Below are 70,598 nucleotides of genomic sequence, written 5' to 3' on the forward strand. Positions count from 1 at the left end.
TAACTCCCTGTATTTAATACCATAACTATAGTAGTAATTATATAATAGAACCTTATAGCAGGAACTACGGTGGGTTCTGTTAATAGGCTAGGTGTATAGGAAATATAAAGACAGTAGTTAACAACGTAATAATAACTAGTAGAGTGGTTACCTAATAGATTAACTCTAATTGTATTCTAAGAATCACTATAAGGAAGGAACTATCTAGGTAGGGACTAAGGGTCCTTAAATACATAACCATACTTCTATAAAATCCTCCTTATACGTAATATATATATTATACGTGTTATATATATCGTACACCACGTACTCTGCGTATACTGCGTATAATATTATATAACTCGCTTACCATTCTTCGTTACATAGTTCTACGGGTTTCATCCTAGACCGTGCTTATATTAACTAACTAGCTTCTTCCGACTCTTCTCTAAGTAGTTGTAATATTATACTTAAAGTGTCCGTAATATAAGTATTCCTAGGCTTTACTAATTTATATAGGCGCTTTATTTATAACCACTTAGATATTACCTAGTACCTATCTAAATATATTATAAAAGCTTTTTAAGACCTAGCCTAAGGAGTAAAAAGCTTAAAGGTAGAAAGGAAGGGGGTTAAAAAGGGACTAACTAAATAGTATAAACTATAGTTATAACCTTTTTTTTAATATTTGTTATATTATACTATATACAATACTACATATACACCCTTTAGGCTATAGCGCTATAGTTCTATATATATAAATCCTTTTAGGCAGCTTAATATATATTTATAACTATGTCCTAATAGTTTATAAACCTCTAGACTAGGGGTTTACCGCTCCCTAGTAAAATACTAGGTTGCTAACAACTAATAAGCAGTTTAAAAACAATAGAAAAGACAATAAAAAATTAAGAAACCCTAACGCCTATCTATGTCCTATTTGTAGCTTATTTCTATCTTTTTGCTCTCTAATATCTGTCTATTAGAAGCCTAGTAGAAGTTACCTCCTTCTAAGGATCTTGCTATTTCTGTCTTATTTAGGAATAGAAATAACGTAGGTAATGGGGTTTTGACCGGTCCCTGGGTTTTGACCAAACTAGCAGACCGCTTGCTCTTTCTAGCTAGCTTATTACCTAAAAAAGTATACTGCCGCTCTAGGGGCCAACATTGACTTTCTCAGCTGCTTTCTGCGCCTTAACTCCACGAAATATACCACCAATCTACACCTATGCCTCGCTGGTCTCGAGCACTAGATGCGGAAGATCGTATACAAGCTGCTCTAACTGCCTGGCGAGTAGGCGGCTTGTATCGCAGCCCTAAAGCCTGCGCGAATGCCCATGGAGTTTCTCCCACTACCTTTCAAAAACGACTCCATAGTAAACACCAATCTTACTAAGTCGCCCACACTAACCAATACTGTATAACCCCTACTGGCGAGGCAGCAATTGTTTAACACTGTATATATCTTACTAAAGCCAGATTTCCATGTCGATTCTATATAATTTGGACAATTGCTACCCTTATCCTTCGGCGAGAAAACTTTAGCGTCCCTCGCTATCACGAAATTGCGCTATTAGGTAAAAATTGGATATGATCTTTCCTAAAACGCCAGGAAGAGCTTCGGACTTACTACGTATAATTAATTAGCTTAGAACGCGCTATTGCTAGTAATAATCCTGCTCTAGTTAAGGGGTTTTTTACCGATTACTCTAGGGCTAAAACTTAGTATAATATTAATAACGCTGATGTATAGAATATGGATGAAACTGGCTATGCTATGGGCTTTGCTTATAGTGCCAAAGTAGTTATATTAAGAGGTAATATTATTAATTTTAAGACAATTGACGGCTTTAGGGAGTGGGTCTTATAGATTAATACAATTAGTATATATGGGCAGATAATTCCACCGTTTATTATTTTTAAAGGACGCTAGTATATAGAGAATCTATGGCAGGAAGCGGAGGAAGCTGTAGGCGAGTGTATAATTGCGATAAGTGAAAATAGATGGTTAAATTAAGAGCTTGGAGTACGGTGGCTAGAGCATTTTAAACGCTATACCTGATAAACTAAGGTATGGCAGAGGGTAGTAAAAGATAGAAATAATAGTAAATATAACGGCTATTAACTCCTAGTTATGGACGGCTATAGTAGCCATGTTAATATTAAGTTTATTAAGTTCTGCTGGTTAAAAAAGATTGTACTAATTTGCCTATTACCGTATTTAACGTACCTCCTCTAGCCCTTAGATCTGGTTATTTTTTTAGTTCTTAAGTGGCTCTATTTATCTAAAGTTGATAAATATATAGTGTGTGGTATTACTAGTATTAATAGAGACTATTTTCTACGGATACTAGGTGAGATTCGGCCGTAGGTATATACTAGACAGTTAATCACAAGCGCTTTTAAGGCTATAGGCCTCCTTCCTTTCAACCTAAATCGAGCCCTCGCGCGCTGCTCCAAGTAGCCTATATCTATTAAGCTATTAACGCCTCCACCTGGCCATACAGAGGCGACAATCCTATCCTCCCCTCTACATCCTCCTTTGCCCGATAGTGAGTACGCTTAAGCTTAGTATACGCATATAATCCTTTATCCGGAAACTACGCTGGAGGCAACAGAGGTAGTTGTCTTAAAATTAATGCAACACTTACAATCTCTAGAGGAGGGCCTTAAGCTTATGCAAGTTAAAAATAACGATCTTCGGCAATATACGGAGGAGAGAAAGGCTAAGAAGAAGCGTAAACGGAACGTGCTCTCTACTAAATTAGTTCTTACTCTAGAAGCAATAAAGGAGCTTACTGCTGCCAGAGAGGCCGCTTAGAAGGCTAAAGAGCAAGCTAAGCTTACTAGGAAACAGCTTAAGAAGGATTGTTAGGCGGTAGTAGAGCTTGCTAAAGAGCAGGTCAAGGCCAGAAAGGTAGCCTAAAAAAGGGTTGCTGATGCAAAGAAGCTGGCTAAGGTTCACTATAGGGAGGCAGGGGAGGCAGGAAAGGTAGCAAAGAAGGCGTAGAAGGACTCCCTTACTGCCGCTAGTATAGCTCGCAGAAAGCATACTAGAGAAGCTCGATTAGCAGCTACTATAGCAGCCAATTATGCAACACTAAAATAATCAACTGCGGATAAGCTCCAAAAGCGGGCGGAAAAGTCATCTACTGCCGCCGTTACGGCTGCGGCTCTTGTTAAACAACTTCAGGAGGCCGCCAAGAAGCTAGCAGAAGAAGCTGCTCTACTAGAGGACCTATAGAAAGGGCAGGAGGACGATGATATAAGTAATTTAAGCGACGAAGAGTCCTTAGATGAGGAGTCTAAGTTGGTTAATAATATTTAGGGGTCAACTCAGTGGCCAATTAAACCCTAAAATACCAAAAATCGACTTTATATAGACTCTATTACAGTGTGTCCAACAGTCAGCTTAGCTGCGATCTTAAGAAAAATAGCTGACTGACTGCGTCAATTGGATCGCTCGCTGTCCGCTGGCTGTCGGATAACGTACGCTGACTGTAAAGCTGCCAGCTAGCTGTCCCAATTAGGAAAGTAGTATAGACTTTATAGTATTTTATTGCAGATTTTAGCAGTACCTCTCTATATATAAATATAAATATTACTTAATTAAAACTCGACCCTAATTTACCTAATATAGTATTTAAATATAGCTAAATTTATCCTATATACCTATAAAAGCTTAAAAAAATAGGTAAAATAGTTAGTAGTAAAGGCTCTAAAGGCAATATTTCTATATTAAATTTAATTAAATATAAAGCTCTATTAAATATATTTTACTAAGCTAGCCTTTTTACCTCTATGGTTAGCTTATAGCTAATAGGATTAATATTTAAACTTATTAACTAGGGTATAGTTAAAGCTCTACTAGAGTTAATCTAGTTAATTAAACTACTTAATAAAAGGCCTTTAATTAACTGCTACTTCTAATATTAATCTACTTTAATTATATCGGCTAATAATCTACTATACTTANTAATAATAATTCTNTTATNTTAATTAANGNCTNAGTTATATATAGAGAGTTTATTACTAGTATAGAGAATATATTAAGAGTAATTTTAGTAAGTATTAGATAAAGAATTTAACTAATTTTAAGCTACTAGTTAAGAGGATTAGAAATAATAATATTCCGCTTATTACTATTATTAAAATTAATCTTAATAGACNTAAAGCCTATATTATAGTAGCGGTTAANCTTATTAGTNAGCTTANTANNCTTTTAATTATACTTTAAGGANGTAAAACTCCTATCTATAACTAAGAACTATATATTTATTATTTAAATTATTATTAGATTTATAAGGAGCCTTTTTATATTATTGCTTAACTAGTTCCTTATCTTCCTTATTTACTTATTAATATGGCTATTAAGTAGAGTTTAGCGTACTTCTATTACTAGGGTTATTATTTATTATAGCACTAACCTAACACGTTGTTATAACTTAGTATTATTATAATACGAGTACAGACCTAACCCCTAAGCGACGTGTATATATACCGCCTTACCTCCTACATAGATTCTTACACAATATCGTTTATTAATAATATACAGTCACCTTATACCTCGTACCTTAATAGTTAGCACGTACTGTAATAGTATATCGTGTTATCTTATACGCCCCTAGTAGGGCTTTATTTCCACCGTTCTAAAGCTACGTTCTAAAGCTACGACCCTACCCTAGGCGGGATTCTTACCCTTATTCCACGTTAATACCAACCTAGTAAAATCTCCATTAAATTTATTTAAGTACCTAAGCCAATCTCTCTATCTACCTAAGTTTCCTAAGCCGGCTACAGGGAGACACCCTATAGGCTATAGTTCCTCTTTTTAGTCTCTATCCGAGTTTCCTAGGCTAGCTATAGGGAGTTTACCCTACGGGCTATAGTTCCTTATCTTAGTCTTAGTCTCTAAGTCCGTTTCTAGCTATACTACTACTTTACATCTAAGTTTTTAAGCTAGCTGTAGAGAGATACCCTACGGGCTATATTCCTTATGTCTTAATTATAGTATAAGACTATAGGTTACAATCTCTTTTCTATCTCCGTCTTTAAATCCGTATAGATACTACTTTAAGTTTACCGCGACAAGAATCTACGTTTTAACCTTAATCTCCGCACTCTAAGCCTTTTAAGTCTACGCAATAACCTTAATCTCCGTAACCCCTAAGCCTTTTAAGTCTACGTCTTAACCTTAATCTCCGTACTCTAAGCCTTTTAAATCTATATATTAACCTTAATCTCCATACTCTAAGCCTATTAAATCTATACCTTAACCTCAATCTCCGCAACTTTAAGCCTTTTAAGAGTTAATATCCGTAATACGCCCCATAGTTATATTTTTTTTTCATCTCCTCTATTTTCCATATTAGTTTCGCTCCTTTACCTTAGCTTTATATTATACCTAGCACTTAAGACAAGTGCTAGCGGAGAGTGATATAGTAGGGATATAGGTAGGAGGGTCTAAGGACTATAAGGACGAGGACCTTTAAGGACTAGAAGGACGAGAACCTTTAAGGACTAGAAAGATAAGAATATATAGTCTATTTTTTTTACCTCCGCATTTTTTACTACTATTACTTAGCTTACAGGAGCTTGCCTTAGAAGGGGAATATACTATCACGGTACTAACCTAACACGTTATTATAACTTAGTATTATTATAACACGAGCACAGACCTAGTAATCTTTTTAGACTAAAGTAGAGTAGATCTGGCCTTAGATCCACTCCATCTAGCTAGTAAATTATTTTACTCTAGGAGCTCCTTAGAGCTCCAGTATATTTATATACTAAAAATAGAAAAACTTAGCGTTAATATAATACTATAAAAGAATATAATAAAGGTAGATTTAAAAAGAAATATATAGATAGGGCTAAAGAAAAAGAATAGAAAGTAGTATATAGAGCTAAAGAAGGAAGAAAGAGGTAAGTAGGTAGAGGTAGATGCAAGAGATAGGTAGGTGGTAAGCATTTAGGTAAGCAAACACAACGAGCACAGCGCATAAAGGTTTTATCTTATCACATATAATATACGTACGCACCTTCCTTCCTTATTAAGACTAGATGCTTCCTTATTAGGTTAGATTTGGAGCTTTAAGAGCTCCACGGCCTTAAATCCACTCCATCCAATTAATTAAATTAGTAAGATCTACTCTAATTAAACTATAGCTTTACCACGGAGCTCCAGAATTAACCTAGTTTAAAAAGATCACTATACAGACCTAACCCCTAAGCGACGTGTATATATACCGCCTCACCTCCTATATAGATCCTTATACGATATCGTTTATTAATAATATACAGTCACCTTATACCTCGTACCTTAACAGTTAACACGTACTGTGATACTATTTCTACTTAGTAAAAGTAGGCGCGTTTAAAAAATAGATAAAGGATTACTATAGTAAAATAGTAAGGGCTCTTAGCCTTTATTTTATTAAAATATTTATTAATATTTTTAATAGCTATATTAACGCCTAATTTAAAGAAGATGTTATACTTATTTTTAAGGCTTTATATTAGTAATTAACTTCTATAAAGCGTTATATAAGTCATTACCACTAGGAATATTAGTGTTGTCTTTTATACGCTTAGTAGCTAATATAAAAGGCTTTAAGATTTTAATAAGCTACTTTAGTTGCTATTAATTTTTATTAGTAAACGCGTCCTATAATAGATTATAGCTAATATTAACGGACTTTCTTTAAGCTTAAGGTTAATAATATAGCTAACGCACTTAAGCTACTCCTTTTTAGCTACTAAGAGGCTTTATAAAAGGTAGTTATAGAGCTTATTATTATTACTAGTATTATTAGCTATTAAAAGGCTAAGCTTATAATTAAATTAATACTTTTAAATTATTAGTACTAGGGCCATTAATATATTTTTAGTAAAGTATAATCCTTATAGTTATAAAAGGCCTAAAAGTACTAATTAAAGCCTTTTACCTTTATTAATAAAATAAGCTACAATACTAAGTAGTAATATTCTATTTATAGATATCTAGATATTATAGATAAGATTAATTTTACTAAGTACAGTAAGAAGGAGGTCTTTATTATTAATACGTTGCTATTTTAATATAGTTTTAATCTAATTACTTAGTAATATAGGCGCTTTTATAATATAGTCCTAGATCTAAAGACGGTTAAATATTAGTAGAGCGCGTATAAAAGGACTTATAGCTTAACGGAAGGTAATATCTTATAGAATTATTTAATTAATATAGACTTAAATATAGTTAGCTGTCTAAAACAGCTAGCGTTTATAACTACTATAACCTTTAGAGTTAATAATAAGGTTATACTTTAATTTTATATAGCTATTAATATAATTATTACTACTAATTATAANTAANGCGCGTAGTCTTTAANCTAGAGCCTCTTTTTNCCTAAAAGANCNTATTAAAAAAGAATTACTTTATACTTTTATATTAGTAATATAGGAGCTTTACCTAATAGTAACCGCTTATTAATAACTTAGTATTTATATTTACTAGTAAGCTTAACTAGATTTTAGCTAAAGGTCTAAATATCCTTAACTTCTAATAAAAGCTTTAACTTACTACCAAATCTTACCGCCAAGACAGCGAGCTGCTAGCTAGCTGCAGTTTTATAGCTGACTGACTGTCATAACTCTATAAGCTCGCTGACTGCTTACGTTATCAGCCTCTTGGCAGCGAAGCTGACAGCGTAGCTGACTCTTGGACACACTGCTCTATTATATATTTACAGCCCCAAGACTTCTTACCAACGATGCGATGACTTGTAATGGCTTTTACTAGTTATTTACCACCAAATTAGCATTTTGGCGAATTTTGATTTTCAAATCGGTCAAAACCCCGTTACCTACGTTAGTTATAGCCTAAAAAGGTTTAAAAGGCCTTTTAAAAACTACGCGTAAAGTTTATAAAAGCTTTATTACTATAGCATTTTAACCTAGATTAGCTATTAATAATAATTATTAATATATCGAATTTTGCCCTTACTAGTATTCTACTATAATTTAATAGGCATCTAGATACTACCTAGCTCTACTAAAAACTAGTAGTATTCTATAGTAGAAAATTCTAAAGGCCTAAAATTAGGTATTATACCCACAATAAAGAACTACTAGCCATAGTTAACTACCTTAAATAAAGGCGATATTACCTTAAGAACGCAAGCTATACTACTTATATACTTTTAGATTATTCTAATTTACGCTACTTTATAATTATAAAGAAGCTTATACCTTAATAAGTTAGATAGGTAGAGAAGCTCGTATAATTTAATTTTAAAATTAAATATAAGCTAGGGGAGAACAACTCTGCCAATAGACTATTATAATGGCTAGACTATACTAAAGGCTTTAAAACGGAAGAAGGAAAATAGATAATAAATATCTTACCCCCTATATTATAGAACAAGCTCTAGGTATAGAATACTTAAATACTTATAGCTTTATATACTAAGTCTTAGGCGGTATAAACCTTAGTAGCTTCTACTAACGTTCCGGCTAGTACCCGGTTTATAGCTAATAAGGGTCTAAATATATCTAGATAGAATGTCTTTAATATATCCTTATAATCTAATAATATATTACCCCTAATTACTAAGCTATCCTCTTAAACTAATAGTAAAGCTATAAAGCAATTAGAACTCAGAGCCCTATAATAACTAAAGAACTTTAGCCTTATAGCAGCCTTTTTAATATATATATATATATTAAGAGGTTATAAGATCTATAGTACTATCTAGTCTTATACTTAGAGTAGTATAAAATAAAATAGCTTTTATCTAGGAACTATTTAAAAGGTTAATAGATCTTATTTATATGGTATAGTAAAGGGACACCTTTTATACTATTTTTAATATAAAAGCAGACTGGAAACGTAATAGAAAGGGAGCTGCTAGGCGCTATTATTAGAAACTAAACCTAATAGGCCTACTATATAGATATAGTAAGGTTTAGGTACTATAAGAAGCAAATCTATAATAGAAGATTCTTATAAAGAATTATAATAATTGTTACGAACAGTGACGATTTGGTAACAATTGGAGCAGAGGAGAGCTTACCGCCTTATACGGAGCCCGAGTGGACTTAAGTCAGGAAGACAAGGTATACCTAGTCCGAGCTATAGATAGAATTGGACCGATTAGAGGCTTTGCCTTAATCTAGTAAAGTCCTAACTAGACGGCGCCAGATAAAACCATAAGCAGCTGCTCTAGTAGGGAGACAGCTGTTCGTGATGTGTTGAATACAGACAGTATCCTCCATTGACCCACCGTGCCGAGTTAAGCCTTTTCCTATCATATCAACCTTAGGAACCTCCAGTTCCCTTATAATAATCCTTTAGGCGGCTACTATAGTTAAGCTAAAATAGTGGAATTACTTTAATATAAATACTATTAGCTAAAGCTTAAATAGGAAGTAAAAGAGCATATTAGCCACTATAAGAAGTATTAAGTATATAAAATCTAAAGGTATAAGCTATAGGGTTTACTTAAATTGATTCCTCCCACTAGCAAACTATAGTAATATTACGCTATAGATTTTATTACGGATCTTCCACTATCTAAAGATAAGTAAGAATAAATATACAATTTAGTCCTTATACTTATTAATAGGTTTTTAAAGAATATCTAATGCCTTCCTATTAATAAGACAATTAATATATAAGCGCTTACAACCCTAATTAAAAAGAAATGCCTTTTTAAAGTAGATTAACTATACTCTATTATTACTAATAGGGGCAGCATCTTTATAAGCTAGTACTAATTAGACCTATACTTCTATTTAAAGATAGACCACTATTATAGTATAGATTTTTATTTATAAATAGATAGGTAAATAGAAGGCCAGAACTAGGAACTGGAGTCTTATCTATAAATATATTTAAACTACTAGTAAGATAATTAGTACGAGCTACTTCCGTATGCGGAGTATACCTATAACTTAAAGCATTACTTATTATATAAGTATACACTAATCCAGATTACCTATCCCTTAACCCACTAAGTTACGTCCATCTATTATTGATAAGGATTTAGCTAATCAGATCAATAGGATCAAATTGCCGTGCTTAGGGATATGAGACTGATGATATAAAATAATCTATATAGCTTATTCCTTAGAGTTAAGTCGCTCAATATAAGGTAGCTAACACTCGTCCTTTCTCCAGAACGGAATCGCATATATTTTACACCTAAAGTGCGTTATTAGCGCTTATAGAGGCCCCTTCCACTATCCGACGGGTATAGCTCTGCATATTTATTCGTCTACTCTACTAGCTTATCCACAATCTTATTTGTAAAGAACTGACCGAATATAGTAAATGGATCGCTTCGATTAAGGGTAGGAGGTAGATTTGGGGTGCCATGGTTGTCGAAATCGTCAATATACAAACGCTTAAAATCGGGCAGCTCCTATAGCCGTAGTGGTAGTTTTTTAGCTACCTAATTTAGTTAAACGTTATATCGAGTCAGCTAAACAAAGTCTATATTATTAAAAGTACGGTTAGGAGGCATAGTTAATGGTAATGTATTAATTAAATCTATATAGGCTATACGCGTAGTTTTGATTTAGTGTTCTATATAGACCAGATAGACGCTAGCGGGTTAAGGAATAGCGTTTAACTATCTGGGTTTAATAGTGTACCTAATAATTACTGGCTAAGGCTATAGAATTAATTATAGAATCCTACTAAAAAGTTTAAGGATATCTATTAGAGAGTATAAGGGTACCTTTAGGAATGGGAGGAGTAATAAAAGTATATAAAGTAGAGTTTATAAGATACCTAAGAGTAATAAAGACTCTAGTATAATTATAAATACTAGGATAAGTATTTCGGAGTAGGCGATAATATTCTATTATATTTAACGAATATTAAGACCTATTAACTATTAAAGAAGCTTAATATAAGATACCTAGGTCCCTTCTAAGTTAAGGAATAAATTAGTAAGCTAGCCTACTATCTTCAGCTACCCCTATCTATGGCCTATATATATTTAGTGTTTTATATAAACCTATAAGAGCTATAGTATAAACCACCGCTAGAAAAAAAACTTCTATCTAGGCCTAATTCAACACCTTAAAGTAGTAGGTAAGTAGTATAAGGTTAAAGCTATACTACGCTATAGGTTTATTAAGAATAAGCTTTAATATAAAGTTAAATAGCTAGGCTAGCCTATTAAGGACTCTATATAGGAACTAGAGGATTATCTTAATTATTATAAAGATATTCTAAAAGAATATTAGAACTAAGGTCTATACTCTATAAATTACCAAAAGCGCTCTAATCCTATAGTATTATTAAAACCTATAAAGAAAGCTTATAGAAAGAGTAAATTGGTTAAATTGGATATAGAATAAATAGGCTCCGGAAACTATAAGGATTAGGGCTACAGCCTAGAGTAGGATAGGTCCTTAGCCTTTTTATATATATAATATAGAATTAATAAGGCATTTTGCTAGAATTGCATTCCTATTAGTTAATCTATACTAGGAATATTGTTTTTAGGGCTCCTAAGCCTAGAATAAATAGAGATATTAGCTAGCTAGTATAGTCTAGAACTACTAGGACCTTACTATAGTAACTATTAATTACCTATCTAATAGGTATAATCGGTTCCCTATACTGTTTACTAATTACGTATAAAGGCCTTCCTAACTTTAAACACTTATAACTCCATAACCATTAATCCTAATTACACCATTTTGAGCTCAAATTGAAGATATACTAGTATTTCGTCGGTCCTCCCTTATTTTTAATACACGCATTAATCCGTTTCTCCATACTAGCATTCAACTTTTTAAGCATTTTAGGCTTGATTTGAGGCCAGACTTCTTTTAAAGCTCGCTCTATCATCCTAATATTCTTAATCTTATGCCTCTTCTTACCAATTATATCCTTAATTTGCTTCTATAAATTCTCAATTAGTAAGAGATCGGGTAATTGTGGAGGCCATTGCAACCGTAAGACCCCCTATCGCGCCATGTATTTCCTTACTACCTTAGCAGTATGCCAAGGAGCGTTATCCTCCTGCATAACCACGCCAGGGCCGTATTTCTTAACTATCCTCCTATAGAAAGGAATAAAATGCTCTTTAAGGGTCTCCAAATAACGCTTTATAGTTATTCGTCCACCCTTCTTAATAATAACCAACGGCCCTATCTTATTACCGCAAAAACAAGACTATACCCCTATACTAGTCCGTCCACTCTTAAAGCTAGGCTTTAAGTTCTTTTCTAAGTACTCTTCCCTAGGCCCGCGAGTAACGTAGATAGTATTTCCATCCTCTCCAATATGGAATGTAAGCTTATTACTCCAGCATATCTTGCTATAGTTCCTTTTGGTCTTCTTTTGTTGCCTATACCAAATTAACCGCTTATATTTGTGCTTGGGTTTTAAGTATAGCTTCTTGCGAGGCTTGCGTTTAGCTTTACCGTAGGCTTTAGGGATCTTGCGGACGGTATTACGGCCAAGCTTATGGCCTAATTTAGACGGTGTTGCAAGCGCGTAGAGAGTGTCTTTTGGATTTTGATTTGCGTGGCGTACAAGTGCTCTATCGTCCCTGTCATTAGTCTTCTTAGAAGGCCCCCTTCTGGGCTTATTTTCAAAGCTAGTATCGCCAGTTTTCAGCCTCCGTTAAATGATACTGCGCATAGTAGAGTAGGGGGTCTTTTTAAGCTTGGATATCGCAGTAAATCTATACCCATCGACATAACGAGTCCAAATTTGAGCTCTTTTGACTACTGTCAGCTCTTTTCGATCTGCTTTGCGCACTCGACCCATAATAAAAAGTAGTGTTTTAATATAATAAAAATTGGATTAAGGCGGGGGATTTAAAAGTGTATAGGTGGGGTAATTTACGCTAGTCTACTTAGGAAAAATTAGCGAACAGTATAAGGAACCGATTGTACCTAAAGGGTAATCTACCTAATAATATATTATATTATACTCCTTTAAAACTTAATGTGTATATATAAACTCCTTTCTATAATAGACAGCGACCTTCTTTTTATTGCCCCTATATTTTACCTTATCCGTAGTATACTAGCCTTACTCTTATATTAGGCGTTACTAACTAGCTTATTAGGAATTATAGGCAGTAGAGATAGCTATAGTATAATCTTAAATTTAACCTAGATATTTAATATTAATATTAAAATAAGAGAGAGCCCAGGTAATATAGTAGTTAAAAATATTAAAGGATTGTTACTACTTAGGCCTGGGCTATTAAAGCTTAAAGTTAATAATAGAAATCTATTAAGAATAGAAAATCTTAACTTAATATAACTGCCGCTCTTAGTATATATATTAATTATAAGGACTAAAGGTATTAGACCTTATATAGTAGGTCTAATATAAGCCTCTAGAATCCTCTGATTAGATTTCTGGTCTTTTAAAGATATATAGGCAAAATTATTTAGGTAAGACTAGTACTAGTTATAAGTTAGTAGAGGTTAGGGTTCTATATATAGTAGTAGAGCTAAAATACGCTAAGAAATTGGCTTAAAAGAGCAGTTAGTAAGAGAATAAAGAGGTATATTAAATTAATAATACATTAAAGATATATCTAAGATTAGATAAAGGTTAATAATAAGAAGTAAGGTATTAAGAAAAAATATTAAGCTTAATAAGTAAGGTATCTTTATACTTTACCTTCTAATACCCTTTTAGCGTATAGCCGTAGCCTTACTAATATAACTCTATTATAATAGCGTATAAGCTATCTAGCTATTACTTTCTTATAAAAACTAATTATGCGGCTAGGGGAAGGCAATTAAGACGTTAATTAAAGACGACGTATATAGGTTGAATTATACCTAAATAATACTATAGTATTAAAGATTAACGTTATAAGCGTTTTTAAGAATTGTAAAATAGCTATAGGTGCTATTATAAAGTGTCCCTTATCACGGCACTGGCAGAAAACCGCAGGATTTGGCTAGCAGAACTTGGTAAAACTTTGCGATCACGTAACTAGAGGACCGTATAAAAGAAACCTACTTCGACCGGCGCTGCTCTTCTTCTCCTTTCCTTTCTCTAGCTTTAGATTCTCGTTTATAGACAATCTAATTGTATAGGCTTGCATATATCCTTCTTGCTATACTTATACCTCGATTAACTAAGTCGCTAATATCCCTCCTATTTACTAGGTAGTAGAGGTACGTTAACTTTATAGTATAGGACTACTAAATTTAAAAATATATACACTAAATCTTAAGAGATAAGTCTCTTTAACTAACTAATTAATACCTTAACCGTATCTAATAGCCTAAAGGCAAATATAGGAGTAATGTATTAGTAACGTAGGGGATTATAAAAAAGGATTATATATTATATCTTAATAGTTAAAGGTAATGGTAGGCTAAGGCTCTATATATTAAATCCTATACTAAGAGGTTTTATAGAACCATACTAGTATACCAAATTGCCTATAATACTTATAATTAATTATAGACTAGTATAAAGGCTTAGAAATAAAGTTATATAAAAATCCTTAGGTTAACCTAAGTAGTTACTAGTACGCTTCTAGTACGCTTCTAATAGGTCTTCTAATAATTCTTATATCTTTTCTCTAGTTATATTTTTTCCTTATTAAGGTTTTTAGAAGTTTAAAGTAGGGGTTAGATAGATAGATAATATATAGCGGTATACTAATATCTTTCCAAACCCTTTCTAGGACAAGCCTTTATACTCTCCCTTTATTATAAGTAATAGCGATAGGGGCTAACTATAAGAAGGGTGGGAGGCAATATAAGGGATATTATTATAGTCACCTCGGGTTGCCCTTAGGATAACTCCTAAACGCCCCTTAGATAGTTGCTGGTTACGTACTAAAGGTATATACCCGTAGTATATAGTCTCTACAATCCTAAAGGCCTTACCTCCTTAAGGATTTATATTCTCTACAATTTATTTATTCCTATAATTGTGCCTTATAGCCCCCTATTTATAAAGTCCCCTTATATTAGGGGACTATATAAAAGAACCCTACTTTAACCAGCGCTGTTTTACTTCTCCTCTTCTTTCTTTAGCTTTAAATCCTTGTTTATAGACAGACTAATTATATAGGCTTATATATCTATTTTACTGTACCTATACCTTAATTAACTAAGTTGTTAATATTATCTAAAGCTTAACTACCCTTTCTTTCTAAGAAACTTAAATATATCTATAGACTATAAATAAAACAAAAATATAGAATAGGACCCTAGGATACAGAATTAAAATATAAAAGGAATATAAATAGAACTCTAAGAATTAGATACGTATAGACTAAAACTTCTAAAAAAATTACCTAGAATTATCTAATACCTTTACTACTATGCTAAGAAATATAGCCGTCAGTAAAGTAGCTATAGGACCTATAAATATCTTAGATAAAGAAACAGTTAATATCCTAACCTCTTAGGCAGAACTTATAGCAGCTAATACTAAAATTAAACAGTTGTGGGAACTGCTTAAAACTAGAAACACCCTTATATTTAGCGATAACCTATTAAATAGACTTGCTACGGTTCTTAAGGCCCTAGCCTAATATATAGTATTATTATAATCTATAAAGGTTATGGACCCCATATTACTTACAAATAGGATTAACCCTATATTTAATAATTAAAAGCTTTAACTATAAGATAAGCTTAAAGTTAATATAGACCACTTCCCTACTACTTAAGCTAAAATGGCCTATATCTTTAGCTGTACTAGTAGGGATATATAGATATATCTATGTCTATAATACGCCTAGGACTTAATAAACCCCTTTCTCTTTAGAGAAAAGATAGTTAACTACCTACGTTCTATTTATAAAGGCCTAAATATAAAAACTACGGAGACCTTTTCGGCCTTTTAGATCCGTTTTTTATACCTAGCTAGTTAGGCCTAAATTCCTTAAAAAAACCTACTACTAGACCTCTTTAATAAGCCTACTTTGGACCTATAACGGGTTATACTGCTAGTTCTTACTACTATATAGATATTAAAGGAGCTTATAAACTAATGCCTAGTAATTAACTAAGGCGCGCACTAATCGGTTAAAAACTAAAAACCTCTTAAACTAGGCCACTAGCAATATAAGAATAGCTAATAGTACCCCTATATGGGCCGTAACTCCTATAGTACTAACCGTTTAGCCGGCCGTTAATCTAGTAACTAATTATATAGCTAGCCCAGCTATAGGCCTAGTATATACTTAGCCTATATATAGTAAACCCTATAATAAGCCCTTAGTAATTAAAGAGCTTATATCTTATAAAGCTAAAAAAACTACTTTATAAAAGACTATTTAATAGCAGTAAAGACGAATAAGGTTCTGTTAGCTTAGGAGGATAGCATAAAGTTAGAAAAAAAAACCCTAGGGGAAGACTTCTCTTTAGGGTTAAAAGGGGTTAATATATTACATATTAATCTAGGTCGGCTAGTTAGTAGAAAAAGCTGCACTATCCCTTATACTTTATTCCGTAATAGATATTAAGTTTTAACCTCTCCGTCACGGCACTGACCTGACGCATACTGACGCATACTGTTTCATACTGTCTCGTACTGTTTCCTACTGTTGGCTGGCCCACCACTAGCGACTTGGCGGCCGGCCCTACTATTTATATACAATACCCCCTTTCCACCTTCTTCCCCTCTTCATACCACAACGTAGTTATTCAGTCTACTTCATTGCAGCACTGTGACACTCTCCCTCTACCTCTCTCCTCTTTTTTATCTGTCCTCTATATAGTTATATAGATAAAGTAGGGGTATAGTATAGGTAGAGATATAGGAAAGAGGTAGGAAATAGGTAAGATAGAACAATACTGCTATATTTATTATAAAATACTCAATATTCAATATACTGAATATTGACACTTTTCGTATTGATATTGAATATTGAACGTCAATATTGAATATGGATAAAAACACTGCAACCGCCGAGACATATCTGCCACCCAGAATCGCTCACGAGCCTATTTAATACGAAGCAGGCTGACAGGCAGAGCTCTTGTACCACTAAGCAACGTGCACTTAGTTGTAGCTATTTACATATAGTTCTCATCATTCCCTACATAAAAGATCTTTAAGGGGTATGACCTCTTGGCTGTAATACTTGGCGGTTTACTAAGGAATAGCCAATCATGATTGGGTTGGGAGACTTAATGTGGCTGAGCTGATTCTGAAACTGCCCGAAAACCCTCCAAAAAGCTATGTTCGCCCTCGCACCAAAGCAACGGCTGTGCTATCTTCATGAGGGGAGTGCGGCCCTAAACCGGCCGACCGGGATCTTCGTAACGCATAGATGGTAGTTCGCTGACAGTTGAAATCGGTTAAAAGTGCCTATGTCTAGTAGAGGGTCCTGAGGCCAGCGAGATAATTGGATTGTAGAGTCTCAAGGCCCTAGGACCGTGAGAGCAAGATTACTGGGGATTGCCTTCTTCCCAAGAACTGTAGCCGCCTCTCTAGCTGAGTACGCAGCAATATCGCTTATTCGGTACGATAGCCCGATGCCGGTCTGTGCCAGTTGTGCAGCGCAGCTGAGCCAGACAAAAATTTGTTGGAAGGAAGTGTCTCTTACAACAGATCAAGACCTTTCATTTGCGACTAGACAACACCTGCGGCTGAACAACATCTGCGGCTGGAGAAAATTTGCGGCCAGAGCCTTATGCTACTCAAAGACCTAAAGGAATTGACTATAGTAAAAATAGGTAATATAAATTTTGTATGCGCGATATAGGGCTAAATAGATTATATTTTATTATTTAATAACTATCTAACTATAACTTTATTATACAGATCTGATCAAGATAATATAAGTACAATAATAACAACTAACGCCGTCTAGATATAGATACAGTAATAGTGGGATACAAAAGGCGCCTAAAAGTCTAAAATCACTAATTATCCACACATTTCAATGGCGAGCCCACTACCATGCCCACTCACCCAACCAAGGTTAACACCGGAATGGGCAATCATCTCAAAGCTGTATTCACCGCCAGCTTGACACGAGAATGTGGGAGCCGCACCCATTTTGGGATAGGTGTAGTCGCCCCTCATGTCAACGCTTTGCCAGTCAGCTAGACCACCCTTGTGAGCTGTCAATATACCAGCTTTAACACCTCGCGGGAGCGAGGTGTTAAAGCTATAGCCCTCATTCAAGCAGCCATTGAGACGATAAATGTCAAACATAGCTGGCGCAGACGAGTCAGCGATGTTGACCACCCCGTCGTTGATCGACTGACGAAACACGAGCTTGCAGGTCTTTCCATAGGCTTCTTGGGGAAGATTGAAGTAAACGGCGGTGTGGACCTCCTCACTTGGGGTAGTAAGCAAGTGGCCAATGCGGTCATTTTTTGCCAATTTTCCGGGTTCCTTGGATTTCCATCGGACCTGGAGAGAAGGGAAAACGGTTTGAGTTGGTGAAGAGAGATGTTGCGTCACTTCTGTGGCGTTACGAGCAGTAAGTTGTTGAGTTGCTGTTGGTGCCGCCAGCACAGAAGCGACAAAGAGAAAGTATGACGCAATGACTGAAGACTTCATTCTGAACTGGAATAGCGGAGTGAATGTAAATAATATGACGTAAGAGAAGTAGTAGCGGAAACCTAGCGCTTTTGGCGGAAATGCTGTTTACACCAGTATGGAAAGTGAGAAAGTAGAGTATAGGAAAGATAGGGGATTGCGTTGATGTTATCTTAGAAGGTGATGATAGACTCTGAGCACAACGAAGCTCACATATTTATGTCGTTACCGTCATGATACAATGCAGATTAGAGGGAATTGAGCTGCTTGCTGCACGGCTGCGCCATGGGCGACTTCAACTGTGGCCGCAGACATGTAGGGCTGAGAGGATGGGTGAGTGCGGTTCAGCTTGCCGTAGCCCTTTTGCATGATCGTGATTGGGTCTGGGTAAGCCGCGCTTTGGCTTGGCAAATGCTCCCAAGGCTTCCAGCTACTCTTGGCCGCCATACTCTACCAATGGCACTCTCACTCCGTCGAAATGTAGGGCGCAGCCGATCTCACCAGGTATTGAGAAGTCTGCGCCTTGGTGAAGGCCCGTCTCGTAGTGAACGAACAAGAAAAGTCTTCGTCTGAATATAGTGCTCTGAACTATATGATTGGTGCTGTAAAGTTGGATATATACTTAATGGCTTCCTAAAAGCTTCAATATAATTCTAGAAATAGATCCAGCCTATGTGCCCCGGAGACGGTCTTCGCCCACTCGGAAGATGCTAAACCGTTCGCGAATTGTTTTTTTTTTTCAGCGTCAGAATCCTTATGGCATAGCGCGTTAAGTGGAAGAGTAACTAGTCTGAAGCAATATCTTATCAAACAGACTTAGCTTGTTAATTACGGAGCTGCTGGCATGCACCAAAGAATCCCTCCAGAGGGCTCAATGGCAGTTCCGTGTTATCCTAGAGCCCGAGGGTATCCCTTTCCTACTCTAATCCATGGATCAGCTACTGGACCCGATAGATTTCCTCAAGCTTCTGCAGTAGCGCTCCCGAGGCTGCGTCCCAGAGCCTAACGGTATTGTCGTCTGAAGCGGATACCAGTAGCTTGCTATCTGGCGAGAAGGCCACGGCGCTGACCCAGCGTGTATGCCCGTCAAGCTTCTGTAGTGGCGCTCCTGAGCCTGTGTCCCAGAGTCTAACGGTTTGTCGCTCGAAGCGGACGCCAGCAGCTTGCCGCCTGGCGAGAAGGCCACGGCCTTGGCCCAGTCTGTATGCCCCTCAACCGCAGGTTTGTAAATCATTCAACGAGGCTTCAATATTGAATTGAATTGAATGCCAAGACTCAATCAATTCAATCAACTGAGAGCTCGCGGGCTTGGCAACGCATTCAATCTGGAGGTCCTGATTGAATTGAGTTGATTGAAAAATATTGAAGCGTTTGATATTATATAGAAATATGGTAATGCCCTAAACCTTATTTATATTAGTGCTCCTTGCTCATCGGCGGCGGCTTTGCTTAGACGACATCTACAAACAATCGCGATAAGTACGACGATTGGCTTGCACGAGCAGGTCACCCCGAGGACGTTCACTGTACCAATCCAATTGCTTATCGGCAAGCTAGACCAAAAGGAACTCACTACTAACGACTCGCTCGCATGGCTCTCGATTTACTAACGATTCCACCAATATCGAATGTATATTTAGCCTCGAACAGGATCCGGAGAGTAACTCTTGGCAGTAACTTTACTGTCCGAATCTTTTCCAAATCAAGCGGAAACTTGGGCGGTGAGGTACAAATGCAATGTTCACCAATACCCCCCCACCCGGGCATGCCCTGCAGGCAGTGTGTCCAACAGTCAGTCTCCAGTGAGCTTTAAGGCCCTATAGCTGACTGACTGCGGCCAACCAGATCGCTCGCTGTCCGCTGCATTAAAATAAGGTACGCTGACTGTTCCGCTGTCAGCTCGCTTTCCTAATTAGGCAATTGGTGTAGATTTAGTGGTATTTTATTCTAGATTTTTGGCAGCACCTCTATACATATAAATATTAACATTGCCTAATTAAAAATCCACTTTAATTTACCTAATATATTATTTAAATGTAGCCAAAATTGTCCTATACGCCCGTAGAGGCCTAAAAAAGATAGGAAGGTAGTAAGTAGTAAGGGCTCCAGAGACTCTATTTTAGTGTTAAATTTTAATTAAATATAAAGCTTTAGTAAATATAGCTTACTAAGCCGGCTTTCCTGCCTCTATAGTTAGTAAGACTAATATTTAAGCTTATTAACTAGGGTGTAGTTAACGCTCTATTAGTATTAATATAGTTAATTAAACTACTTAATAAAAGGCCTTTAATTAGCTACTATTTCTAGCACTAATTTGCTTTAATAGTGTTGGCTAATAGTTAATTATATTTATTAGTAATAATCTTTTTAGTTTAACTAAAGACTTATTTATATATAGAGCTTATAGCTAGTATAGAGAATATATTAAAAGTAATCTCAGTAAGCGTTAGATAGAGAACTTAACTATTATTAAGCTACTGTTACGGCACTAGCAGAACTTGGCAGAACTTGGCAGAACTACGCACCGGCAAGTTGCCACAGATTGCCGCATATTGCGATCACGTGACGCGAAGATCTTATAAAACATCAAACGGCGCTACTCTTCTTCTCCTTTTCTTTCCCTAGCTTTAGATTCTCGTTTATAGATAATCCAATCGTATAAGCTTACGCGATCCTTTTGCTATGCTTATATCTTAATTAACTAAGTCGCTAACATTATCTAAAGCTTACTCTACTCTTTCTTCCTAAGAAGGAACTTAAATATATCTATAAGAACACAGAATAGGACTCTAAGGACATTACTAGGACTATAAGGATAGAACCTAAAAGAAAAGAATAGAACCTTAAGGAAAGGACCTATAAGATATATGTAGACTAGAACCCCTAAAGAAATTACCCAAAATTACCTAATACCCCTACTACTATGCCACGAACTATAGTAGTAGGTAAAGTAGCTATAGGACCCTTAAATACTTTAGACAAAGAAATAATTAACGTTTTAACCCCCTAGGCGGAGCTTATAGCTGCTAATACTAAAATTAAATAACTATAAGAGCTACTTAAAGCTAGAAATACCCCTATATCTAATAATAAGTTATTATTAGATAACTAAAGACTTACTATAGTCCTTTAGGCCCTATTTTAGCGCCTTAGTAGATCTACTGGGGCCTATATAGCATTAAAGCGGTTAGTAAAGGTTATAGATCCCCTGCTACTTATAGACGGAACCAACCCTATATTTAATAATTAGAAGCTTTAATTACGGGATAAGCTTAAAGTTAATATAGACCACTTTTCTAACGCTTAAGCTAAAATAGCCTACGTTTTTGGCCGTACTAGCGGAGACGCTTAGACGTATTTACGCCCGTAATATACTAAAGATTTAGTAAACCCCTTTATCTCTAAAAAAGAAATAATTAAATACTTATCTTCTATTTATAAAGACCCTTTTAAAGTATAAAATGCCCGCCTTAGCTATAAAAGCCTAAATATAAAAATAACGGAGACCTTTTCGGCCTTTTAAATCCACTTTCTATACCTAGCCGGATAGGCCTAGATCCCCTAAAAAGACTTACTACCTAACCTCTTTAATAAGCTTACCCTAGACTTATAGCGGGCCGTATTACTAGCTTATACTACGGTATAGATATTAAAGGAACTTATAAACTATTACCTAGCTATTAACTAAGGCCTTTATTAAATTAAGGTACGCGCTGACTAGCTAAAAACTAGAAACCTTATAAACTAGGCCGTAAGTACTATAAGTATAGCCTATAGTGCCCCGGTATAATTAGCAACTCTTATAGTTAACCTAGTAGCTAGCCGCGTAGCTACCCCTATTACGGGCCTAGTATACACCCGGCCTATATATAGGCCCTTAGCGATTAAAGAGCTTACTTCTTATATAGTTAAATAGGCTACCCTATAAGGAACTACCTAATAAAGGCAAAGATAAATAAGGTCCTATTAATTTAGAAGGATAGTACAGAGCCAGAAAAAGAGGAACCCTAGAGGAAGACTCCTCTTTAGGGTTAAAAGGGATTAATATATTACATATTAATCTAGGTCGGCTAGTTAGTAAAAGAAGCTGCACTATCCCTTATACTTTATTTTGTAATAAATATTAAGTTTTAGCCTCTACTTTAGCTAACTTAGGAGTAAATACCTTTACCTTAATTAACATAAAGTACGCTATGAAACTAGCTGGCTTTTTAAATATACCCCTTAAAGAACTGCCTAAATTAGCTCCTATTTGCGGTTATAACGGACGGATAGGACTACCTATTATAACTATCTTGCAAATCTACCTCCGCGTTAATAGACGAAGGTAATATAATATCCCCTTCCTTATTACGGACCTTAGAAGCTATAATATAATCTTAAGGAGAAAATAGCTAGCCTATTTAGGCTTATAGCTTAATATACGGAATAGGCAGCTTATCTAGCCCAAAACTATACCCCTAACGCCTTTCTTTATAAAAGAGATTAGTATTATAATAGAAAACCTTATACGGCCGTAAATAAACACTATTTACTAGGCTAATGCAACGCGTAAAAACTAGGCTTTTAAGAAGGATATATAGCTTAATCCGCAATAGATCTATATACTATGCCGCCCCCAAACTACCTATATTATACTACCCGCACTAAAAACTTAGGGAGTTAGTAGTGGCCTAGCTAAGTCCCTAATAGAGAACTTAGGCCCTATATAGCTATAAAGAAAGGCTAGGGATATTAGATAATATACCAAACTAATAGACTAAAAGGATAACTTACGGAAAATAGAATATAAGCTAAGGAAGACTATAAACCCTATACCGCAAAATACGGCCTAATAAATATCCGTAAATAAACCTATAGACCTCCCGCCAGTTAATATTTACTATATTAGCGCTATAGGATTCTACTAAAACCTAGTTTAGCCTAACACCGTTACCTTTATAACTAGCTTATACGAAATTAATTAAATAATTAAAGAGAAAGAAGCCCTAGCCTAAAAGAAAGGCGAGCTTATAGATAAGGAGCTAGTAGAATAGAAACTGCCCCGTTAATACTAGAAATTTAAAAATACCTTCTCTAAAGCGGCGTTTAATATACTCCCGCCTTACTAACTATACGACTATAAAATTAAAATTAAGCTAAATAAGGTGGTTACCCTTAGCTATAGCCCCCTCCGATAGTAATCTACTGCCGAATTATAGGCCATAAAGTAGTATCTTATTAATAACCTAGATAAGGGCTTTATTAAGCCTAGTTAAGCCCCTTTTAACTTACCTATTCTCTTTGCCAAAAAGCTAAATAGAGAACTTTGTTTCTATATTAACTACTATAAGCTTAATAATTTAACCTTTAAAGACCGCTACCTACTACCTTTACTTAATAAGACTTTAGCCTAAATAAGTAGAGCTAAGATCTTTACAAAGCTTAATATCCGCTAGGCTTTTTACCAAATTAGGATAGACCCTAAATTAGAAAACCTTACTACGTTTTAGACCCATTACGGAACGTATAAATATAAAGTACTACCTTTTAGACTGATTAATGGACCGGCCATATACCAACAATATATAAATAATGTACTATTTAACTACCTTAATAACTTCTGTATAGTATACCTAGATAATATTATAATCTACTCTAAAAATAAACTAAAATATAAAGAGCATATCTATAAAGTTCTATAACGGCTTTAGGAAGCTAGCCTCTAAGCTAATATTAAAAAGTTAGAATTTAGTGTTAAGCATATAAAATACCTAGGGTTTATTATTAGTATAAACGGGATTAAGGCAGACCTAGAAAAGACGGCTATAATTAACTAATAGGTACCCCTAAAGACCGTAAAGGGGGTATAGTTATTCTTAGGGTTCTATAACTTCTACTAACGCTTTATTAAAAACTATAGTAGGATTACCTAGCCACTAAGCCTACTTACCTATAAGGACCGGCCCTTTTACTTTAATACTATATATAAGTAGGCCTTTAATGAGCTTAAGAAACAACTAGTCTCTACTCCCTTACTTACTCACTTTAACCTAAAACGGCCCTTAATGCTAAAAACTAATACCTTAGATAGTATTATAGCTAGCGTTTACTCCTAAAAGCAGATAGATAGAGAATAGCACCCTATTACTTACTATTTAAAGATAATAGTAGATACTAAGCTAAACTACCCAATTTACAATAAAGAAATGCTAGCTATTATTTTTAGCTTTTAGCACTAGTAAGCCTAACTAGAAGGCACCCCTAAGTCTATCTAGGTAGTTTCCGATTATAAGGCCTTAGAATATTTTATAATAATAAAGGCCTTTATAGCCTAATAGGCGCGCTAGGCGAACACCCTATCTTAGTTTAACTTCCTAATTATATATAGGTCTGGCGCTACTAACCATACGGACGCTTTTATAAGGCGTAAACAGGATATAAATAACTAAATAGCTATAAAGATCTTATTACAGACCTAAGCGCTACTATAACTAGAGTACCTTAACTTTTAGATACGGGTAGAACTAAATATAGACTCTTTAGATGCTAAGATATGCCCTATTAACTCTATAGAACTAGACCTTATTAATAAACTACTATAGGTAAACTATACGGCCCCTTCTCTATAGGAGTACCGCGAAAAGGTAAAAAACGTTTCTAGCCTATAGTCCCTTAAAAGTGGACTACTTAAGCACTATAAATAGCTAGTGGTAGTAGAGGAACAGAACTTACGGACTTAGCTTATTGCTAAAGCATACGCCTAGGTCTCTACGGCCTACCTTAAAAAAAATAAGACCTATAGAATTATTGGCAACCACTACTACTAGCCCAGAATAATTATAGATATTAACCGCTATATACAGAACTGTAATAACTGCTATAGGTCTATAATTCTATAAGATAAGACCTTAGGACTATTAAAACCCCTTTTAATACCTAACTGCCCCTAATAATATGTATCTATAGACTTTTATAAGCTACCTCTAGACCATAACGGATATAATATAGTTATAATTCTAGTTAACCGCTTTAGTAAACGCCTATTCTTAATTCCCTATTATAAGAATATTAATATTAAAGAGGCGGCCTAACTATATATCTACTACGTCTACTAAATTTATAAACTACTAGATACTATTATATCTAACTACAGGCCGTAGTTTATATTAGCCTTTTAGAATAAGTTTACCTAAATCCTAGGTATTAAGCTAAAGCTTTCTATAGTATATTACCCCTAGATAAACGGTTAAACGGAGATTATAAATTAATACTTGGATTAAAGACTCCGGCCTTTTATTAATTACTTCTAGAATAACTAGACTAAACTATTACCCTTAATAGACTACGCCCAAGCTACCCTACCCTATAACTCTACTAGATTTGCCCCTATTTAACTAGAAATAGGTTACCTACCCTATATAAGCTTTAACTAGGAAAGACTAGAAGGGCCCTAAATTATATATAAAAAACTATCTTATAAGGAAGCCTAGCAGTACGCTAAGCGCTTAGAAGAAGCTTAAAAAGTAGCCTATACGAACCTAAAAAAGGCTTAAAAATTAATAGAATAGTAGGCGAATAAGTATAGGCGCGAGCCTAATTTTACTATAGGCGATATAATCTAGGTTATAATAAAGAACTAAAAAATAGAACGGCTTAGCTATAAGCTAGACTATAAGATAGTAGGACTGTATAAGATTCTTAATAAAGTAGGCAACTTATACAAGATTAAGCTCCTAGATTTAATTAAAGTTCACCCTATCTTTTTACTAGATAAGCTATAGAAAGCTATAAATAACCTACTGCCTGGATAAAAGAATAAACCTCCCCTATTAATTTAAGTTAATAATAATAATAAATAGGAAATTAAAGAAATACTAGCCTGTAAACTTATAAAAGGAACGTTAAAGTATTATATTAATTAGAAAGGATATAACCTAGACCCCACTTAGTACCCTATATAAAACTTTATAGGTAGCCCCTATAAGCTTTAGGAGTTTTATAGCCGTTACCCTAATAAACCTAAACCGCTAAAGTACCTAGATAAGTAGATAGAATGCTAGTATAATAAAAATAATAAGCTACTAGTGTAATGGAACCTTGTAGCAAGAACTACAATAGGCTCGTTAATGGGCTAGGTGTATAGGAAATGCAAGTACAAAAGTCAACAACGTAATAACAACTGGTGGAGTGGTTGCCTAATAGATTAACTCCAATTATATTCTAAGAATTACTATAAGGAAGGAACTATCTAGGTAGGGACTAAGGGTCCTTAAATACATAACCGTACTCCTATAAAATCCTTCTTATATATAATATACGTATGCTCTATCTACTCTGTTATGGATTATATAGATTATATAGATTATATAGATTATATAGATTATATAGATTATATAGATTATATAGATTATATATAGATTATATAGATTATATAGATTATATAGATTATATAGATTATATAGATTATATAGATTATATAGATTATATAGATTATATAGATTATATTATATAACCTTAGTTACCATTCCTCATTATATAGTTCTATTGGCTCTATCCTAGACCGTGCCTAAATTAACTAACTAGCTTCTTCCGTCTCTTTTTTAAGTAGTTATAATATTGTACTTAAAGCGTCCGTAACACCATCTCCCTTCTCTTTATCTTCGTCCTTAAAGATCTCTAATATCTTTAAGTCGTTTACTAGAGGTGTAATATCCATCTAATTAATTTAGTTAACGTCTTTACTTATTATGCCTAAAGTAATTCCTTTATCCTTAACTGCTTGGCGTGCTCGCACTATCGCTATAATATTGTCTCTAGGTGAAATTATATTATCTCCATATTCTCGTTGTTTGAAAGAGGGGTTGGTTTATATTACGTTGGTAAGTCCTTCTTCGCAATAACTGTCCTCTTACTTAGAGTGCACTAAAGCAAATATTTATTCGTCCTGTGACGTTCGCTCTATCTTTAATGCTAAATATATATAACCTATTACTCTTAATAGTCGTCTAGTTCCCTAATTAATTTGTCTTAAGGTCTTATATTTAATCTGCTGCTACGCGGCTAGATAATAAACTATCTATTACTCTGGCAGAGTTACGCCGTTTTTATAATATAAAACAGGAGGCTGCCAATACTTAGCAACAGGCCCTTAAATCTCGTCTTGTAGCGTCCGCTTGGTTAATTTGTCTTAAGAAGGTTTGTAAGAAGATCCGTTTTAAGGAGTAAAAACTAGTAAAATAAGGTTTATAGGAACTTGGCGATAAAAGAACAGATTCTCCTCTAATAGAGAAGGAAATAGATCTAAGTAGTTCAGCAACTACTCTTCTTAGGTCCCCCTTAGGTAACTTATTCTTTAGTAATTCTTTTTTATTAATACTGTCTAACCTAATCTCTTTTAATACTCCTGTACCTTTTTTATAACATTTTTTAAATTTCCTAGTAGTTCCTAGGTAGTTTTAGTGTAGCCTATCTACTTAACCTTATACTATATTTCGTTGTTAATGTCCTTATAACTAATAATCCTTAAAACTTACTATTCGTCTTCTTCTTATCCTCTATACGTGTCTGCTTCGTAAACTAGTGGCTTAATATTCCCGTATACTAGCTCTAGCATTACGATATACTATATAGGGTAGATCTTTATTTTAGCTAGTAGGTTTAACTTAAANNTNACNNNTNAAATCNTNTANNNAATTTTAAAAGGTCCTAGTCTAACNTAGTNTAANTTCTTNCTTAGTTATTAACTCTTAAAATTTTTATATAGTAGCCATACTTTATCTCCCTCCTTAAGATCTGGTTCCTTAGATCTCTTAGCGTTATAGTACCTTTTTATTCTTTCTTATACCTTCTTTACTAATTCCGTAAGGTCTGTATAAAGATTTATTAGTGTCTTTATTCTTTCTTTAGTTATACTACTTATTTTCTTTACTTGCTATAGTAATAACGATATTCTTGGCTTATATCTATAATTTGCCTTAAATAGTAATATGTCTATTCCTTCTTAAGGTGTTGCATTATATGTAAACTATATAACTAGTAATAGCGATACCTAATTATTTTATATATAGTTAACGTAATGCCTTAGATACTACTCTAGTGTCTAATTTAATCTCTTTATTTAACCGTCTATCTATAAATAATATGCGGTGGAAGTTGCTGCCTAAACTCCTTACTCTACTAAGAACACTTCTTAGAATGCTACTATAAATCTTAAATCCCTATCCGATATGATTTTGCTTAGTACTCCGTGTCTTATAAATACTTCTTTAATATAGATTTTAGCGATATCCTCCGCTAATATTTCTTCTATATATGCTATAAAGTATCCCTACTTTATAAGCTTGTCTACTATTACTAATATTACGTTATAATCTTATCCGGTAATAGGATCTCTTAACTTTAGCAACTTTATAATAAAGTCCTATAATATAACCTCCTATAGTCTCTCTAGTATTTTAATAAGTTATAGCCCTCTATATGGCTTATACCTCGTTAGTTTATTTCTTTAGTAATTTAGATATTCTTTTATTACTTTTCTCGCGATATTTTAGATTCTATTGATAATATACTCTTCCTAGAGTCTTAACACTAAGCCCGCGGCTCTATTATGTCCTTAAGTTATTCCCTTATAGAAATCTTCCATAAAATGCTCTGCTATACTTCTTAGGATATACTTTACTTTACGGTTCTTGTATATATCTATCTGTAGATCTTCTAGCTATATTTCTAGAATTCTTTATGCCTAAAAGCTTTCTAGTATCTTATAGACCTTCTTTAGTTTATTATCTTCTTAAGTCGCTGCGATCTTTGGATAATTATACCTAATTAATCTGTCTATGTCTTTTTATAGTAAAGCCCCTAATGGCTTTTCGTCATTTTATAGTTCAGCCTTTTAACTTAGAGTATCCGCTCTTGTGTTATCTATACCCTTAGTATACTAAATCTTGAAATAGTATTCTGTAAGTATCTCTACCTATTTAACCTATCTTTAGTTAAGTTCTTTTATTATTAGGAACCCTATTAGGTTCTTATAATCCGTCTTAACTATAAATAGTTTTTCTATACCTTATAAGAATACTCTCTATTTCTTTAGTGCTATAACTATACCTAATAACTCCTTGTTATAGATGTTATAGTTTAACTCTAGTAGTATTATCTTCTAACTATAGTATGCTACTAGGTGCCATCTATTCTAATATTTCTATATAAAGTATACCCCTAGTATAAAGTCTAATATATCTATTTCTATAACCGTCTCTAGTTTTAGTTAATAGATCTTAAGAACTAGCTCCTAGGTGAATAATTCTTTAACCTTCTTAAATAGCTCTTACTATTCCTTTCCCCATATTTATAGTTCTCCTTTTCTTGTTAATTATGTAAATAGTTTAATATCCTTTAACTATTACGCTATAAACCTTCTACAGTAATTGCAAAACCCTAGGAATAATATTAATTGCGTAACGTTCTCCAGTTCTTACCAATTCACTATAGCCTCAATCTTCTTTAGATCTATGCTAAGTTAGCCTAGTTTAATAATAAATCCGACGAAATTGGTCTTCCTTATAAAGAACTCGCATTTCTCGATTGCTCCTAGCATCTATTCTTCCTATAGTCTCTTTAAGACCCATTTAACGTGTTCCCCGTGTTCTTCCTTAGTTATTAAGTAGATAATAATGTTGTTAAGGTATACCATAATAAATTTATCTAAGTGTTCTCCTAATATATTGTTAATACGCTTTTAGAACATTGCTAGTGCGTTTATAAGCCTAAATTGCATAACTAATGGTTTATATAGTCCTTCCTTTAACCTAAAGGCTGCCTTTTATTCGTCGCCTTCCTTAATCCTAATCTAATAGTATACCTATCTTAGATCTATTTTCGTAAAGATTTGCGCGTTGCCTATCCTATCTTAGATTTCGCTAATTAAGGGTAAAGGATACCTATCCTTTCTGGTAATGCTGTTTAACTATCTATAGTTAATACATAGCCTTAGTTTGCCATTCTTCTTTAGTATAAACAGTACTGGATAACCTATTAATAACTGCGATAGTCTGATGTATCCCTTTTATAGGTTTTCTTAGATAAACTCTTTTAATACTCTACCTTCTTCTTCGGTAAGCTTGTAGATTAAAAAGAACTTTAGACTTATTCCTGGTTTTAATTCTATCTTATAGTCCTATGCTATATATTCTAATAGCTTTTTACTTTCCGGTGACTATAGTTTCTTACTATACTTATGGTATCTCTTTAGTATATAACTTAAGCCTCGCTTAGTCTCTTTATATATTACTCCAACCTAGTACTATACTAACTTAGCTTATTATTATATCTTGCGGCGTTAAGTATCTTTAATATTAACCTGACTGGTAATCTAATCAATCTTTAAATTATATTCCTGTAGCTAAGGCATCCTTAATACTGCCTTATCCCTTCCTAATAGTAGGATATTAAAAGACATCTTAATTTGTCTCCCTTTAATAGTTATCTAAATAGGTCCTATTTTAAGGTTAATAATCCCTCCTCTATAGGCTATTGGATCTCCTAAAATTGTAACTAATAGGTAAAGTTGCTCCTTCTATCTGTAAGGTAGTTCCATTCTCTTAACCGCTGCTAGTAAAATATGGTTTCGCGTTACTCTACTATCTATTAGCGCTTTAAACTGCTAATTATACTATTTTACTTATAAATTTAGGTGCCGTCCTTAAATTCCTTTAAGGGTCTAAGGCTCTACTACTGGCTCCCTCTAGTCTTATGGGCCTCTACTTTTTCTAACTATTAGCTACTTAATCCTATTATACTTAGCTTATTCTTTAGCCAATATTTAGTTCGCTTTTTGTCTTTAATATGCTATAGACACGTATTCTCTAGGCATTCCTACTACTATTATCCGTTTAGGTATTCTTCCGTAAGGAATCTTCCTAGTTAAAGTATTAAATCCCCTTCCTCTTAGACCTCTACTAGATGCCATCTATATATATATTTAGCATTCCTGTACTATTACTTATCTATTATCTAGTATATCCTTATAGGGTATTTCCAATTCTTTTCCTTTGGATTCTTATATATCTTATATATATTATTCACGTATGCAATCTATAATAGCGTATAGTATACCAGGTGCTTTAAGTTAACTCTTAGCTCGTCTTTATCCTTAAGTTTAAACCTTTATTATGCTAATCTAAACATTATAACTTTATTTACAGGTACTAAGATGCGTCTCTTACTTTTCTAGTCCTCTAATTATTTCTTTAGATCCTTTAACGTTATAATTAAGGCTCCTTTAATATAAGTTATAGCCTTTTCCATAATTGGGTGGTCTTAGATAACTTTTTTATCTAACTATATATAGAAATCTTCCTACTTATCGTTGTGTCGCTGTCTATACTACTTTTGGTATAGCTATTAGAGTATATACGGCTTGTCCGTAAGGAAGTATCTTCTTATTATTATATTATAATAGCCCTTTATATATCGTTCTTTAAACCTAGTAGGAATTCCTAAATCCTCTTTATCTTCTAGTTTGGTAAGCCACTTAGCTCTTAATATACCTGCTTTTAGCCTATTAGTAATTCTTTATACTAGTGCTCTATCCCTTATACGTCCCAATATACTAGATTTCTTATCTAGTTTCTATTTTTGCTATGCGATAATCCTTTACCTAAACTCTTCTATAGTTTCCTTTGGTTTGCGTCTTATAGATTAATCCTTAAAGTCTTCTTACTTCTTAATCTTAGTATTAACTTTTTAATCTTTAGGCCAAATACTACGTTCCCCTAGTAAGTCTTTTGGGTCTATATACCTGTCTCTTAGTCTAATCGCTATTTATACTGCAGATTCTCTAATCTATAAAGAAGCTCCTTGCCTCTTACTTATAGGTGTCCTAATTTATACTCCAAATTCTTAGTCCCTTAGATTTTTTAATCCCGAGCTTGCTTTTAGCTTAAGCTTAGCTCTAGCCTTAGTCTAACTAGGCTTACTTAGTGTCCTTATCTCGTCTTAAGAGTCTTAAATCTTACTTATCTTATCTTAAGAGTCTTATACCTTTAGGAAACTTCGTCCTAAGCTTATTTATATATTACTAAACTAAGCTATTGCTCTGCTTTATTAGTTATCGTCTATTATAGGTCCTTAAGCTTGCCTTATCTCGTCTTAAGAATCTTAGTCGTTTTATATCTTGTTATAAGAATCTTAAGCCTTTAGCCTTTTGCCTTTATCGAGTACTAAAGTGGCTTACTATCCTACTTCTCTTACGTCTTATAAAGCGATAGATATTATGTCTAGTAGGGTCTTAATCCCTACTAATATTCCCTATTCTGTAGTGGAATTATCCTCTACCTCTAGTATAACATCTCTAATAGCTATATATTCCTAGTAAACCGCCTTTATTACCTTATTATTACAGAATGCTTCGCCTTTATTAAATTTATCGTCCTTAATGTCCGATCTACGAGCTAGTTCGTTGGTTCCTTAATATTTTAATAAACTTAGCTCTTATAGCTAATAGCTTGCGCCGTACTTAGCGTCTTTATAAATTTAGTATACGTTATTATAATAAAATGTAAAACTTCTAATTAAACATTCTTTTGTTTCTCGCAGTATATTATCGTCCCTTTATATATATATATCGTCTGCTAGTCTTATCCCTTTTACTATATAGTAACTTTAACCACTTCTATAGTCTCTAATATAATAACCTTATTTTCTATAATTTATATAAGCTCCCTTTTTAAACTATTTCTCCTATTATAGAGTCCGCCTAAACGTCTTTTGCTATTAAGATCCCTAGTTTAGCCTCTACTCCTTAGACCTTTAATTACTTAATCCTTATCCTTTAGGTCTCTATAGTCGTTTACTCCATCTCTTATAGGCTTCTTTTATACTACTTAAGTCTATTAGCTCTACGCCATACTATAGTTTTTAACTTAGCTTTAGTTATTATATACTCTATACCTTATACAATTATAGAACTCTATCCTAGCCTCTTTTAGCCTATTCCCTTTAGTAGATCCAATTGTTAATCTTAATTACTTAATCTATTAGTTCCCTTAGGGTATCCGTATCTTCTATTAGGATAATTACGTCCTAGACTTTAGCCTTAAGTCCCTGTTTATACTATACTATAAGCGCCCTATTATTCCACTCTACTTATATTACTAATATCTAGAACTGCGTTATATACTTAATCGCTAAGGTTTATTACGTAATGTCTTAGAGTTTTCTTTCCGCTGCGGTTACTGCCTCCAGGTCTCTAAATATCTGCGTAAGTTACTCTGTAAACCCTTTCTAGCTTAAAAATATAAATTATACCTCTTAATTGGTAGTCGTCATTCTATTTGCTTATATCTCCGTAAGGTAAAGCTTAAACTATTTAAGTACTCTTCCCGTTAGGAATAGTCCCGCATACGCTATTCAATCTATAGGTGTTGCTAGCTTTGCTCCCTCTTACGTAACCTTAAAGTGCATTTACGTAAGGAATCCTTTAAGCTTTAACTTCTCTCCTAAAAATCTTTTAATTAATAGTAACTTAACCTTTGCTACGCCTATCCCGTTAATCCTATTTTCTAACGTTATATTATTTTCTATTAACTAGTTAACTATCTTTTATAGCTATCTAACCGTTATAGGTTGCTATAAGTTAGTGTCTACTATACTAGTATCGTTACCTAACCTTAAAGTAGTTGCCGCCGTTAATAGCGTTATGGTAGCTGCTTTTAGTAGTATATTATTTAACTTTCTATATTAATACCGTAACTAGGTAGTAATTATATAACGGAACCTTGTAGCAAGAACTACAATGGGCTCGTTAATAGGCTAGGTGTATAGAAAATGTAAGTATAAAAGTCAACAACGTAATAACAACTAGTGGAGTAGTTGCCTAACAGATTAACTCTAATTATATTCTAAGAATTACTATAAGGAAGAAACTATCTAGGTAGGGACTAAGGGTCCTTAAATACACAACCGTACTCCTATGAAATCCTTCTTATATATAATATATGTATACTCTATCTACTCTGTTATAGATTATATAGATTACACAGATTATATAGATTATATTATATAACCTCGGTTACTATTCCTCGTCACATAGTTCTATCGGCTCTATCCTAGACCGTGCCTAAATTAACCAACTAGCTTCTTCCGTCTCTTCTCTAAGTAGTTATAATACTGTACTTAAAGCGTCCGTAATAACTAGAAGAATATAAGGACAAAAACACCCTAGAAATTTCTTAGTTACGTAAGGTCTTAAAATATCTAGGAACTTTAACCGACGGTTAAAGTTGTCTAATTGGTTAGATTCTCTTACTAAGACTTTTAGCGGCAAAGCCTAAGGGCAGGCTTTTTGGAGGGGGGGGTAATATTACGGCACTGGCAGAACTTAGCAGAACTTGGCAGAACTACGCACCGGCAAGTTGCCACAGATTGCCGCATATTGCGATCACGTCACGCGAAGATCTTATAAAACATCAAACGGCGCTGCTCTTCTTCTCCTTTCCTTTCCCTAGCTTTAGATTCTCGTTTATAGACGATCCAATCGTATAGGCTTGCGCGACCCTTTTGCCGTGCTTATGTCTTGATTGACTGAGTCGCTAACAGCTACTAGGTAAGAGGATTAGGAACGATATTATTTACCTTATTACTATTATTAGTTTAGATCTTAATAAACTTAAGGCCTACGTTATAGTAGTAATTAAGCTTACTAGTAAGCTTAATCCGCTTTTAATTGCGTGTAGAAGTAAGGCTTTTATTAATAACTAACAACTACGTATATTTATTAGCTAAATCGTCGTCGGATTTGCAAGAAACCATCTTGCGTTAAGGCTCGACTAGTTGCTTATCTTCCTAATCTTACTACTAAGGCAGCGAGCTTTTAGCGCGCTATAGAATTTATACTGACTAACTGTTGACTAACTGTAACTACTCCATACGCCGACTAACTGCTTACATTATCAGCTTCTTGGCAGTTACGCTGCCAGCGTCGCTGACTGTTAAACACACTGCTCTTAACTCTGCCCGCGCCTCTACTCGAGCCTCTACTTATGTCTCTCTTGTATAGGAATATATAGAGAGGGCGGAGACAGGAGTAAAATAAAAGTAGTAGGGCTGAATTTTAACTATCTATAGGTGGGGAGGCTAAAATAGGTTCTAAGTAGCGCCTTGGCCCCCCTTACCGCCTGCTAGGCCGCTAGCTTAGCAGAAGATTCGGACAGTAAAGTTACTGCCAAGAGTTACAGTGCGGATCCTGTCTATAAAATTTTACCCTATAATGCATAGTTATTAGCTATATACTTAATGCTCCAAACTTAACCCTTATTAAAAGCTTCGAATTTTAAACCATACTTAAAATTAAGTCCTACGTCTCTTTATCTATTATTTACACGCTTGCAGAGAAGAGGATTAATTAATCTAATTAGTGGGTACGGGCTTAAAGGCATTAATTAAGAATGGGTATATTCGCAAGGCCATTTATAGGGGATTACCCTGCCTTAACTAAACGTGATGCCTATAGACCTATACGCAAGCATATCGCTGCAGTATCTATTTATAAAGCCCAAAATATGCAACTAAAGAAAAAGGTATAAGTAGGAGGGAAAGCAAGCAAGCAAGGCTTAATTTTATAAATATTAATAATATTAGTGTTACTGAGATATAGGGGTGCTGCTATAGTGCTCGCTTAGCCATATAAACATATCCATCTATTATTTACACGCTTATAGAGAAAAGGATTAATTAATCTAATTAGTGGGTACGGGCTTAAAGGCATTAATTAAGAATGGGTATATTCACAAGGCCATTTATAGAGGATTGCCCTACCTTAACTAAACGTAATGCCTATAAACCTAGAAGCGTAGCGCTTATACTATATAAGGTAGAGTAGGGGGAAGAAAAAATAAAAAATAAAAAAGGGGGGGAAAGGAGAGATTTAAGTTAATATATTAGAGTGCTAAAATAGGCACTCCTACACGCCGTTGTGCCTAAATACCTTCGCCTATTATATCTAGGGCGAGTAATAATAAGAACGGTATTAGCGTTCTATGTTAAAAATTTATACTTAGCCGGAATAGGTCTTTTAGGGATAATAAATAGTAAAGCTAGAACGCTTATAAGGACCACCAGCCTAGTTACTGTATTTGGCCGTCTGTAAAACCGTTGTCTTAAGCGTATTAAGTAGCACCTTTTTAAAATAAGTATTTGTTATAGAGCTTAAAGTAGAGGCCAAGAGCGGCAACTCTATACTTTAGCTTATTTCTAACCGCGTAGCTTATAAAGGCCGATCTCTTAAAGCGAAAGAGAGGGGCGTTTTTAGGTTAAGGGTTATTTTTAAACAGGTATTTTATAGCTTAAACTATATATTTAGGTTGCCCTAAAGCGGCAATCGTAATTAAAACTCCTTAGTAATTAACGTCCGTTTTACTACGCTTTAGACGTAATATTATATAGTCCTCTACCAGCGTTATATTATTTATAGTAAAGAAGGCATGGCTATCTTTCTAAGCCTTAGTATAGGTAATCTCGCCTAGATAAAGAAATCCCGTAAAGGCCGTAGTAACGGCGGTGTTAAAGTTAAGATCCTTAACGGATTAGGCATTTAGGGTAACTAATTAGGCGAGGATGTCTTTAGTAATTAGCAATCTTTTAGCCGTAGTAGAGGGATTTATAGATGTTATACCGTCTAGGATCCTTTTAATAATAGGATTATTAAAGACGGAGGTGTTATAATTAGCGTTAATATAGTAGGATTGAATTGCGGAGATATAGGCTCTAACTATAGTAGGCTTAATATGGCTTATTCCTAGACTAGTATTACTAAAGATTTATTAGGTAATCCATTCTCCTAGGTAGTAGAGGGGCGCTAGGTACTTTACCGCTCTATAAAGGTTGCAGTAGCCCTCCTAACTCTTAATTGCGGGATAGTATAAATCTCTTATTCTATTAGAGAGGCTATGCTATAATAGTTAGCCAAAGTATTCTAAGGGGGCTTTTACTGTTAGCGACTCAGTCAATCGAGGCATGAGCACGACACGAGGGACGCGCAAGCCTGTACAATCGGTAGTCTATTAACGAGGATATCAAGACAAGGACTAGAAGAAGGTCGAGGAAAGGACACGTCTATATATATGGCGCCAAGGCTCCAGACGAGCCCCTAACGAGGGTCTGTAACAGTGCCATAATATTACCCCCCCCTCCGCAAAAGCCTGCCCTTAGGCTTTGTAGTTGTCCTCCCCGTCAAGAAAGCCATATTATAGATCCGTTCTAAATTATCGTTGCAGGCGGAGCAGCAAGGGTCAATTAGGTAGCTATAGGTAGAGTAGTAGAAGTCGGTTGGTTCGGGTAGCAGTACAGTACTAGTATTAGGATCGGTGTCGTAGGCGTATCGGCGCGACGTCTTATCGGTCAGGTTAGGTTAGGTTATAGTATAGAGAGTGGTTAAGTAGGACCTAGACCAGGGGCCAATTGTCTAAGCTCCTCACTAAAGAATGGTTGAGTAGGTTCTAGGCTAGAGACTAGTTAACAAAGCTCTTCCCTAGGGGTGCGGTCCTAATATCGTCCTTAAAGCTTAGAGGTATGGACCGATTAACCGTCACTATAACGCATCCGATTCCTCCGTCGTTTAATAGAAGAAGTAGATCTAATCCTCCATTAAAGCTTAGAAGAATCACTAGGCTCCCAATGTATAGACTTAGGGCTACGTCTTCCTAGATCCTCTCTTTTAGCTGCTATCAGCAGTTCTACAAGATCTCTTCTCTCTGTATTAGAAGGTACCCGTATCTACACCGATATTACCCTGCTCGGCTAAGACCTTTAGTCGTCAACATTTTGTGAAGAGGTTAATTCTGATCCTGTTACAGAATCGTTGTCCTGGTCTTCTCGTGCCCTAACTCGTCTTAACCCATTATCTGTCTCTGCCTTGCGCTTTCCTAGGCCTTAGTGTTAAGGTCTTGGGGGTTCAAGGACGCTATACTGTAGGCCCTATATCATAGCTAGGGCCCTTAGACACTTATATGGATGCGCGGTAACTATATCCTCTAGTTCCATATAACAGCTAACGTTGGTGTCCCTTAAGGTAGCCCTCTTCCATCGTTTCTAGTCTCGTACTGAGTAATATCTTGCGAGATCTGTTAGGGTCTTAGGGTCTAAAACAAGCCTCCAGAAGTCTTTGACTCTATTAGGAAAACCTTTAGCCACGATATACCTATAGCAGTCTCCATCCTAAACATAAGCTGTGATAGGTTCAATCTGGTCGTCGAGCCATTTTTGTATAAAATTCAGTTGAATATATGTGTGGTTATTAAGGCTTTGCGTCTGGTTAAAAAGGCTGTTCTTAACGTCGTCCATTTGCATTTCTAACGACATTACTTGCAACTTGACGTCGTTGACTTGTGTCTTGACCTCCGCAACCTCCGTCTTAATTTCCGCAACCTTCTTGTCAACCTCATCGACCTTCTTGTCAACCTCATCGACCTTCTTGTCAACCTCATCGACCTTCTTGTCAACCTCATCGACCTTCTTATCAACCTCATCGACCTTCTTGTTAACCTCATCGACCTAAGCTTTGACTTCCGCAACCTCAGCCTTGACTTCGTCGACTTTTGTATCAACTCTTTCTACCCCCTTTTTAACCTCTACTACCCTTACAGCCCAGGGAGCATTATCATCGTACAGATAGGCCGTTGAGGTGCTTAGGGTTACGATAGCGTTGTCAAGGTAGGGGTGAAGATCCGTAGATAGGTTCTTAGGTCGATGAGGTAGAGTAACGGAGGTAGTGGTGTAATTAGAGACCTTTTGACGGAGGCTCTTTAACGCAGTATAGGAAGGTTCGAACGGAAGAGCTGATGGAGCCATACTATCGGTAATATTGCTACTAGTTCTGTCGCGTATATTTAATGTCTAGGTAATGGATACTCGTATATTTTAATGAGAATGATAATAGAGTCCTGCGGGGTAGGCAGTTATTAAAGGTCAGATTTAACTTTAATTACGTGCACCTAAGCGAACCAATGGCAGAGGCTTGCTTAGAAGTTAAGACACTTAGGTTCTTTAAGTGGTCCAAATTAATTCCTTTTAATTTTAATTCGATCGATTAATTTAACTAAATCGTTCCTTGTTCGCTGGCTATACGTTTAAACGATTAACGTCTGGTGTAACTGGTCGTTAAGGTCGTTTACTTTCGATTTAAAAGGGTCAGGAAGGGTCCAGTTAGCGTCTTAGCGAAACCTTATTTTGACGTTTTGATTCGTCAGTTCGTTCGTCGGTCGGGTCGTATAGTCGGGGTCGTACGCTTGATTTAATCGTTTATGCCTCCCTAGAAGGCCTTAATTTGATTAATTCAATTTGGTAACAGGCCTATATTAAGGCTCTAGTTTAATTAAATTAACCCAGTCGAATTAATCTGGTGTTCGCTAGATGTAGGGGTATTAGGTAATTTCTGGTAGGTTCTTTCAGGGGTCCTTGTCCGTGCGTGTCTGGTTCTTAGGGTCGTGGTCGTGTTCGTGTGCTGTTCGTGTTCCGTTCGTGTTCCGTTNGTGTTCCGTTCGTGTTCTTAGGGTTCTGGTTCTGGTTCTAGTTCTGGTTCTTAGGGTCCTGTTCTGTGTCCTTGGGGTCCTGTTCTGTGTCCTTGTAGATATTTTTGGGTTCCTTCTCAGGAAGAAAGGGTGGTTGGTCTTGATATAATGTTAGCGACTCAGTCAATCGAGGCATGAGCACGACACGAGGGACGCGCAAGCCTGTACGATCGGTAGTCTATTAACGAGGATATCAAGACGAGGACTAGAAGAAGGTCGAGGAAAGGACACGTCTATATACATGGCGCCAAGGCTCCAGACGAGCCCCTGACGAGGGTCTGTAACAGTGCCGTAACATTTACCTTAATCTAGAAATTAGGTGGGGGGTCTTTAAAAGAGACTAGGTCTCCTATTTTAGCGTTAGATTAAATATAATAAAGAAGCGTATAGTAACGGTAAATCAGAAGTATTCTAATGCGGGTATAGTAATAATACCCTATCGCAATTAAAATGAGATAGAGTATTAGCTAGCCCGTTTTCTATAGAGGAAACCTACTTTATATAGAGCGTAATATTATAGGCTGCGGCCAGTTAGAGGATTTTACGAAGTAGGTAATTACCCAGTCCTTTTACCACCGTATTCTGGAATCCTAAGAGTACTACTATATTATCCGTATGGATATAAACTAAGCTATACTCCTACCGCGTTGCCTAGAGCTAGAATAAGGTCGTAATCGCTTAAACCTTCTGCTTATTAATTAGGGCAAGGCGGTATTCTATATTAGGGTAGCAGCTTAAAGAATTATTTTAGGGTAGAGATACTAAATAGGGCGGCTATATTGTCCCTTAAAAATCCTTAAGAAAGAAGAAAGCCCCGTAACTAAAAATCCTAAATACATCTAAGAAGAAATGGAATTATTTTTAATCCGTATCGTTAAAAAAGAGGATACTATTTAAAAGGGTAAGAGTATTCCTCTACTATAATAAGTCTTAGTAAAGTTTAGCTGTTAGCTATTAGTAAGAATAACTATTTACCTTTATAAAAGTAGAGATAAACTCCTAAATAGAGCGGTTATATAAACGCCTAAGCCTAATTACCCGGGCGCTCTAAGTAAGTCTACTAGCTAGTTTTTAACTCTAAACTAGCGTTAAGGATCTACCACTTAACGCTTTATTAATCTCCTTAATTATAGTAGCCTATTTTAAAGGAGAAAGACGCAGCTTAGACTTTAGAGTATCTATAATATAACCTAGGACTTTAGCCATAATGCCTTTAATATTCTTTAATTTATTTTATAGGATGCCTAATTTATTACTTAATTAGTTATATATACTAAGTAATTAAGGGAAAATAGAAGCGTTAGAGAGTATAAAGATAAAGTTATTTAAATAGTGCTTTAAGGCGGCGTTCGGGATATATTAGATAAGTATCTAGTAGAATCCCTCCGTAAAAAGATTAAATAAAAAGGGTGCAGTTTAAAGGCTAAATAAGAGGCAATATTTAAAATATACTATACCCTTCTAAAAGAACCCTATAAGGCGTTAAGCTTTAATAGAAAGTGGGATATTCCAAAAGGCGTCCTTAATGTCCCTCTTAATAATTATATAACTATAGCCTATATATATAACGTGTTAGAGAACCTAATTAACTGTTAAATATTATAGTGTGGCGAATACTATAGGGATTAAGTCGTTAATAGATTAGCTAGATAGTAAGGATAAGTTATAAATACAGCGCCATCCCCTATCCGCTTTAGGTACTAAACCTAGCGGCGAGAATATAACGGGAGACGTTACTATTATAATCCTACCTATATCTAGATTGGCGCTAATCTTCTCTAAGATTAGAACTGTATTTATAGCTATTAAGGCTTAGTTCTTCTAAAAAAGGAGCTTAATTTCTAGGTTTACCCTAATCTAGTATCCGAACTTTAAGATACTAATAATATTGCGTTAAAGGTTGCCGGGGTATAGGGATAGATAACACCCCCACGCTTAAATAATTAAGGGGGAGGAAGAGTCCTATAGAGGAGAGGAGGGTAGAAAGACTGGAAATAATAGTATAATATTTGGCCTACCTATACTATAAGGGTAAAACACGGTTTTAGTGGAGTGTAGGTATAGCTTAATAAAATCCTCTTCCTCCTCTTCCTTTTTCTTATTAATACTTTCCTTTAGTAATTACTACTTGCAATTTCTTACAGTATATAGGCTACCGCACTTACTATAGGTATGCGGGAACTTGCAATTCTTACCTAGGTTATACTTCCCTCTATTAAAGCTATAATAGGTCCTTAAGATATTAGTACTTACTTACGCGCGTTTTAAAATAGATGTAGATTTATAAGTACTAGGATTATAATAGATATCTAGGAAGTTACTAGAGATCTTCTAGTTAGTTAGCTTTAACTAGTTCTTTTAAATAACTATAAAGTGGTGCTCTAAGGCCATAGTTATTAAGGGAGCAATTTGGTAGGTGGTAGATAGCTAAATAACTTAATTATAGAAGGCAAGTATTTGGGGAATAAGATCTACTAAAAGATTCTTATATATAATAATTAAAATTATTATATAGTTAAGGAAGCCCTCTACCTATACTTTAATGGATAAGTAGTTCTTTATTATCCCTTCTTTTAGTCTTATAGAAAGGACGCTATTAATAATAAGGATATTATTCTAAGGCTTAAACCAGAGCTAGTATATCTAGAGGCAAGAGAGGTTATTAGGTAAGAAAGTACCCTAAAATACCTTAAGTATCTCTTTATTTAGGACGCTAGGGAGGAGGATATTTAGGATATTAGCTATAGATGGGAGCAATTTACCTAGTTTATTAATTAGGGTTAAGGATAATACTACCGTAGCTAATCTTGCTATTACTATAGCGAGGCTTAATATATAGAGTTTAGTCGCCTAATCTTCCTATTTTTTTTAAACGCGTAGTATTTTAGTACGGTCCTCCTATTCCTAAAGGAGTCTTATTTTTTAGTTAGTTGCCTAGTCCTTAACCTTCTTTACCTAAGCTCTTCTAATCCTTAGGTCCTCCTTATATAATTACTAAAGCTATTCTTTAGCTTTTTTAGCGGCTAAAGTCTCGCGTTAAGCCGTGGAGAAAGGTACCATTATAGAGGATAGAGACTGTGACGCCGGCGTATTGCCTAAAGGTATAGGGGAAGGTAAGGGAGACTGGTAGGTAACCTCTAAGGAGTTTAGCTCGTTAAGTGTGTTATTATTAGTTAAGTTTTTAAGGTTTTTATAGATAATTCGTAAAGGTTTAAACGAGCGTATAGGTTATTAAGTTATTAATAGCAATAATTAATTATTAGAAATTAAGTAAATAAGGCATTAGCTCTTAAATAAGACTAATATAGAAAGCAAGCAAGCAAGGCTCAATTTTATGAATGTTGATGATGTTGGTGTTGCTAAGATGCAGGGGTGCTGCTGCAGTGCTCGCTTAGCCACATAGACATGTCCATATATTCGTATAAAATTTGCCAAAATTCAGTCTGTCGATAATTACAGCCTCTAACTCACTACCTAAACGTGTAACAAATAATAAGACCAAACACTGCTAGACATAACATTTTCCTTGTATATTCCGATTCAGGGTGTTTCCAGTGGCATCGGGGCTGCGCGCACTGTCAAATGCTTCCGTCGGTTGACTTGAACGTAAACTGATGCTCAGAGCCACATCATCATAACACCTGGAATCGAGGCTGCAGCCCCTATCACCCACGAAGTACCACTCCAGAAGACCGTTGCACTCGTTCTCAAAGCTGTAGCCGCACCAGTGAACACAGCGAGAGAGGTAGTTGTTGTTGGCGCTGTACTGGCAGATTTTATGACACTCAATGTAGCAGGGGTTGGAGTAGAAGTGGAAGTAGGCCTAAGGGGGGGCGTAGGTGATACACCAATGAGTGAAGTTGTCGCCTGTGTTGGTGTCGGGAAGTTCATGGTGTATGTAAGAGAGCTGAACAGAGCACTGGCTTCTACCGAGTCTGTTGCGCTCACGGAAATGGTGGTGTAGGTGGTAATCTCCGTGGAGGACACGACAGTCGACAAGGCGTAGTAGGTGTAATAATACCACCAGTAATACCAAGTGATTTCGGTTGTGTACCAGATGTAGTTGTAATAAATCTGGCTAGAGGCAGCTACGCTTGTGGGTGCTACTGTAATCGTCGGCGCCGGGACTAACACCGTGATAGCAGTTGCAACAGGTTCCGTCCCGTCTGGGCACGTTTCCGGGGGCATCACATAGGTGTATCCATCAGAGCAGCATATGCCACCGGGTGGGATACATGCAAAAAGGCCTTGAGTCGGACGTTTATTAGCTTGATTCGCGCATATAATTCAAAGTATGTATATAAGTAGCGTACCTGGACAAGCAGGAATCCAGTTAGGATTTTCGCATTCTTGCCTATCTTTTAGAGCGGATGATCTCTTCAATACATTAATGGGCTCACTCGGAAGGGCCATGGCTGGGATCGCTGTAAAGATGAGCCATCTTGTAGTGACCATGTTGACGGAGTGCAGGCGAGATGAATAAGCAAACGAGAGTATGGTTAGAGATTTGAATGACATGAAGAGCAAGAATGCTATCGACTTAAATACTTCAAAACATAGTGTTTCTCGCCCCTATCTGATTAAATTGTAGCTCGTATCCTGAGCGGTATAAAGGTAGGCTCTCATGCATGCCGTAATTCATTGGCTGACTAGCGACGCCACGAACTTTAAAGAGGTAGGTAACCAAAAGATGTGGCTGACTTGGCACAAGGCTGCTTGCGAGGCTACGTGCGAGGCTACGTGCGAGGCTGCGTGCAAGGCTGCGAGGCAGAATGTGCCGAGATTTTAATCTCGGTGGAACCGCCTCTGAAAACATTCCCCTCTTCCCGAGGATGAAATTAGACAGGACCATGTCAGGCTGAGACAGTAGCGGCATATTTCAATCTCGTCCGGTCAGCGATGAACCAGTATATTCGTAGCCGGCATGCCGATCTATTGTGAACCGCCGCGGCGACTCATGCTCGGACGTCAGGGGCCCCCGCAAAACGAGATTAGGCGGCAATGAAGTCGATCTAGCCCTGGCGAATACGACACTTCTATGCCCTGCTACACCAGTTTTGACAGTCTGACAGCCCGTGATAGAACAGACCACGAGGCATTAGAGTCAGGAAAATCCCACGGATAATCAAATACACGGTTGTGTATGCGGTTTGCTTGGGACACGCTGAAATAACATCAGGAGTAATAAGAGCAAAAACGGCGAATGTTCCGTTGAAAAATTCTGCACGCATCCTCAGTGGCCGCGAAATTCTTTACACAGCCTCCAATACTGCATAAGCTCCGCGCTATTGTTTCTAAACTAATTTTCGGGGCATGGATTAGCTCACTTACTGGCTAATTCTTAGTCGCAATATCAATAGTTACACCTTGACCACGAATAGCGCTAAGGGCTCTAGAGTCTTTGGTGGAGCAGTCTTCACAAGGCTTCTGGGACAGATTTCTCCATCTAGCCTTCCTATTCTCAACTTGGTAATTGCACCGTCCAAATCCCGGGGCGGCTTCACTGTCAAGCTTTGATCAGAGGCTCAGAACATGTAGAAGCAGCCAGATACGAGGTTGCTTTGTTAGAGGTAATTAAGTTAACATCTGCTCCATTATGTGGCAGGGATGTTTCGGTGCCTTGCAGCGATGCTCAAGGAAGCGCCCACATTAGCGCTTCGAGTGGGAAAATCCTGACTCTACCAATAAGCCACGAAACACCTTCACTAAAGCCTTGCGGAACGGCCACAAAAAGTGCTTTGAAAAAAAGGGGGGCTGTTCGTGGCCTCATGGATATGCTAGTGAAGCTACGGGAAACGGGAAGGACACAAAGACAAGATTTTCGTATCCGAGGATGAAAGGAAGCTTGTATGCAATAGAAATAGGTACAACTTTGTTCTCCATAGTCACCGCAGTCTTAAGCGCAACGCGAGCGACTGATAGCAAAGCTCCAACTCAATCTCTTACTTCAAGTCTAACTAGTCCTGCTCTTCATCGACCCACCCTACCCATTCAAGCATCGAGTTTGGGAATTAGTAGTCTGGATCGAAGTCGTCAAAGAACCAGCCAGGCCCATCTCGAATGTTATCGGGAGCACTATTGTGGAAGGGGCATGCCCTGGCATTACACAAGAATGCGCTTATCTCATCAGCGACAGTTATGCCTATGATTTCATCGTAGCTAAGCTTCCCGATCGCCAATTGAGGCTGGCGAGCTTTCCAGGCTCCGTTTTCGGAATCTGCCAGGTTAAATCTCAGGTCCTGGAGCAGGAACTACGCCGTTTTCAGACTCGGCTTGAAGAAATCGAGAATGACATTGAAGGAGATATTGTCCTTACTGAGCAACAAATGCAGACAGTAGCGCCCGGAGTACCGAGAAGATTTTGGCAGTATGCTAGCGTGGTTCTAGGCATTCGATTCGGAATTCCCACTATCACCATTTTTCCTGCGAGACGTCTCTCGCACAGCAAGTGCTGATAACTGGGACTTACCCAATGGACGTTACCGAGAAGAGCATATCAAGTATAGTTACTTTCTTGTGCTAGGGCACAAGGATTACGCCAGAGACTGCGTACAGAGAGCTTCTAGGATTACCAGATTCGTACCTCGGGCATTTGCTGCCAGTATTGGATTGGGAGGAGCATGGCATTTTGAATGGGCAGACCCGATCACAGGTGCACATATCCCGGTTCAAGCAGTTCTTACAAATCGCCTCAAGGCATGTTTTGGAGCTACGAACGATGTGATGCCCTTCATCCGGTGCAGGAATTCCTCGACATCAAGAATCCCGGAGCAGAGGAGTTTTCCCGAGCCGTCTCAGAGTTAACCACCGAGGTAGTAACGGAGAAGCTTTTCATGAAACCATTAAACGAACGAAGTCTTTAAACTAAGCTTGGAATTACTCAACGATGGTTCGACGGCAGTTTTACATTCAACTAATCTGCTTCATTGCTCATAATCATGCTGCTGAAATTGGAATTTATAATGCATGTAGCGACATTTCCAGGACCTGAAATAATTTCCCGGCTGAGCCCCGAATTTGTCCACGATGTAGACAACCTTCCTGATCCCGGACTTAAAGAATTCCTGGCTCGTAACGGCCTAATCGAGAGATAGCGTGCATCAGATGGCTGTCTTTTCCGGTACTCTGCCAATTTACCAGATAGTCGACTCTGAGAATTGAGAAAAGAGTACGTAGCAATATTAGAAGTCTACGAGAACTCACATTTGTCGACAGATTTCGGGAAGACAGCCACCCTGAATGCAAGGTTGGGAGAAGTCAAGCTTCTGTTACGCGAAGGCGATAACTACTTAACATCCTTCAAGGCATATCAGGACAAGGCGGAAGATCTTGTCAATGGCATGCGAAATGAATTGAACACATTCGGCACCTCAGTGTCCTTACAACTCAAAAGTTCAACCAAAGGGGTTCTGGGTGGCCACCAGAACGTCCTCAATCGTGCGATTTCATGCTTGACAGTTGAGTATAGAGTCAGCGGCAAAAAAGATCAGAAGGACAGGTTCGCATTCGTGCTTTGGGATTTCATACAACGTGGCAAAAGTCGGGCATTTGTGGATCAACTCAGCTCGTCTCAACTATTCTCCCTTAATCCGGTATCGAGGCCTTCCCAGCCAAATGTTTAAGCTGGAACAGAAGTATTTTACCTAACTACGCAACTTGAGAAGGAGTTACGACAACAGCAAGAGGTTGATGGGTTTGGCGAACTTCTGCAGGACCAATTTGCGGATCCGGGCTCTGACACGAATGCGGAACATGAACAACACGCACCTGAGCTTGTGAACATAAGGCCGGGAGACAGACTGGACTTAAGCAGCCTGGTTCTTCAGCGCGTGGGCACAGATCGGCATACAGACACGAACGAGTCGCAGGTCTCTAACTTGATCTAGGATTGGCAGGCTAAAGTGAACCTACTTTCTAAAGAAAGATCTCGTGAGAAGCTGGTTCCATCAACCGTTCAGAGAGCTCATGACGCTGTTCGACAAGCTGAGGAAGACATGGGCGAATGCGAAGAAGCGGCAGAAATTTTGAAAATATTGAGAGGCTACGCTGTGACTTCGACAGAATTGATTAGGGCAATTGCAAGTGAAGGCAAAGGCTTGGCGTTTGTGGATTGGTTTACCGCAGATATTCCGGGAGTACCGCGCGCTTTGCATATATGATCGTTCTTCGGACTTCACCTAAAGCCGCATCACCGATTTTGCACCGTCTGACGCCAGGCATTGGACCCAGAACCACTCGATGGGTCCAAGAATACCTAACTGCGGGTGCCGCAAACTCTAAGCAATCTGCGTACCTACATTTGCAAGAACTTGCTGCCTTGGTGAATCTTTTAGCTTCGTTGACAGACCCGAACGAAACTCTGGTCTTTTGTCCTACCAGTGTCTGGAACGTCCACCGTGTGCCACTTCATGCTCCCGAGCTTCCGGTCGCTTGTTCAAGCTTACTGAGCACGCACTCAATATCTCCCTTGACGGACGAGCATCCAGATGAAGAGTTAATCGGAAACATTCTGGCTGTGAGAAATCGAATCGTCTACACCTACAGTCGGTCTTTGTTGCATATCAATTTTCAGGCTCGCCAGAGCCGAACGGTGATCCCCTCAGATGATTGGCGAGCAACTGTCTTGTCGCCGCTCTCACAGTTACCTCTAGCACCGCACACACTTCCACTCAAAGGCGCCTTTAAACCAGTACTCACGAGAACGATTGATACCAACACGAGACGATGCTTGCTGGTGGACGCGCTCCTATTAGGAAGTATGGGCACGTGAAGAAAGACGCATTCGTGAATTAGGAATCTAAGGCCCCGTTGGTCTTCTAACTAGTTTCCGAGACGCAGTGAGACGGTTGATTACGCGTCGAGGCAAAGAATCATTGATGAGATGGGCCGCGTTCATTCATTACGGTTACTGGATGTTTCCGTCAAGAGAACTCGAAGGTTCTTGGGATTTAAAGTAAATTGTCCCGGGACTGGAAGGCTCCTAGACTGGAGTAAAGTTTCCTAGGATTTTTACAAAGCGTTTGCCATGAAATGTGATGAGGTATTATAAACGAGGATTACGAGTCCTGCTCACCCACTATTAGCAGCTAATTTTCAACTACTTGCGTTCGGGGTAGAAAGCGTAACCCTTCCGCCTATCTTCTCGTATCTAGTCCACCGCTAGCTGATATAAAGTTCTTATAGTCTAAAATTGACAAACCGATAAAACGGGACACGATTGGTTGATCAGAGAAAGAAGGTGCCTGAGAAGAGGGTGGGCTGGGTGAGCGGTGGGTGAGCGGAGGATGAGTCGGAGCTATAAAGAGCGGCGATGCTGACTAGCCGAGAGAGGACGCTAGAAAAGCAATAACGTTGGTCCGATGCTGCAGGAACAAGCCTCGACAGGATTGGCGCCCCACCGTACCCCTGGAAACCACGAGCAGAAGAAACGCCCAAAGCCACCTTGCAGTCACAGAAGCAATTGCCAAGCCACGCAAAGAGTCCCCCAACCACATATTAATTAAATATAGTTCCCAGCAATACCGATGTCCAAAACGAGGCCATGCGCCTCAGCCCTATATATACCGATCTAGAATGCTCCCCCTATGAATCCCAGGATCCTTTGTGTTCCTGTCTATGTACAGAAGACCCGTAATCACGTGCCCAATTGTCAACGCTCTGGGCTAGGTTTATATACGGTGCATTTCCATGCATGTTGCTATTTCGCGTTGAATATGTGCAGCCGGCGCGCGCCTTTCAGCGAGCCGAATAAAATATGAAATATAAAATAAAAACATTACAGTATCTTACCTTTACCTTTGCGTTTCGATGCCGGTACTAGATGGCAGATGCTCGATGGTTGACACTGGATGGCGGGGCGCCGATTCTAGATCTGCTTTTTGCGTTGGCCGGGTGCGTGCGGATACCTGGCAACACCACCAATCCCTTCCCAACCCCTCAATAGAAGAAAGCGGCGCCAAAGACCGCCGCGGTAAACAGGGTCGAGAGGCCGTACTCGATCTCCCAAATAGCCATCTGCGGGCCCAGAAACGCAATCTTCTTGCTCTGCTCCGTCGGATGCGCGACGCCCGTCTTCGGGTCGCGGTTCAGCAGCGCCTCGCGGTCGGGCATGCTGGGCGGGTTAATGGCGTAGGAAATCGGGATCCAGAACGCGCTGACGACGATGATCCAGGCGATGGGCGGCCAGAAGGCGTGCGTCAGGCCGCACAGCAGCTGGTCGTTGATCGTGTACTGCTCGGCGGCGCAGCGCGACGTCGTCAGCGTCACCGCCGCGAGGCAGAAGTACACGTACAGGATGTGGTAGCCCGCGAGGTAGTTGATGACGATGACGCGCAGGCGGCGCAGCAGCGGGGCGCGTACCGCCGGGTCGCGCTCTGACAGCTCCGATTTAAGGGACCCGGACGGCTTGAAGGCTTGTTTTTGGCCGCCGAGCCAGATGGGCAGCACGAAGGATCGGATGATAGTGAGGGCAATGTAGGGGCTCATCCAGAGCTGAGCCCTGCTGCCGCGCTGGCCGGTCTGATAGCCGGAGGGGATGAAGAGGGCGAACTCGCACAGGCGGTTTGTGAAGAGCGAAGCGAAGCAGGCGCGGATTAGCCAGCGGAGTTGGGTGCCGTTGCTGTATGCAATGAGAGGTTTGCCGGAGATGAGGACTACCGGCAGGGCGAAGAGAGAGATTGTGAGAATGATGTTGAAGAGAGATAGGACGGCGTAAATGAAGGTCGAGAAGCGCTGGTAGAAAGTCATTTTCTCGATCGCCTTGCCCCAGAGGCCGAATTTGAGCTGGAATGATGTTTCGACTGTTCCAAGAGCCTAGCAAATTTATTAGATTGAATTTCTGCAGATCCATATCTGGAGAAGAAACTTACCCATCTCGTTCTTTGCTTAAGATGGCTGCCGAAACTGTCAGGGACTGTGCCGAATTGTAATGGTTCATGAACATATGCCGTTTTCCATCCTCTTCCTAAAAGGAGTGTTGATGTAGCTACGTCTTCGGCAATGGATCCTTGCGGGAAGAAACCAATTTCTTCAAGCGCGTCTCTCCGCGCAATATAGCCTGAGCCAGTACACCACGCAACCCCTAAAGCGTCTTTGATTGGTTCTGATACATGAACGAAGAAATCCAGACTCTGACATAGAGGGTCATTAGGAGGAACGTTGTAGAAGAGCTGGCAGCTTGATTAGCAGAATAAATGCAATACTGAGGAGATTTATACTAGCCTGAGGAGGGCACGCAAGAGCCATTTTCGGGTCTCGTACCAAGTGAGGGATGACGGCCCTGAGCCAATGCGGTTCTGGTATCATGTCGGCATCCAAAGCTGCCACATATTGAGAAGCTCCGCCTGGCATGGACAAGACTTCCTGGATGCCATAGTTGAGATTTCCCGCTTTGAAATGGTGTGGCACTCCTGGAAATTTCGGTCGACACCTGTAGACGAGATTCGGATATACTTCCTCCAAATGGCCAATTGCTTGACGGAGATCTGTGCAGTTAGCATCGTCCAGGATGACAACGCGAAAACGGTCTTGAGGATAATCAACTTCGCAGGTCGCGCGTGTCGTGTCAAGCACAAGATCAACATCCTCTCCACAGCATGTTATGAAAATGTCAACCGTTGGCACGTCATTCCCGACGAGGCGCAGCTGGGGACGATTACGCCTCTTGAGAATGAATACAGACCAAAATAGCTGAAGAAAAACAGGGACAGCTGTGGCCATTTCAACTCCGATGAAAGCCCAAGCCAGGGGAAACGTCTCCTGTGATTTTCTCTGGGCGGAAATGACGAAGAGTATTCGCAGTGTGAAGTAGAGCCAATATGTCCCCAATGTGGCAATAGCTAGAAATGGAGTCAGATAGTATAGATATCGTTTCCATGCTGATAGCTGCTCATGGTCGTCTCGGCGATGAAGATGGGCTATGGATCCTTCTTTTTCCCAATCTCGGTCAAATAGTGTTGAGGAAGGAGCGTATGGGAACAATGGTTTTAGAAGCTCTTCACTTCTCTAAAGAATGGTCAGTAAGAGAGTTGCTGGAGTGCTAGAGTGCAAACATACCAGAGGAGTTGGAGTAGTAAACGAAGAATTCACAGAGTTTCTACCGCTTCCAAGCGTCCAAGGCTGAGAAGGTGTTGCCAAAGGAGTGATTTCAGGACTTTCAGCATAGAGATCTCCAAGAGACCTCAGGCGACTCATTCGTGCCATTGGAGGTCTTGTAGACGTGTGCTGAATCTCCTCTCGGCTCTCGGCGCGAGACTCGATATATTCCTCTTTCAATTCATATTTAGATTCTCGGAATCCGTCCAAGGTGTCACTGGGTGTTGAAACGAAGGTAGAGGTTGTCGACTGCTGAGAAGCTGTTGCTGAGCTCCTCCTGTTGTTTTCGTTGTCGAGCTGCTGCTGAATATCAATGTAATCCCCATCGTCGATGCGTCTGATGGTCGACATAATTGTGGCCCAAAGAAAACGAATATTTACAGCAGAGGAGTATGCGGGCTGCAGCAAACAGTGAAGCTTGTGCTGGCCGACAACAAGAACAATTGATGAGTCGAATGCAAGGTATTTCGCCTATGAGGAAAACAATAATGACGAAAATATCGGAGGCTTGAGCACCGTTCAGCCGACAGCATCTACAGGTGGCTGACACCGGATCCCCATGAGCCAGATAACAGACTCCGATTGAATTTATCGGCGGCAGCTAGCCTCCTACCAGATCGCCAGCTATGGAGATACGAGGAAATTTAAGGACATAACAGGGCACAACAGGAGGACAGCGCCATTGCGTTGGGGTACAGTATTATAAAATGTCTTCGAACCTACCGGTTCATATTGGATCCTGCATCTTGCCTACGGTGGTCGACATCGATCAACGGCACACCCTCGGTCCCTCCCATTTGGAAAGCTCGATACCAGCATTGAACTCGCCCAACATTGACCAACAATGTGGCTCCTCTCGCTGCTTAGCGGAGCGTTGCTCGTGCTACCTGTGGCAGTGACGGTGGGAGTGTACATCGGTATAGAGTCACAGCGGATCTTCCACGGCGGCGACTTCAACGGATTCACGACGGGTGGCAATGGAGGAGGAGGCGGTGGAGGAGGCGGTGGAGGAGGCGGGCGCCACAAGCTCACAACTGAGACGTTCTGCCAGAAGGCGTACGGAATCACGCCGTTTCCAGGACGATATGTTTGTAAGGCCCCTGCATTCACTTTCCACTCATCTGCATTCACTGGGACAATCCCCAGCATCGTTGGCTGTGTTGGCTGGTTGGCTGGGTTGATTGCGTTGGACTGTGGTTAGATTCGCAGAGCGTTGTTACCCTAGCAGCGTATCGTGGGCGGGCAGGTTTTGACAGGCGATCCCTGCGCCAATCTGCAGCCACTCAGACCACCACTCAGACCACCACTCAGACCACCCCCAAACCCTTTTTCAAGTTTCCTCCTGCTCATCACGCTAATTCGGGTGGCAGTCAATCCCAACCAGGTTAGCTCACGCCAACTGTCATTTTTTGATGTCTCGTTCTTGATGCTGGTCTGTCTCGGCTGCTAACTCGAACCTGGCGATCTTAGTGGGGCGACAAAGAAAATCTTGGCGATCTCTGCATGAATGTTTGTCCGCCCTCTGATCTCTTCTTGGCGCTGTTTTGCGCCGCGGTTGCCTCATTCTTTCCCTGCACCTTTCCTGCACCCCTCGCACTCTTGGCTCTCGCTTCTTTTAGTCTCCTTTCTGGGCTCCACTCTTGTTTACTCTTGGTTCTCTTGTTTTCCTTTTCGTTCTCCCTCGTAACCACTCCACGTTCACCCCCACTCATTTGTCTGGTCGTCGAACGTGCCACCCTGACCGCTACGCAGATCACCACAGACGCCGCAACAACTAAAGACTCGTTGTTTGCTGCAGGTTTCTCGGCGACATGGCACTATCCTCCGGGCTCCGCTTCTGCACCTGTGCATGCATTTCCCAATGCCAAGCTCCTGTTGCCCGATACCATCCCCGTACTGCTGTCCAACCTGTCCGCCTTGACCGTTGACATCGAGTGGACATACGGTCTCGGGAACTACGTTCACAACGAGACCAACAACACCAACATAGCCGAGGCCGGTGTCAATGCGAACGTCGCCGTAGACATGTTCCTGGCGAATGACAGGAACAAGTCAGCCAGCACCACTGATTCCGAGTACGAAGTTATGGTCTGGTTTGGACGATGGGGTGACGCAACCGACCCCATCGGACTTTTCGACGGCTCCCAGGCCACGCACGACGCAAATGGGACTATTTTGTAAGTGCTATGTCATGTTCTGCTGCTGCTACTGCTTCTGCTTCTTGCATGGTGATCTGCTGTGTGTACTTTCCCTCTTTGGAAAACCGACTAATGATATTGACAGCGATCTCTATTATGGCGACAACGATTTTGGTCAACGCGTCTTCACATGGATGACACAGCAAAACGTCACGGCGTTTACCGGCGACATCAGCCCTCTGTTGCAGAGACTAAGCAACTTCAGCGGTCCCGACTCAGATACTTACCTCGGCTATCTTGCTTTTGGATCTGAGGTGCTGTACTCGTTCGAGAATGTGACTGTGTTCGTCCCGAGACTGGAAATGGACGTCGTGACAATAACTAGCTAGAATTATTACTTAGGATTTTTGAAACCTACCGTTTCATTCGGAAATGTTTCAAGCTACGGGAAACAGGCACGGGATTAATTACACAAGCAAGAAGCGAACATGTATCATCAAGAATTATAATTTAAATTAGATGGTGGGAAAGTCATGGTCTCTGGCAGATCCGTATCTCACGGGTAATAGAAATGGAAAAAACTTAATTTTATTGTCGACCGCCTCTCTACTGCGGGGCCGAGACGCTCGGACACCACGAATTCAAATGTTGTGGCTTTGAATCCTGGTCCCTTTTTGGCTCAATTAGTAACTGTGGCGTCACTTCCGAACATCGTGTGAGATTGCCGATATGCTAGGGATCGAAGGCCTCACTTCTCAACGTTATTAGGACGCCACTTTTCCCGTCGTTTCCGTTGACTGCCAAGTCGTTCTTAACATATAAAGGCCACCGGGCAGCCTTGACCACGTAGTCAGAGTCGGAGAGGAATCCGGACAGTTCGATGTGTGGTCGACGGATGGTGCCGTGCCAAGGTTGATTCGCAAGGTCCACCTATTGTTTCCTGCACTGGATGGTGCCTTGGTGGTACGGTGCCTCAGATCCCAACAACCGCCGTTATCGTTGCTCGGTAGCATTCACGACTTCGCCGCGCGTCCTCTGCATGGTGGTACACGCACTCAGATCCCAACAACCGCCGTTATCGTTGCTCGGTAGCATTCACGACTTCGCCGCGCGTCCTCTGCATGGTGGTACACGCACTCAGATCCCAACAACCGCCGTTATCGTTGCTCGGTAGCATTCACGACTTCGCCGCGCGTCCTCTGCATGCTGGCCATAGATTCTAGTCTTAAACTCCGCTTATTTTTTTTTCTCTCTGCCCGAAACTGCCGCGTGGATCAAATAGCATGGCGGGCTCAGCGACGTTCCTTGAGACAATGGCTCCGACCCCGGATGAGGCTTCCTCAAGATAGTATGGCCACTGGAAGAAACATGCCGGGTGCGTTCACACACGCGCCGTCTGTTCTCGTAAAAAGGGTGGTCTTGTGCTATAGAAGCTCGCTATCCTAGGGTTAATCGACCATACCTGAGCGACAGCTCAACTCTATACGCCAGAAATGCGGCTCGCCGCTCAATCGTCGATATCATTTTGAGGGCCGACGAATTGCTGCTAACGGTTCGAAACATAGCTTCCCGATAGTATACTAATGCTGAATAGAGTACTTCCGGCTAATGATACTAGGGTGCAGCTGTTTGTTTTCGGGGTCCTAGCCGATGAAGAGCGGCTCGTGGGGCGTCCGAGTGAGTCGAGAAGATGAGAATCTCTTTAGGTTTCTCATCCTGCTGCGGGCATGCACGGGATGACCGAGCCGCGTACCGTCCCAAACTCCCTGGCATCTACGTTACTTGAACTATATTGAGATACGTGGTAATGGAACCCACTGGAGCGACGAGCGTACCGTCAAGCCATTATTCGCGGCGTTCTCGTTCCGTGTCTGGCAGCGTTTACCTCCCACCTGTTTGCCGTTGGTTAGTCGACTCTCCATACTCATCATTCTGAATATTTCGAGCCCCCTGGTCCGTGATCCTGTAACTTCTCGGACTGTGCTCGGCTTTTTAGTGTCCATCATCCGCAGACCTTCATCAAAAAACCCTTCGCCAAAGAATCCAATCTCATTTTATCCGAGCTCCATGCTAGCCTACCCTTCACGGATTGAATTCGATCCGACAAGGATCTTATTGCAGTGCAAGAGATGCTGCTTCAGTCACTCAGGTTCTCATATCGGCAGCGAGATACACCTCCAATGCGGCATCCGTGGATCAGGTTCTAGTGCAGCAACGAGGTGCGAAAATGCCAATTCTGGCGTCTGGGCCTCGATATTAGCAAGTTATTCCACCTCGAATTTGAGACCCATATAGGCTCTGATGGCCACAATATGTGTGGGTGTGGAAGCCATGTCGCGACTTCCGGGTTAGGGATTTTTGGTTGAGTGTTTCCTTTTGCACTTTACACCGTCTGTGGGAGTGTGGCTGGTATACTCTCTTCATTTCCATCCACTTGTCCGCTTTCGCAGCCACTGAGGTATGGCGATTTGCTTCCAACACTGGAATGACAAAGATGGTGCCACGCTGGCCCAGGCCATTGAATTCGTGGATTCAGTGAGGTCCCGCAGTTGGTGTATCGCCATTATTCTGATGGATAGCGGCAATCTGAGTGTTGCATCTCGCAGTCTTGACACGATCCAAAAACTTATCTGCAAATCCATAGGCAGTATATCCACTCTGGCATCGAAGCGCACCATGGGTGGACCTCCAGCGCTGAATCTCCCCTGCTGGTGACATTTTTGGATTCGAGCTGAACCGTTTCGTCGGCCAGAGTTATTGCAGGCTCCGTGTGCCGGTTAAACGAGAAAACCGTATCGCTGACAGTCAACACCACTTTTTGCACGTACTGGATGTTGTTTCCAGCTTTCGCGATGGGGCGATAGTGCTCGACTGCCATATCAGCAATCTTAGAAATGGAACTCAATATCCGTGCCTACCAATGCCTGAGAGGAGAGACTGGGCTATTGCGGGAGTTGTTCCAAACTTGGTGTCGTCCAATACTACAACCATCGCTACATGTCTTCCTCTGCGTGTCGTTCGGACCTGACCAGTTTTAAGAGCCTGGGTGTTCTGTTTATGCTAAATTGACCATGCTTCAATATCCCACTGCAAAGCTAACACACAGTTAGACTGCTTAGCTTGAGATCGGTGTGTGCCAATCTCAGACCGAGGTTCCGGGGATATCGTCGCGTGCTCCTAGGGGAGTTCAAGATCGCCTCAACTGAGGTCAGAATCCTCGAAGCTGGTGGAAGCTGGGCTGACCGTATCATCATATCCACTCCACACCTAGCAATCGCGCCGGACTGGTTCTACCGAGGTCATCAGCGCCGTCCCTGCACCTGACGGCCCGTTGTTGAGAGACTGGGGACGCGTTCACTGCCCATGAGTGTGAAACCTGAAATCTGGAAACATGTTATCGGATTCACTGGGACTGGACTCCCGACTCCATGGAGCCGTGGCTGGACCTTGGGAATATGTCGTTGATGGGACGGTTTCCGATCTTGGCGCCCAGCTTCCCTCAACTTGGTGTGGGGCGCTATACTGCCCGAAAAGCCTACAGATCCCCACGCCGCTGGCTTCCGCCATCTCTGGCGACAGCTACTTTGACATTTTTTTTCACCATCTACCTCAAACGGGATTGAACTAGGCACCTCCGGAACTCGAAATCGAATAAAGTGGTGATGCCGGCAACATCCTCGGTCTACCTTATCCGGGCTACTGTTATGAGAACCGGCACCAGTCCTCCCGTAGTTGACTGGTTGCGGAGCAAGAAACCTCCATTGATGACTCAGGTGGGGACCGTGGGGTAATATCCATGCTGGACATTGCATGGCGGACTTAGCAACCCTTCCTAGAGTATCCCAAGTCTGTTTGCGGACGCACGCAACATATCGACTGCGAAAACTCCCTCTTGAGCTAGAAATCGCGGCAGGCGCCTCTTGGACTAGAAATAACACCACTACGCGTGTTTGGATTAGGCAGGCGGTGTTTAGATATAAATTAAGGGTGTCCCCTTACCGGAGTCCTAAATCGATATATAACTCATTCTAGAATGAGGTGGAAATAATCCGGAATATCACGTGTATCGGTCGGAACAGCTCTCCCCCGCCATGGGATATTCCGACCTAAGACAATTTGCCTTGCAGTTAACCGGCACCAACCGTAGGGATATAATCTGCGAGGCCTTGCATCTTCTTCTGTTGTCGCCCACCTTCGTGTCCTTCTGTGTCTCCCATCATCTCCTTCTCCATCACCAACGATGGCTGGTAAAGACTGCCACGTCGCGGAATGTCAGGCCAATGAAGTTGTGGACCACTCTCCCATCGGCTTTGCCGACGAAAATGTTTACGTCAGCCACAATGGCATAGCGCCTGAAGAGCTCACTCATAAGGCTGCCGAGCGAGGCTGCGCTGCCACAGACAAGTAAATACTCACCCCTCGCTTCTTCAACTGCAAGTCGCTTACTGCTGTCTTTAGGTACGGCCATTCGCTTGTCCAATTCGACCCAGGTGCCGAAGCCAGACTTCGGATGAAGATTGATCTGTATATTGTTCCCACCGTCTCTCTCCTCTATCTCTTCTGTTTTATTGATCGTGCTAATATTGGTAAGTCATATCTTTGGTAAACTTCCAACATTCAAATCTCACAATATCTCATTGCAGGCAATGCCAAACTTGCTGGTTTCGAGAAGGATCTCCACCTGAAAGGCTATGACTACAACAGGGTTCTCTCTGTCTTCTACATCTCCTACATTATCTTCGAGATCCCATCCAACATGGCCTGTAAATGGATTGGCCCTGGCTGGTTCATTCCCAGCATCTCACTCGGCTTCGGAATCTGCTCCATCTGCACCGCCTTCGTCCACAACATCCACAGCGCCTCCGGCGTCCGCTTCCTCCTCGGTCTGTTTGAAGCCGGCATGATGCCGGGCATCGCCTACTACCTCTCCCGTTGGTACCGACGCAGCGAACTAGCCTTCCGCCTCTCCCTCTACATCGTCATGGCGCCGCTCGCAGGCGCATTCGGCGGGCTGCTCGCCTCGGGGATCCTCAAGCTATCCCACTTCGGGGGCCTGCACACCTGGCGCATGATCTTCGCCATCGAAGGCATCATCACATGCGGCCTCTCCGTCATCTCCTTCTTCACGCTGACGGACCGCCCCGCCACCGCACGCTGGCTGACGCAAGACGAACAAGACCTCGCAATCGCGCGCGTCAAGTCCGAGCGCGTCGGCACGACCGAAGTCCTCGACAAGCTCGACGTGCCCAAGATCCTCCACGGCATCTTCAGCCCCGTGACCCTCTGCACCGCCTTCATCTTCCTGCTGGACAACATCACCGTCCAGGGCCTCGCATTCTTCGCGCCCACCATCGTCGGGACAATCTATCCGCACAACAACGTTGTGTCGCAGCAGCTGCACACCGTGCCGCCGTACGTCGTCGGGGCGTTCTTCACCGTGCTATTCCCGTTCTTGAGTTGGAGGTTTGACCGCCGCAACCTGTTCTTCATCCTCAGCGCGCCCCTGATGATGGCCGGCTACACCATGTTCCTAGCCTCCACGAACCCGCACGTCCGCTACGGCGCCGTCTTCCTCATCGCCAGCGGCGCCTTCTCCTTCGGGGCCCTCTGCAACGCGCAGGTCGCCGCGAACGTGGTCTCCGATACCGCGCGCTCGGCGGCCATCGGGACGAACGTCATGGTGGGGAATTTCGGGGGCTTGATATCAACCTGGAGTTTCCTGCCGTTTGATGCGCCCAACTATCATATTGGCAACGGGCTGAATCTGGCGACGTCGACGACGATTTTTTTGGGGTCGATTGCGCTCTTGGGGTGGATGCTGTGGGATAATCGGAGGAAGGAGGAGCGGGATGTGGATCGCGAGTTGGAGGGGCTGGGTGTGAAGCAGGTGCAGGATTTGGATTGGCGGCATCCGGCGTTTCGGTGGAAACCGTAGGCTGTTTTTTTGGTCTGTTTTTCGGAAAGGGAGGGGAAATGAGCTGCGGATTGCGGGTCGGTTGGTGCTGTTGGTGCGGGCGGCCGCTGCTGCGGTTCAGGCGTTGGGTGGTTTGGGTTGGAGATTTGAGCGGGTATCTGTTCTGGCCAATAACTACTTTGGGTATTGCTGGCTTTGTTGCTTGTTGGGTGGATTGCCGTGAATGGTGAATGTCTGTGATTTCGTGTCCTGCTGTATGTGTGTGCCAATCCTGGAGATCGGGTGGTGTATATTCTATCACTAAGTTGTTTAGGCACGGTGGTGTGTACATGTACGAGACCNCATGAGGTGGATGTTGTAGAAGACGAATTTATTGGATATCAGATCACTGAATAGGCGTGGCGGGTAAGCGAGGTATGAAGCAGTATGAGGAAGTATCTCCAGCCTATTCGTGTATTATATGCCTAGCGTCAACTATTGTACGGTCAGCGCGACGACATAAGGCTCCAGTTTCCCTACACGGCGCCAACGAGCCTAAAAGGCATACTGTTCGATCAAGAGGACAGTGGAAGAGCTGGATACATATAGCAATTGCGATGGCCAGAATATGGTAAAATATGATTTTAGAGTTACAGTCAATTGGATTAAAATTTACAGATGCTGTAAAGCGAATTCATTATCCGCCGAGTTGAGTCTATCTGTTATCGATAAGGATTTAGCCAATTAGATCAATAGGATCAAATCGCCGTGCTCAGGAATATGAGACTGGTGATCTACTAAATATCATATAAAACAAGCCATATAGCCTATTTCTTAAGAATAAGTTAATATAAGATAGTTAATACTCATCCTTTCTATAGAATGGAATCTGATACTTTATACCTAAAGTGCGTCCCTGGCACTCGCAGGGGCCTCTTCTAATATTTACTGTCTCGTGGTTTCTGAATAGTATTCGGTAAAAGCCTTAATAGAAGCTTCCTTAATCGTTCGTGGTGTTCCTAAGACGATCTTTGAGCCTGTGAAGATTAGGGGGAGATTTAGTGTACTACGGTCGTTAAAATCGATAACTTAAAAAGGTGTAAAATCGGGTAGCGGCCACGGCTGGGGTGGTGGGTTTTTAGCGGTCCGATTTGATTAAACGTTATATTAAGTCGGCTGAATAAGATCTACATCATTGGAAAAGTCTTTTTAGTTAGATCTTTTAGGCTTAATATAGCAAGTACTTCTCTTTTATAAATAGAACTTAATAGTTTTATATATTTTTTATATATTATTAAAGTTGAAATTTTTATTTTGATTAAAAAACTTTATAATATTATTATACAATATAAACTTTAATTTAAATTTTTTATTTTATTTTCCACTTACTTTTAGTAAAGCGCTATAATTATTCTATATCCCTTTTATAAAATTTCTACCTAATCTTATAGTGTTATCTCGAGTATAAGTGTAATATATCTATTTATGTTGTGTGTGGTAAGATATTCGTAGTCCTTAGACCTGTAAGAATATATATATTAGGTCCCGCAAGAGTCGCAATAGATTCGCGATCACACTGTCTTTTTGGCCTTATGGCGACGTGGAGCGGGACACGTTACAGACCGTGGGAAACAACAACTCATTGACCGTATCTTATGATTTTTTTTATAAAAGGTAGTACTGTCGTAAATTATCCTAGCCCATTTATAAAGCACTCGATGACTGGACTGCTCGAAGCGCCTGTAAAACAGCGAAGAAATATCTTCCGATCGCCACAAATCCTCCCGGAAGAGAAAGGAAGAATACCGATGGAGGAGACATTTAGAAGACGGTGAAACCCTCACCAGGCTCCATATACTCCTCACCCTCGGCCTCACGCTTGCTCTTGGAAGCAGGGTCGAAGTAAGGGCGCTGTGGTTAATGTTAGTCATTGTGGGCACGCTGGAATTAGAAAATCGTACCTCGCCAATGCCGACGCAGCGCTGACCAGTACGGAGACCTTTGCTGTCATAGTCATAGGTGGCAGCATGATAGGTTGAGCGGTTGTCCCAGATAGCTACTCCATTGTCAGATATCATCCCCGATCTCTATTCGGAGAGGGGAAAAAAAAGGAAACGCATTTACCAAGGTCATTCTGGTTGTTCCACTTGAAACGAACCTGGAGGTCATGGTTCTCAGTAATCATACGGAGGAACTCATTGAGGAGATGGGCGCTCTCGCGCTCAGTCAAGCCGTTAATGTGCTGGACATGGTGGCCAACTGCGAAGATGGTCTTCCAGCCAGTGACTGGGTTGGTGCGGATAACCGGGTGCTCCGTGGAGAGTTCACCACCAACATTGAGTGGGTTGCCACGAGGTTCCTCGTATAGCTTGAACTTGTGGTCCTTGGCGGCCTGGGTAAAGAGGGGCTGGGCATAGGTAGCAGTCAAACCATCAAGGAACTTTTGGTAAGCAGGGGAGAATCGGTCGTAAACCTCATATCCAGAAGCCCAAAGAGTGTCTGTTAGAAGATTAAAAATGAATAAAATAAATCAGGGTCGAACCTACCACCACCAAGGGTTGGGATATCAGTAAGCTTTAAGATAGCATAGTCGGATGGGACAGGCTCAAAAGTGATATCGGAGTGCCAGCCCTTCTTAAGAGACTGCTGCTTCTTGTGCTGCTCAGTCTTGCGATCACAGAAGATCTTGGTGGCAAGGTCATTGCTGATGACGCTGTAAAATGTGTTGGCTTGTATTAAGAACAAGGCAGTGCAAAACATACACAAAACTCTTACCTAATCTCATCATCCTTGTTGCATTGGAATGACTTGTTGGAGATGGGGTGGATGTGCATGCTCGACTCGGCAGGCTTGCCAGTCAACTCACCCAGCTTTTGGCAGAGTTGCTTCTGAAGGTCGTTGGAGAGATCATTCTGAGCACGGAAGAAGACAACACCACGTTGGGAGACTGTGAATGATGTCAACAAAAGTTCTCAAAGGTGAGAGTGTAATTTCGACTTAGCAACCAAGTTGAACAACTAATTTAAGACCGGAGAGCAATGCTGATTAATCCGAAATGAAGCATGATACCGAAATTGAAAGCAAAGAATAGAGGAACCAACCAGTGACCGCGAGATCACGAATGAGCTCATCAGCATTAGGAGCCTGGAGCCATTCAGCGAGGTTGGCCTCTGGGAATTCCTTGCCAATACAAGGAGTGAGATCGAAGGACTCAAACTTGTCAAGAGCTCCGGTAAGCTGTAAAGGAGTCTTGATGAGTTTGGCAGGAGCTGTCCGCTTTAAGACAACATCCCGTGCCTTGGCCTTCAAGTCATAGATACGGGTTGTAGGATTAATCTCAACAGCAGACGGAGCCATAATAAACTTCAATGTGATACAATCAATTGAGTGAACAAGGTGCTTGGTTGTTTTAGATGTGCGTAATTGACCGATATTTGGGTAAGTCGCAAAGGCAAAACGGTAAACCAAAAAGACGTGTTGATCGATGAGGGCAGAAGGAAAATGGAAAGAAGAGGCCCAGAGGCTTATCTAACCTCAAGGCCTCCCCTAGCGACTGTCCAAAGCACCAGAGCTAGCCCACAATCCCGAGCGAATTCAAAGATAGTAAATTTACTTCAGCACAATATACGCACTAAAATGTCCAAACCAGTGAATCGGTAGCGAATCAAATTTAGCGGGGCATCGGTTCTAATCAAAGTGGGGCTCCTCGCTTTAAGGTCTGTTTCTCACGTCCTAGTCACTCGGTTTACAAGGGGGTAACCTGAGCGGGCTGCCGTCCTCCGTGCTAGTGCTTCCTGCTAGTGCTTATATTGCCATATCGCCACATTAAAACGATTGTTTATTTAGTATCAATACTTCATTAGACCCCTATCTGTAGTAATTATAGCGAGGCAGCGCTCCCTTATATTGCTAGTATACTTCTTAAATTCTTTAGGCTTAAGCTTCTTCTATTTCTCCTCTATATACCTTTAACTTTCTTTTTTATTATAGAAAACCTCTATTATATTTTTTTCCTTTAATAGCCTTTAGATATTCTTAATTAGGTTTAAATTAGGGGGATTTACTAGCTGTTCTATTATAAGTATGCTATTCTATTTCTATGCTAGGCGGGTTACTTTTACTAAGTAAATTAAGGTATTGTCCTTTATAAGAATAGGCTAGTATTATCCCTTAACCCGCTGAAATTCGTCTACGCATTATCGATAAGAATTAGCCAATTAAATCAACGTAATCAACTTTTCGCATGGTTTAGATTCGGTGTTCTGCACGGACTACGGAGGTCGCTAACATCTAAATTTGCACCTTCCTAATTAGAAAACTAAGCGACTGCGCACGTGAAATCACGGGTGCGTAGCTATCAGCCTACCCTACGTAAATTTAGACACGATCCCACTACAAATGCGTAATTCTTAGCACTACTGCGTAAGCTGCAATACCGACTGCGTAAATTATAGCACTAATAAAATTTGATAAATTTTAAGTTATAATAACTTCTTTAATACTATTAATTATATAATAATTTTAATTTAGAATCTATATAGAGCTTTTAAAATTTTATATAAAAATATAAAAATATAAATTTATTAATATACTAAGAGAGTTAGAAAATTAGTTTCCTAATTAGGAAGGTGCAAATTTAGATGTTAGCGACCTCCGTACTTACTTCGTAAACGCTAGCGGGTTAAGAGATAGTATTTGCTATAGTTTCTATATAAAAGCCTTAATATTAGGGTATATATATATACAATATATATCGCCAGTTAATTAGTCCTCTAAATAAGGTAAATAAATAGCCTTCTATGCTCTTTCTACTGGTACTTATAGAAGCTAGCCAATTCTATAAGCTAGGTAATTGTATAAGCTAAGTAATTATACAAGCTAGGTACTTATAGGAGCCGGCCGATCCTATAAGCTAGGCGATTATATAAGCTAGGTGCTTATAGGAGCTAGCCAATTTTATAAACTAGGTAGTTATATAAGCTAAGTACTTATAGGAGCTAGGCGCTTATAGGAGACCGTAAGAGCTAGGTAATCGTAATCTAGTACCCTTTATTAACGCTTAGCTATAAGCTAGTCCATCCTATAAGCTAGGTAATTGCGTAAGCTAGGCGATTATATAAGTTAGGTAATAGTAATAGTTTAAGTATAAGCCTATCCTGCTACCTTTATAAAGTTAAAAATAACTACTAGTAAATTGTATAAGCTAGATATAACGGAACCTTGTAGTAAGTACTACGGTAGGTCCTATTAATAGGCTAAGTGTGTAGGTATTGCAAGTAGTTAACAACGTAATAATAACTGGTAGAGTGGTTGCCTAATAGATTAACTCTAATTATATTCTAAGAATTACTATAAGGAAGGAACTATCTAGGTAGGGACTAAGGGTCCTTAAATACACAACCGTACTCCTATAAAATCCTTCTTATATATAAGGTACGTATTATATATAAGGTATATAAGTTCCTCCTATTCCTCTTGTTTAATACATAGCACATTATATAACTTGCTTACTACTCTTCGTTATATAGTTCTACCGGCTCCATTTTAGACCGTGCCCGTATTAACCAACTAGCTTCTTTTAACTCTTCTCTAAGTAGTCGTAATATTATACTTAAAGCGTCCATAACACTATCTCCCTCCTCTCTATTTTCGTCCTTAAAGATCCCTAATATCTCTAAGTCGTTTACTAGAGGTATAATATCCGTCTAATTAATTTAGTTAATATTGTTACTTATTATACCTAAAGCATCTTCTTCTTTATACGCGTAATATTATGCTCGCACTATTACTACTATATTATCGCTTAGTAAAATTATACCATCTCTATATTCTTATTATGCGAAAGAGGGGTTAGTTTATGTTACGCTGGCGAGCCCTTTGTCTCGGCAACTATCCTCTTACTTAGAGTGTACCAAAGCAAACGTTTATTCTTCCTATAACGTCCATTCTACTTCTAACGCTAAATATACGCGTCCTATAACTTTTAGTAGTCTCTAAGTTCCCTAAGTAATTTATTATAGGGTCTTATGTTTAAACTGTCACTATAAAGCTTAACGGTGACCTAGCGTAGGCCCTTACTAAGCTTAAGCGTTCTTGGGATATAGAATAGAAAGCCCTAAATACTTAGATCGCGGCATCTGCTTGGCTGCTTTGTCTTAAGAAAGTCCGTAAGAAGGTTTATTCTAAGGAGTAGAAACTTATAAAATAAGGTCTGTAGGAACTTGGTAATAAGAAAACTAACTCTCCTCCTATAAAGGAAATAACTCTAAGTAGTTTAGCAGTCGCTCTTCCTAGGTCCCCCTTAGGTAACTCGTTTTTTAATAATCCTTCTTTATTAATGTTGCCTGACCTATTTTTTTCTAATACTCCTATACCTTTCCTATAGCGTTCTTTAAATTTTATAGTGGTTCCTAGGTAGTCTTAGTATAACCTATCTACTTTACCTCGTACTATATTTCATTATTAATCTCCTTATAGCTAATAATCCTTAAAACTTGCTATTTGTCCTCTTCTTGTCCTCTATACATATCTACTTCGTAAACTAGCGGCTTAATATTCCTATATACTAGCTTTAATATTGCGATATGCTATATAGGGTAGATCTTTATTTTAGCTAGTAGGTTTAACTTAAATATAACCGGTGAAATTCTCTAAATAATTTCGAAGGGTCCTAGTCTGACATAGTTTAACTTCTTACTTAGTTATTAACTCTTGAAATTTTTATATAGTAGCTATACTTTATCTCCCTTCTTAAGATCTGGTCCCTTAGATCTCTTAGTATTATAATATTTTTTCATTCTTTACTATACTACCTTAGCTGTTTCTATAAGGTTTATATAAAGATTTATTAAAGTCTCTATTCTTTACTTAGCTCTACTACTTGTCTTCTTTACTTAACGTAGCGATAATAATATTCTTGGCTTATATCTATAATTCGCCTTAAATAGTAAAGTACCCATTCCTTCTTATAGTGTTATATTNTATGCAAACTATATAACTAGTAATAGNGATACCTAATTNTTCTNTGCGTAATTAATATAGTGCCTTAGATACTGCTCTAGTGTCTAGTTTAATCTTTCCGTTTAACCGTCTATCTGCGGATAATATACGGTAAAAGTTGCTGCTCGAACTCCTTATTCCGCCAAGAATACCTTCTAAAATACTGCTATAAATCTTGGATCTCTATCTAATATAATTTTACTTAGTACTCTATATCTTGCGAACACTTCTTTAATATAGATTCTAGCGACATCTTCTACTAAGATTTCTTCCGTATAGGCTATAAAGTATCCCCACTTTATAAGCTTGTCTACTATTACTAAGATTACGTTATAATCTTGTCCTATAATAGGATTTCTTAATTTTAGCAACTTTATAATAAAGTCCCATAATATAACCTCCTATAGTCTCTTTAGTATTTTAATAGATTATAGCCCTCCGTATAGCTTATGCCTTATTAGTTTATTTCTTTAGCAATCTAGATATTCCTTAGTGACCTTCCTAGCTATTCTCTAGATTCCGTTAATGATATACTCCTCCTAGAGTCTCGACACTAAGCCTATCCCTTGCATTGTTAATGTGATATAAAATGTGGCCCGTGCGCGCGATTAAGAACATCAAAGTGCGAGCCTATAATGCTGAGGGCTCTCTACAAGTAGATCTGTCGACGCGATTGGCAATTATAGAGCTAGTTATAGAGTTAATTAACTGACCGCCGCGACGCTCTATAATTGTAGGCTCTTGGATGCAAAGCAGAGGTGTTAATTTAGGTCTTACCGGGCGCAGGCGCAGGCGCGGGCGCGGAGGCAGCTCAAAACTTTGGTGATGCGGCAGAACGATTGACCGCCTGGGAATGCAGCTTATTAATTGGCACGCACGGGCCACAATTTATAGGACGTAAACAACAGTATAAGGGATAGCTCCGTTATGCCCTTAAGTTAGTCCCTTATAGAAATCTTCTATAAATTGCTCTACTATGCTTCTTGGGATGTACTTTACTTCTTAGTTTTCGTATATATCCAACTGTAGATCTTCTAGCTATGCTTTTAGAATTTTCTGTACCTAAAAGCTTTCCAGTAACTTATAAACTCCTTTTAACTTATTTTCTTAGGTTGCTGCGATTTTTAGATAATTATACTTAATTAATCCGTCTATATCTTTTTGCAGTAAAGCCCTTAATAGCTTTTTATCGTTCTGTAGTTTAGCTTTTTAACTTAACGTATTGGCTTGCGTATTATCTATACCCTTAGTATACTAAATCTTAAAATAGTATTCTATAAGCATCTCTGCCCATCTAACCTATCTTTAGTTAAGTTCCTTTATTATTAGGAATCCTATTAGGTTCTTATAATTCGTCTTAACTATAAATAGTTTTTCTACGCCTTATAAGAATGCTCTTTATTTCTTTAGTGCTATAACTATACCTAATAACTCCTTATTATAGATGTTATAGTTTAATTCCAGTAGTGTTATCTTCCTACTATAGTATACTACTAGATGCCATCTATCTAGATACTTTTGCATAAAGTATACTTCTAATGTAAAGTCTAATATATTTATTTCTATAATTGTCTCTAATCTTAGTTAATAGATCTTAAGAACTAGCTCCTAGGTAAATAACCTTTTAACTTTCTTAAATAGTTCTTATTATTCCTTTCCCTATAACTATAGTTCCTCTTTCTTTATTAACCGCGTAAATAGCTTAATATCCTTTAACTATTGTGCTATAAACCTTCTATAGTAATTACAAAACCCTAAAAACAATTTTAACTGCGTAACGTTCTCTAGTTTTTACCAATTTACTATAGCTTCGATCTTCTTTAGATCTATACTAAGTTAGCCTAGTTTAATAATAAATCCTATAAAATTGGGTTTCTTAGTAAAGAACTTACATTTCTTAATTGCTACTAGTATCTGTTTTTCTTATAGTTTCTTTAAGACCTATTTAATATATTCTCTATATTCTTCCTTAGTTATTAAGTAGATAATAATATTATTAAGATATACCATAACAAATTCATTTAAGTATTCTCCTAATATATTATTAATCCGCTTCTAGAACGTTACTAGTGCGTTTATAAGCCCGAATTATATAACTAATAGTTTATATAGTCCTTCCTTTGACCTAAAGGCTGCTTTTTATTTATCGCCTTCCTTAATTCTAATTTAATAGTACGCCTATCTTAGATCTATTTTCGTAAAGATTTACGCATTACCTATCCTATCTTAAATTTCGCTAATTAAGGGTAAAGGATACCTATCCTTTCTAGTAATGCTGTTTAACTGTCTATAGTCGATACACAGCCTTAATTTACTATTCTTTTTTAGTACGAATAGTACTGGATAACCCGTTAATAATTACGATAGTCTAATATATCCCTTTTATAAGTTTTCTTAGATAAACTCTTTTAGTACTCTACCTTCTTCTTTAGTAAGCTTATAGATTGGAAAGAACCTTAAACTTATTTCTAGTTCTAATTCTATCTTATAGTTCTATACTATATACTCTAATAGCTTCTTACTTTTTAGTGACTATAGTTTCTTACTATACTTATAGTATCTTTTTAGTATATAGCTTAACCCTTTTTTTATTTCTTTATAGGTTGCTTCTACTTAGTACTATACCAACTTAGTTTATTATCGCATTTTACGGCGTTAAGTATCCCTAATATTGACCTAACCTATAATCTAATTAATTTTTGGATTATATTTCTGTAACTAAGGCATTCCTAGTACTGCCTTATTCTTTCCTAATGGTAATATGTTAAAAGACATCTTAACTTATCTTCCTTTAATGGTTAACTAAATAGGTCCTATTTTAAGGTTAATAATGCCTCCTCCGTAGGCTCTTAGATCTCCTAAAATTATTACTAATAGATAAGAATAATCCTTTTTCTTATATGGTAACCCTATTCTTTTAACTGCTACTAGCGAGATATAGTTCCTTGTTACTCCACTATCTATTAGTACCTTAAACTGTTAATCCTACCACTTAATTTATAAATTTAGGTGTTGTTTTTAAATTCCTTTAAGGGTTTAAGGCTCTACTACTGGTTCCCTCTGGTTCTATAGGCCTCTACTTTTCCTAACTATTAGTTACTAAATCCTGTTTATACTTAGTCTAACTTAGGCTAATACTTAGTTTACTTTTTGTTTTTAATATGCCATAGACAGGTATTCTCTAGATATTCCCACTATTATTATCTATCTAGGCATTCTTCCGTAAGGAATCTTCCTAGTTAAAGTATTAAGTCCCCTTATCCTTAAACTTCTATAGGGTGCCAACTATATATATACTTAGCGTTTTAATACTTCGCCTTATCCGTCATCTAATATATTCTTATTAAATACTTCCGATTTTTATCCTTTAGTGCTCTATATATATTATACGCATTATCTATATATACTATCTACGCCAATATATAATATACTTAGTGTCTTGGGTTAACTCTTAGCTC

General features: G+C 38.9%; 9 protein-coding genes across 9 annotated transcripts; 3 read left to right on the forward strand and 6 right to left on the reverse strand.

Annotated features, from left to right (window-relative positions):
* Positions 1 to 17,712: 17,712 nt before the first annotated feature.
* Positions 17,713 to 18,493, reverse strand: K441DRAFT_677232 (uncharacterized protein; the record flags this gene model as incomplete). Its single annotated transcript, XM_067651042.1, has 2 exons — positions 17,713 to 17,727; positions 17,897 to 18,493. 2 exons carry the CDS (start codon positions 18,491 to 18,493, stop codon positions 17,713 to 17,715), a joined length of 612 nt encoding a protein of 203 aa, XP_067504162.1.
* A 959-nt stretch (positions 18,494 to 19,452) lies between these two features.
* Positions 19,453 to 19,691, reverse strand: K441DRAFT_719943 (uncharacterized protein; the record flags this gene model as incomplete). Its single annotated transcript, XM_067654034.1, has 1 exon — positions 19,453 to 19,691. A coding segment is annotated over one exon (239 nt), but the record flags the coding sequence as incomplete, so codon positions are not given.
* A 19,044-nt stretch (positions 19,692 to 38,735) lies between these two features.
* On the reverse strand, positions 38,736 to 39,360 carry K441DRAFT_659513 (uncharacterized protein). The gene is made up of 3 exons (XM_067648548.1): positions 39,035 to 39,360; positions 38,813 to 39,001; positions 38,736 to 38,771 (listed from the first exon to the last, which is right to left on the reverse strand). Exons 1-3 carry the CDS (start codon positions 39,296 to 39,298, stop codon positions 38,763 to 38,765), a joined length of 462 nt encoding a protein of 153 aa, XP_067504164.1. The 5' UTR covers positions 39,299 to 39,360; the 3' UTR covers positions 38,736 to 38,762.
* A 3,880-nt stretch (positions 39,361 to 43,240) lies between these two features.
* Positions 43,241 to 44,583, reverse strand: K441DRAFT_659515 (uncharacterized protein). Its single transcript, XM_067648549.1, has 2 exons — positions 44,331 to 44,583; positions 43,241 to 44,264 (listed from the first exon to the last, which is right to left on the reverse strand). Exons 1-2 carry the CDS (start codon positions 44,470 to 44,472, stop codon positions 43,636 to 43,638), a joined length of 771 nt encoding a protein of 256 aa, XP_067504165.1. The 5' UTR covers positions 44,473 to 44,583; the 3' UTR covers positions 43,241 to 43,635.
* A 3,299-nt stretch (positions 44,584 to 47,882) lies between these two features.
* K441DRAFT_108061 (uncharacterized protein) lies at positions 47,883 to 49,060 on the forward strand. Its single transcript, XM_067639940.1, has one exon. It carries the CDS (start codon positions 48,173 to 48,175, stop codon positions 48,785 to 48,787), a length of 615 nt encoding a protein of 204 aa, XP_067504166.1. The 5' UTR covers positions 47,883 to 48,172; the 3' UTR covers positions 48,788 to 49,060.
* A 672-nt stretch (positions 49,061 to 49,732) lies between these two features.
* On the reverse strand, positions 49,733 to 52,660 carry K441DRAFT_108041 (glycosyltransferase family 2 protein). Its single transcript, XM_067639939.1, has 4 exons — positions 52,072 to 52,660; positions 51,238 to 52,020; positions 50,886 to 51,185; positions 49,733 to 50,829 (listed from the first exon to the last, which is right to left on the reverse strand). Exons 1-4 carry the CDS (start codon positions 52,459 to 52,461, stop codon positions 49,954 to 49,956), a joined length of 2,349 nt encoding a protein of 782 aa, XP_067504167.1. The 5' UTR covers positions 52,462 to 52,660; the 3' UTR covers positions 49,733 to 49,953.
* Positions 52,661 to 52,864: 204 nt separating this feature from the next.
* Positions 52,865 to 54,938, forward strand: K441DRAFT_659517 (glycoside hydrolase family 12 protein). Its single transcript, XM_067648550.1, has 5 exons — positions 52,865 to 53,201; positions 53,481 to 53,494; positions 53,581 to 53,619; positions 53,863 to 54,287; positions 54,394 to 54,938. The coding sequence occupies exons 1-5, from the start codon at positions 52,955 to 52,957 to the stop codon at positions 54,635 to 54,637; spliced, it is 969 nt and encodes a 322-aa protein (XP_067504168.1). The 5' UTR covers positions 52,865 to 52,954; the 3' UTR covers positions 54,638 to 54,938.
* A 3,550-nt stretch (positions 54,939 to 58,488) lies between these two features.
* Positions 58,489 to 60,183, forward strand: K441DRAFT_559872 (putative MFS transporter; the record flags this gene model as incomplete). Its single annotated transcript, XM_067643474.1, has 3 exons — positions 58,489 to 58,652; positions 58,707 to 58,834; positions 58,892 to 60,183. The coding sequence occupies 3 exons, from the start codon at positions 58,489 to 58,491 to the stop codon at positions 60,181 to 60,183; spliced, it is 1,584 nt and encodes a 527-aa protein (XP_067504169.1).
* Positions 60,184 to 61,708: 1,525 nt separating this feature from the next.
* K441DRAFT_659521 (putative alpha-ketoglutarate-dependent taurine dioxygenase) lies at positions 61,709 to 63,624 on the reverse strand. The gene is made up of 6 exons (XM_067648551.1): positions 63,243 to 63,624; positions 62,917 to 63,088; positions 62,688 to 62,854; positions 62,266 to 62,640; positions 62,103 to 62,197; positions 61,709 to 62,052 (listed from the first exon to the last, which is right to left on the reverse strand). The coding sequence occupies exons 1-6, from the start codon at positions 63,496 to 63,498 to the stop codon at positions 61,963 to 61,965; spliced, it is 1,155 nt and encodes a 384-aa protein (XP_067504170.1). The 5' UTR covers positions 63,499 to 63,624; the 3' UTR covers positions 61,709 to 61,962.
* Between the last annotated feature and the right edge of the window lie 6,974 nt (positions 63,625 to 70,598).

The sequence above is a fragment of the Cenococcum geophilum genome (genome assembly GCF_001692895.1).
Source record: "Cenococcum geophilum 1.58 unplaced genomic scaffold K441scaffold_20, whole genome shotgun sequence".
Lineage (NCBI taxonomy): Eukaryota > Fungi > Ascomycota > Dothideomycetes > Gloniales > Gloniaceae > Cenococcum > Cenococcum geophilum.

Excerpts from the sequence above, each read along its gene's own strand:
- K441DRAFT_108061 (XM_067639940.1), top strand. The coding sequence starts at position 48,173 with ATGATCGTTCTTCGGACTTCACCTAAAGCCGCATCACCGATTTTGCAC.
- K441DRAFT_659517 (XM_067648550.1), top strand. The coding sequence starts at position 52,955 with ATGTGGCTCCTCTCGCTGCTTAGCGGAGCGTTGCTCGTGCTACCTGTG. Across the intron at positions 53,620-53,862 it reads TTGGCGATCTCTGCATGAAT|ATCACCACAGACGCCGCAAC; the intron begins GTTTGTCCGCCC and ends ACCGCTACGCAG. Across the intron at positions 54,288-54,393 it reads GACGCAAATGGGACTATTTT|CGATCTCTATTATGGCGACA; the intron begins GTAAGTGCTATG and ends TGATATTGACAG.
- K441DRAFT_108041 (XM_067639939.1), bottom strand. The coding sequence starts at position 52,461 with ATGTCGACCATCAGACGCATCGACGATGGGGATTACATTGATATTCAG. Across the intron at positions 51,186-51,237 it reads CTCTTGCGTGCCCTCCTCAG|CTCTTCTACAACGTTCCTCC; the intron begins GCTAGTATAAAT and ends TCAAGCTGCCAG. Across the intron at positions 50,830-50,885 it reads TTAAGCAAAGAACGAGATGG|GCTCTTGGAACAGTCGAAAC; the intron begins GTAAGTTTCTTC and ends TAAATTTGCTAG.
- K441DRAFT_659521 (XM_067648551.1), bottom strand. The coding sequence starts at position 63,498 with ATGGCTCCGTCTGCTGTTGAGATTAATCCTACAACCCGTATCTATGAC. Across the intron at positions 62,855-62,916 it reads AACAAGGATGATGAGATTAG|CGTCATCAGCAATGACCTTG; the intron begins GTAAGAGTTTTG and ends CACATTTTACAG. Across the intron at positions 62,053-62,102 it reads GCTGCGTCGGCATTGGCGAG|CGCCCTTACTTCGACCCTGC; the intron begins GTACGATTTTCT and ends CATTAACCACAG.
- K441DRAFT_659515 (XM_067648549.1), bottom strand. The coding sequence starts at position 44,472 with ATGGTCACTACAAGATGGCTCATCTTTACAGCGATCCCAGCCATGGCC. Across the intron at positions 44,265-44,330 it reads CTGGATTCCTGCTTGTCCAG|GCCTTTTTGCATGTATCCCA; the intron begins GTACGCTACTTA and ends GTCCGACTCAAG.
- K441DRAFT_659513 (XM_067648548.1), bottom strand. The coding sequence starts at position 39,298 with ATGGCTCCATCAGCTCTTCCGTTCGAACCTTCCTATACTGCGTTAAAG. Across the intron at positions 39,002-39,034 it reads TTGATACAAAAGTCGACGAA|GTCGATGAGGTTAACAAGAA; the intron begins GTCAAGGCTGAG and ends GTCAAAGCTTAG.